This window comes from Mustelus asterias, unplaced genomic scaffold (genome assembly GCF_964213995.1).
Source record: "Mustelus asterias unplaced genomic scaffold, sMusAst1.hap1.1 HAP1_SCAFFOLD_1684, whole genome shotgun sequence".
NCBI lineage: Eukaryota > Metazoa > Chordata > Chondrichthyes > Carcharhiniformes > Triakidae > Mustelus > Mustelus asterias.
Genome location: NW_027591629.1, coordinates 9,251 through 80,161, shown reverse-complemented (window position 1 = coordinate 80,161; position 70,911 = coordinate 9,251). Strand labels below are relative to the sequence as shown.

Below are 70,911 nucleotides of genomic sequence, written 5' to 3'. Positions count from 1 at the left end.
CATAGATTAGACTTGTGTTTCCACTGGCCATTGATTTGTGTGTGTTGCAAAGCCAGATGAAACTGCCTGCGTGCAAGCAATAAGCTGCCCTATTCTGTCATTCAGAGCCTGAACGATTTTGGCATGTGAGAAAGAAGTTGCGTCTCTGAAAGTCACACCTTTTCATGAACTCAGGAAGTCCCCAGGTGCTTTTACAGTCTGAAGTATAGTCACTGCAACTCAAAACTATGTGATGGAAAGGATTGCGAATAACTTAACAAAGTTCACTCAATACTTTATATTCTTGTGAATATCTTTCAAAAAAAGGAGGGAGCATTTTACGGACCTTTGGAGGTGGGGTATCTCGTTACACCTCCATCCCTGATTTTCCCGTATTCCTGTGCAGTGAAGGTCCTGGCCATAACCTCAGGCTTTCCTTGGTGCTCTCAGAGTGCTCTCTATGACTTGAGGAAATCACCTGCATACTCTTCTTCCTATGGCTATATAAAGTAAAAGTAAAGTAAAGTTTATTTATTAGTCATAGTTAAGGCTTACATTAACACTGCAATGAAATTACTGTAAAATTCCCCTAGTACCACAGTGAGGAAACCGGAGCACCCGGAGGAAACCCACGCAGACACGGGGAGAACGTGCAAACTTCACACAGACAATAACCCAAGCCGGGAATCGAACCCGGGTCCCTGGCGCTGTGAAGCACCGTGTTATCGTGCCACCCCTATAAATAGGAAGCGGGCAGCTAAGGTAAAGGTGGGAGCTCTGCTGAATGAGGCGGGCGAATTGATAAGAAATTGATGGAGTGGGGAAGTGTGAGGTTATGCACTTCGGCAGGAGGAATGAAAAGGCAGATTATCATCTAAATGGAGAGATACTGCAGGTGAGTGAAGTAACAGAGGGATCTAGGTGTTCCAGTGCATCAATCACAAAAAGCTAGCAGGCAGGTCCAACAAAGCACTTAAGAAGGCAAATGGCATTTTGACCTATATCGCAAAGGGGTTGGAGTTTAAAAATAGGGAGGTTTCATTGCAGTGTTACAAGGTGTTGGTGAGGCCTCACCTGGAATATTGTGTAAGATTTTGGCCCCCTTATCTGATAAAGGATATAGTAACATTGGAGGCAGTCCAAAGGAGATTCACCAGGCTATGGGATGACAGGGTTGTCCTATCAAGAGAGGCTAAATAGTCTGGGCCTGTATTCCTTGGAGTTTAGAAGAGTGAGGGGTGACCTTATTCAAACATATAAGACCCGGATGGGGCTTGACAGGGTCGATGGTGAGATGTTTTCACGAGTGGGAGAGTCTCGAACAAGGGGACAAAGCTACAAGATAAAGGGCCGGTCATTTAATTCTGAGGCGCGTAGAAATATCTTCTCTCAGAGGGTGGTGAATCTCTGGAATTCTGTGCCCCAAAGGGTAGTGGAGGTTGGATCATTAGAGGTATTCAAAGTGGAGGTGGATAAATGTTTGATAGATCGAGGAATAGAGGGCTCTGGGGAAATGGTACAGAAAAGGAATTGAGGCCAGTATAGATCAGCCATAATCGTATTGAATGGCGGGGCAGGTTTGAAGGGCCTGGTGGCGACTCCTGCTTCTATTTCTTGTGCTCAGATCATCGACTGAAAACATTTACAACACTCCACAGAAGCTGCCAGATCTGCTGAGTACTTCCAGTATTTTCTGCTTCTATTACAGCACCCCAACTTCCTCGGTATTTTGCTTCTGTTTTGAATTTAACTACACCTGAGGCTGAAAGGGTTACAGGGAAAAGAATTAATAGCGGCTGGAAATAAGTGTGAACTTGAATCACATGCAGCTCAGGTGATGCCTGGAGCCAGTGACTGCAGGCAATTGCTATGCATATTATGTAACCAGGTGGGATTATTTGTCGTGTATCCTCGGGTGTCACACTATTGTTATTGGGAAAGATCAGGAAATTCTGATTTATAAATCAAGCAATTGAAGTAAAAAGAAATAATTCCGGAGAATTTGCACTGAGATTAAGGTAAGTGCTTGTGAAAGGTAGAGGGAAACATTGTTTATTCAGTCATCCTTGCCATTTAGTAGTCACGGCACCGCTAGTCAGTAGTGAGTGGAATGAATCCTGAAGGGGACAGCTCAAAACATGGCAACCAACACCAAACTCCCCTTCTGCCTCAATTAAGAGAGGAGCAGTTAATCGATAATTCCGTTCTTTGTGTCCGGTTGTGACAAGAAACTCTCAGATATGGCGGTCCTTCTTCGTCACCACTTGCCAAATGCCCAGAGGGTTTGAGAAAATTTGGCATCCATAAACAGGCCTGTGCAGGTGTCCTTACGAGTGGAAAGTCTACCTCACAGTGAGTCCCCCCTACATTGTCTGAGCAGGGCATTGCCCACGGCGATCATAGCAGAGATCCCCGACCAATTGGGGTGCCCCATGCTGGCCGGTGTCTGTGGGCAGTTCTTGGACACCAATCAGAGCCTGATAGCTCTGCGTTTGCTGGTGGGTCCAGTTGTATTTGTTGAACCTATCAGCAGACAATGCAGAGCGGCATCAGACTCTGATTGGTCAAGCCCCCATAGAGCGGGAAAGCCATTGAGGTGACTCTGAGGTGGAGAGGCAGCAGCCAAGGCAAAGATCTCCTCCTGTGTTTTGGTTTTAGCAGCAGGTTTCTCGATCTCGGCCCAGGGCTGAGGAGGGCAGACCTCAGCCAGGCAGCCTGAGGCAACAGCGAGGCAAGCCAGATATTGTCAAGATGACACTGGTCCGTGAGGGAAGCAGTGGGGTGATTCGACCCCCGGGCCAGGGCTGAGGAGGGATGGACAAGTGAGGCCATAGACAGGCAGCCAGCATCGAGGCAAGGTCATTGAGAGGAGTAGGGGCAACTCGACCCCCAGACCAGGTCTGAGGGGGGCTGGGTAGGCCATATCCGGGCAACTAGAGTTTATTTATGAGTGTCGCAAGTTGGCTTACATTAACCCTGCAGTGAAGTTACTGTGAAAATCCCCTAGTCGCCACACTCCGGCGCCTGTGTGGGTACACTGAGGGAGAATTTAGCATGGCCATTGCACCTAACCAGCACATCTTTCAGACTGTGGGAGGAAACCGGAGCAGCCGGAGGAAACCCACGCAGACACGGGGAGAACGTGCAGACTCTGCACAGACAGTGACCCAAGCCGGAAATTGAACCCGGGTCCCCAGCGCTGTGAGGCAGCAGTGCTAACCACTGTGTACCGTGCCGTCCCAGCCATCAAGATGAGTAGCAGGCCTGTCAAACCCTTCTGATGTCTAAAAATACCTTTTGCTACGATGATACTATCTATTTCAACAGCTTCCCACGGTAAATTATGGAAAACACACAGACTGCAACCAATTGTCCACTTGCTTAGCCAACAGTTGATCCAACATTTCCTCCCACACTGCAAAGATGTGCACATTGGGTGGATTGATCATGCCAAATTCATAGAAACCCTACAGTGCAGAAGGAGGCCATTCGGCCCATCGAGTCTGCACCGACCACAATCCCACCCAGGCCCTACCCCCACATATTTACCCGCTAATCCCTCCAACCTACGCATCTCAGGACTCTAAGGGGCAATTTTTAACCTGGCCAATCAACCTAACCCGCACATCTTTGGACTGTGGGAGGAAACCGGAGCACCCGGAGGAAACCCACGCAGACACGAGGAGAATGTGCAAACTCCACCCTCAATGTGCAAATTGCCCCTCAGTGTCCCAAGATGTGTAGGTTAGGGAGATTAGCAAGGTAAATACTTGGAGTTACAGGGATAAGGCCTGGGTGGGATTGTTGTCGGTGCAGGCTCGATGCACTCAATGGCCTCCTTCTGGACTGTAAGTGACTGTATGATTCTATAACATTGAGGGATTGTTTTATATGTGCCAACATACCAAGTGGGAGCAGGAGCAGGCCACGCAAGCCTGCTCCGCCATTCAATAAGATGATGGCTGATCTGATTGTAGCTTAACCCCACATGCCTGCTTACCCCTGATAACCTTTCACCCCCTTTTTAATCAAGAATCTACCTCCTCTGCCTTAAAAATATTCAAAGATTCTGCTTCCACCACCTTTTGAGGAAGAGAGTTACAGAGACTCACCACCTTCTCAGAGAAAAACTTCGTCCTCATCTGAATTTTGAATTTGAATTTGATTTATTATTGTCACATGTATTAGTATCCAGTGAAAAGTATAGTTTCTTGTGCGCTGTACAGACAAAGCATACCGTTCATAGAGAAGGAAAGGAGAGGGTGCAGAATGTAGTGTTACAGTCATAGCTAGGGTGTAGAGAAAGATCAACTTAATGTGAGGTAGGTCCATTCAAAGGTCTGACAGCAGCAGGGAAGAAGCTGTTCTTGAGTCGGTTGCTACGTGACCTCAGACTTTTGTATCTTTTTCCCGAAGGAAAAAGGTAGAAGAGAGTATTCCGGGGTGCATGGGGTCCTTAATTACGCTGGCTGCTTTGCTGAGGTAACGGGAAGTGTAGGCAGAGTCAATGGATGGGAGGCTGGTTTGCATGATGGATTGGGCTGCATTCATGACCTTTTGTAGTTCCTTGCGATCTTGGGCAGAGCAGGAGCCATACCAAGCTGTGATACAACCAGAAAGAATGTTTTCTATGGTTCATCTGCAAAAGTTGCTGAGAGTCATAGCTGACATGCCAAATTTCCTTAGTCTTCTGAGAAAGTAGAGGCATTGGTGGGCTTTCTTAACTATAGTGTCGGCATGGGGGACCAGGACTGGTTGTTGGTGATCTGGACACCTAAAAACTTGAAGCGCTCAATCCTTTCTATTTCACCCCCATTGATGTTGACAGGGGCATGTTCTCCTTTACGCTTCCTGAAGTCGATGACAACCTCCTTCGTTTTGTTGACATTGAGGGAGAGATTATTGTTGCCGCACCAGTTCACCAGATTCTCTGTCTCATTCCTGTACTCTGTCTCGTCATTTAAATGAGTGACCCCTTATTTTTAAACTGATGACTCCCAGTTCTAGATTCTCCAACAAGAGGAAACATCCTCTCCATGTCCATCCTGTCAGTGCCTTTCAGGATTGTAAAGGTTTCGATCAAGTCGCCTCTTACTCTTCTAAACTTTAGTGGATGCAAACCTAGCCTCTCCAACCTTTCCTTAAAAGACAACTCAACCCATTCCTGGTATTAGTCCAGTAAACCTTCTCTGAACTATTTCTAACGCATTTATATCTTTCCTTAAATAAGAAGACCAGTATTGTACACAATACTCCAGATGTGGTCTCACCAATGCCCTGTGCAACTGAAGCATAACTTCCCTACTTTTGCAATCAATTCCTCTCACAATAAATGCTCACATTCTCTGATAGAATCCCCACAGTGCAGACAGAGGCCATTCAAGTCTGCACCAACAACAATTCCACCCAGATCCTATCCCTGTAATGCCATGTATTTACCCTCGTCCTCCTGATATTAAGGGGCATTTAGCACGGCCAATCAACCTAACCTGCACAGATTTGGATTGTGGGAGAAAACCGGAGCACCCGGAGGAGACCTGTGCAGACACAGGAAGAACATGCAAACTCCACACAATCACCCGAGGCTGGAATTGAACCTGGGTCCCTGGCACTGTGAAGCAGCAGTGCTAACCACTGTGCCACTGTGCTGCTCTGATTAGCTTTCCTAATTATTCGCTGTACCTGTATACTTGCCTTTTGTGATTCATGCATGAGGACACCCAGATCCCTCTGCACCTCAGAGTTTGGCAATCTCTCACCATTTAGATAATCTTTTTCATCCTTCCTGTCAAAATGACAATTTCACACTTGCTCACAAAGCTCCGCTTTCATGCCCTCATAATTAACCTTATTTAAGTTTGAAATATGAGTCTTGAATGCACTCCACCCTCTCAAATTGAATGTAAAATTCAGTCATATTATGGGTTTAGAGTAATCAGATTAAGGTAAAGTCACCATGGTTGCAGATGGATATTAGCTGCCCAGTGGTAATTTAACCCAAGGATCAGCACACCTCAGGTGAGGGCAAGATTGAGAAGCTGAGGCCTTCATGAATAACCTCAGCCAGTACGGGAATTGAACCCACATTGTTGGCATTGCTCTGCATTATGAACCAGCCATCCAGCCAACTGAGCTAACCAACTCCTCACTGAATCAGACCACTTAGTGACTCTATCCTGTCTGAACTGCTAGAAAGAAAGGACTTGGCCTGCTTACACAGTACTTGCCACAGACTTTCTAATTACAGACTAGATTAGATTTTAAGACCAAAATTTAAGAACAAGATTGGTACTTCAAACTCCCCCACTTACCAAACTCCAAGCTTGCACTCAGCTTTCTTGCTGCACATCATTTGCAATTAAAGGCAAGTCTTTGAAAGGTAAGACTTTACGTATAATTATTGTCACTATGCTCTGCTTTAATTCTCAAAACGCAGGGTTTGCATGGAGCTGGTAGACATCATCACCTGTTAAACAAATAGTAAGAAGTCTCACAACACCAGGTTAAAATCCAACAGGTTTATTTGGTAGCACAAGCTTCCGGAGCGCTGCTCCTTCATCAAGTGAGTCACCTGATGAAGGAGCAGCGCTCCGAAAGCTCGTGCTACCAAATAAACCTGTTGGACTTTAACCTGATGTTGTGACACTTCTTACTGTGCCCATCCCAGTCCAACACCAGCATCTCCACATCCCTGTTAAACAAATACACAAACAATCCATTGAGGATCTGACCAAGAGGTCAATGGATTAATATATCCAATCATATCTGTACATTTAAAAACCCCAAATTTACTAAGTTGTGAATGTAGCTCAATCCATCACGCAAATCAGCCTCCCATCCATTGACTCTGTCTACACTTTCCGCTGCCTCGGAAAAGCAGCCATCATATTCAAGGATCCCACACACCCCGGACATTCTCTCTTCCACCTTCTTCTGTCGGGAAAAAGATACAAAAGTCTGAGATCACATACCAACCAACTCAAGAACAGCTTCTTCCCTGTTGCCATCAGACTTTTGAATGGACCTCCCACATATTAAGCTGATTTTTCTCTACACCCGAGCTATGACTGTAATACTATATTCTGTACCCTTTCTTTACCTTCCCCTAATGCAGTCTATGAATGGTATGTTTAGTCTATATAGCATGCGAGAAACAATACTTTCCACTGTATCCCAGTACATGGGACAATAATTAATCAAATCAAATCAAATCAATTGAATTCAAATTTGGGCAGCACGGTGGCACAGTGATTAGTACTGCTGCCTCACAATGCCAGGGACCCAGGTTCAATTCCGGCCTCAGGTGACTGTGTGGAGTTTGCACATTCTCCTCATGTTTGTGAGAGCTTCCTCCGGGTGCTCCGGTTTCCTCCCACAGTCCAAAGATGTGCAGGTTAGGTTGATTGGCCACGCTCAATGACCTTTAGTATCAGGGGGATTAGCAGGGTAACGACAGGGAGTTGCAGGGATAGGGCCTGCGTGTGATTGTTGTTGGTGTAGGCCTGATGGGCCAAATGGCCCCCATCTGCACTGCAGGGATTCTATAATTCAATTCAATTCAATGTCCAACAAATACATTTGGCAACACACAGGTTGTGTGGTGATTTATTTTCAAAAAGCAGCTGTCATTAGAGAGGGTTAACTCCTGGATTGTGTCAGAAAGCTGTTCTAACAGCAGTATGTAACCAGCCCACTGAGGAAGGAGGCTCTGCCAGTGTGTGTTCATCACACTCTTCCACAGCTCCTGGGATATCTCTCGCTCCAGGCATGCCTGCTTTTTAAGTCAGATTCTCTCTCAGTCGTCTCCTCGCACATGTCAATGCCATTGGGTCCCAGGTTAAAAGATTCTGCACACATGCCTGAGGCTCTTGCTTCTCAAGCTTCAAGCCAATGACTTTGATGTCTGTGGATCCCACTTCTGGCACCAAACCGGAAGATTCTGGGTTCAGGAGCCAGAGATAATTAAGATAGGCAATGGAGTATTTGTAAGTAATTGTAACATTGTTTATTAAGGTTATTATGAAGAAATTGCTTTCATAGAATGTGTTAGCTGAATAGACTGGAGAAATTTATTTATTAGCATCACAAGTAGGCTTACATTAACCGTGCAATGAAGTTACTGTGAAAATCCCCTAGTTCCCACACTCTGGCGCCTGGGGGTATACTGAGGGAGAATTTACCATGGCCAACGCACCTTTTAGACTGCGGGAGGAAACCGGAGCACTCAGAGGAAACCCACGCAGACATGAGGAGAATGTGCAGACTCCGCACAGACAGCGACCCAAGCCAGGAATCGAACCCGGGTCCCTGGCGCTGTGAGGCAGCAGTGCTAACCACTGTGCCACCCCCTGATAGTTAAGAAAGGTTCACTGCCCCCAGAGGACAAGTAGAATTGGTGCTGAGTGGGATCTGAGTGGTGTGTGAAGGCAGCATTCTGCTCTCCATTGTGAAGAGCTCTCCCCGGTCCGTCCTCCATCTTCCCTGGTTCACCCACTGCCAATCAAGGCTCAACTGAGCGTTAACTGACAGTGGGTTTCAGAGACATGTGCTGACTGTTGGGATGATGAGTGCCCAGAAATTCCACCCCATTTCTCACAGCAGAAAGTCTGCCCTATTCACATGAATATAATGGGAGGCAGGTGCCCCTTTGTGACCAAAATGGTGACGTATCATCAAAAATGTTACCGAGGCCTGCTTGATCAGCAGGAGTAGTCACTGGGAGAGAATGGTGAGGGAGATGGAAAGAGGAGGTAGCTACTCCTGCCAGCAATCTGCCAGTACCCCTACCCCCTACCAGCTGACAATCCCCAAGCCTAACTCTGGGAGAATCTGTAAGACCAAGAGAGAGTGCATAAACCATCTGCAAACTCAGATCCGACACTGAAGGCAAGATTTTCTGGCTGAGCTTGTCCCAAAACTGGAAAATCCCAACTGAGTTCAATGGACCCTTGCATGAACCTGTCCTGCTCCCTCCATGCAGATGCTATAGTTAAGAAAGTCCACCAATGCCTCTACTTTCTCAGTAGACAAAGGAAATTTGGCATGTCTGCTATGACTCTCACCAACTTTTACAGATGCATCACAGGGAGCATCCTTTCTGGTTGTATCACAGCTTGGTATGGCCCCTGCTCTGCCCAAAACCGCAAGAAACTACAAAGGGTCGTGAACGAAGCCCAGTCCATCACTCAAACCAGTCTCCCACTTATTGACACTGTCTACACTTACCGCTGCCTCGGAAAAGCAGCTAGCATAATCAAGGACCCCAATGCACCCTGGACATCCCCTCTTCCACCTTCCCCGCCATTCAATGAGAACATGAGTGATCTGATATAATCCTCAAATCCACTCTCCCGCCTTAGCTCTATAACCCTTGATTCCCTTACGGATTAAAAAGCTGTCTATCTCAACCTTGAACATACTTAACAACCCAGCATAACTACAGACAGCATAATCAAGGACCCCACGCACCCCGGGCATACTCTCTTCTTCCATCGGGAAAAAAATACAAAAGTCTGACATCACATACCAATCAACTCAAGGACAGCTTCTTCCCTGATGCCATCAGACTTTTGAATAGACCTACCTCGCATTAAGTCTACACCCTAGCTATGACAGTAACACTACATTCTGCATTCTCTCCTTTCCTTCTCTATGAACGGTATGCTTTGTCTGTGTAGCGCGCAAGAAACAATACTTTTCACTGTATACTAATACATGTGACACTAATCAAGCAAATCAAATCAAAATGGCCCACCGTCCGCTTGCTACAATTCCCATGGCAGACAGAATGGGAATATTCTCCACTGAATCTCACCCAGCAACCTGCGAGAAAGAATCAGCCTCGACACGTGGGATTGCCAGTAGCTAGAGGTTTTATTTGATTTTGATTTATTATTGTCACATGTATTAACATACAGTGAAAAGTATTGTTTCTTACCCACTATACAGACAAAGCATACCATTCATAGATAAGGAAATAAGAGAGTGCAGAATGTAGTGTTACAGTCATAGCTTAGGGTGTAGAGAAAGATCAACTTAATGCAAGGTAAGTCCATTCAAAAGTCTGACTGCAGCAGGGAAGAAGCTGTCCTTGAGCCAGTTGGTACGTGACCTCAGGCTTTTGTAACTTTTTCCCGACGGAAGAAGGTGGAAGAGAGAATGTCCGGGGTGTGTGGGGTCCTTCATTATGCTGGCTGCTTTGCCGAGGCAGTGGGAAGTGTAGACAGTCAATGGATGGGAGGCTGGTTTGTGTGATGGATTGGGCTACATTCATGACCTTTTGTAGTTCCTTGCGGTCTTGGGCAGAGCAGGAGCCATATCAAGCTGTGATACAACCAGGAACAATGCTTTCTATGGTGCTTCTGTAAAAGTTGGTGAGAGTCATAGTAGACATGCCAAATTTCCTTAGTCTTCTGAAAAAGTAGAGGCGTTTCCCAAAGGGTTTATTCTCAAGTAGAAAAAAACCTGATCACTCAAATGAGGTGAGAAACCAGCTCGTAATAATGCTCCTATTTTGTTTCCTTTCTTTAGCTGACCACTGTGAAAGAAAGCACGTTGAGTGATGGCTGACCCAGGTAAGAAAGAGTTTATAAACCCAATTCAACCCGCTCGTTGCTAAAGCAGCGAAGCCCCAGTTAATTTATTATTTTGACAAAAGCAGAATATGTTGAACATGCACAGCAACACCTGGGGGCAAGAAAAGACAGTGTGATGTTTTGGATAAGGGCTCCTCTGCAAAACAGACGGGTTTATTTCCTGTAAATGCAACCTGTAACTGGCTGCTATGAGTTCCCTTCCATGGTAAATTTAATCGGATAGTAATTCTTCTTGTGTTGGTACAAAATGAACATGGTATGGTATGTCTTATACGCCCCACCCAGCGTTCAATTCTATTGAAGGTAAAGGAAGTGAATATGATATGTGTTATATGATATGCCGTGACTGCAATTCCACCTGTCTTCCAGCACCGTCCATAATGGATTTCTATCTCAGTGTGTCATTTCAAAACTTAATGTCATTTTCATCCATTGTGCTGAATTTCAAAGACATGCCATTAAAACATTAGATGCAAACTAGCTGTTAGAATACAGACTTTGGATTTGTTGGAAAGGAAAGATTAATGTTAAGTGCCAGCTCAGGTTTCCACATAAAACATAAGAGCAGGGGAGATCTGTAAAAAACCCCTGTTAGGCCACAGTTAGAATACTGTGTGCAGTTCTGTTTGCCACATTAGAGGAAGGATATGATTGCACTATAGAGGGTGCAGAGGAGATTCACCACGATGTTGCCTGGGCTGGAGCATTTCAGCTATGAAGAGAGGCTGGTTAGGTTGGAGTTGTTTTCCTCAGAGCAGAGAAGGCTGAAGGGAAGGACCTGATTGAAATTATAAGGGACATAGAATGGGTAGTTAGGAAAGAACTTTTCCCCTTAGTAGAAGGGTCAATAACCAGGGGGCATAGATTTAAGGTAAGGGACAGGGGATTTAAAGGAGGTTTGAGGAACCATTCTTCACCCAGTTTTTCACAACATTCAAGAAGCATTTAGATGTGTACCTGAAACACCTTAGAGTACAAGGCTACGGACCAAGTGCTGGAAAATGGGATTGGAATAGCTAGGTGCTTGATGGCTGGCGCAGACACGATGGGCCACAGAGCCTCTTTCTGTGCTGTAAAGCTCTATGACTCCATATAAATATGAGCAGCAAGTATCTTTTTTTTATATTACTTTGGGTGTATAATGTGATCACATTTTATGCTCCAATGTTATTCGGTACAATGCATCCAATTTCCTGTCTACCCTTAGTCTGTGCCCCACCTACTGCCCGACCTCCTTGCTTCATAGTCTGTTCCTTCCCCCATGCCAGACAATTCCCTTCCCTGCCCATCATTGGCATGTTGTCTCCTGCCCAATCCATCCAACAACCCGTTGAATTAAGCCCCTAAAGCAAGCCAAAGTGCTGGGACAACCTGTTGAGGCACAGCAGTTACTGACCGCTCACCTAAATGGTTGAAATGAGATATTGGGCCTAGCTTCAGGTCTCTCAGTTAGCATGCTTGTTGCCTGGTCAAACCAGCGTTAACGTCCAGGGCCAGAAACTCCAAGGTGTTTTGGGAAGTTAGCCGAGACCCTAACGTTTAGATTTGATTTTGGCATTAGGGTGAGCATAAGGTGTTTCACTCCAGGTATGATTCAAGTGACCCACGTGGAAGCTTTTATCAAACAAAGTTTATTTAAGAACACAGTTCATGGAATCATATGGCACGGAAACAGGCCCTTCAGCTCAAACTGGTCCGTGTTGACCAAAATGCCCATCTAAGCTAGCCCCATAGCCCACATCCCTCTAAACCTTTCCTATCCATGTATCTGTCCAAATTCCTTTTAAATGTTGTCAATGTCCCTGCCTCAATAACTTCCTCCAGCAGCTCATTCCACATGTGTACCATCCTCTGTGTAAAGAAGTTGCACCTCAGGTTCCCATTTATTCTTTCCCCTCTTAATTTAAACCTATGCCCTCTAATTCTCGATTCCCCAACCCTGGGAAAAAGACTGAATGCATTACCCTATCCCTGCCTCTCATGATCTTATGCACCTCTATAAAATCACCCCTTAGTCTCCTAACGCTCCAAAGAAAAAAGTCCTAACCTGTCCAATCTCTCCCTATAACTCAGCCCCTTGAGTCCTGGCAATATCATTGTAATTCTCTTCTGCACTCTCTCCAGTTCAAATATAGCAAAAAGAATTAGCATAACTTTTACCAATTACAAGATTTAAACACGACACAGTATGTTTCTTAACACCTAGCTATCTCTGTTGTTACAGTTTAAAGCGGTAGACGTACAGCCTTCTTTAGAATTAGCACAAAAACAAGTATGCTCCTCTGATGCCCGATTTTCAGCCTATTAACACATCTGGAAGAAGTCCACGCAGCAATTTTCAGAGAAGGATATATCCTCAAAACAGCATAAACCCAGAGGAGCAATCCCAGCTTCTGAGCAGTTCCCAGTCTTCAGATCCCTGAGACAGAAAAGGATACCGCTCCCTCTGTAGCTTAGACTCATAGAATCTCTACAGTGCAGAAGGACGCCATTCAACTCATCAAGTCTGCACCGACCACAATCCCACCCAGCCCCCCATTCCCGTAACCTCATATATTTACCCTGCTAATCCTCCTGACACTAGGGTCAATTTTAGCATGGCCAATCAACCTAACCTAACATCTTTGGAGTGTGGGTGAAAACCGGAGCACCCGGAGGAAACCCACGCGGACACAGGGAGAATGCGTAAGCTCCAGAGTGACCCGAGACCGGAATCGAACCGGGTCCCTGGCACCGTGAGGCAGCAGTGTTAACCACTATACCACCGTGCCACCCCAAGTTAGCTTCCAAAGCTAACTTCCAAAGCTAACGGGCGGCACGGTAGCACAGTGGTTAGCACTGCTGCTTCACAGCTCCAAGGACCTGGGTTCGATTCCCGGCTTGGGTCACTGTCTGTGTGGAGTTTGCACATTCTCCTCGTGTCTGCGTGGGTTTCCTCCGGGTGCTCCGGTTTCCTCCCACAGTCCAAAGATGTGCGGGTTAGGTTGATTGGCCATGCTAAAAAATTGCCCTTAGTGTCCTGAGATGTGTAGGTTAGAGGGATTAGTGGGTAAATATGTCGGGATATGGGGGTAGGGCCTGGGTGGGATTGTGGTCAGTGCAGACTCGATGGGCCGAATGGCCTCTTTCTGTACTGTAGGATTTCTATGATCTATTCTATGATTCTAAAGCAGCAACACCCATACAGCAGAATCTCCAAAAGAGACACTTATCTCCTGGCAGATTCCAGTCCCCAACTTCAGAGAGGGGAAAAAAGAGGGATTCTCTCTTAACTCCATAAGCAGCATCTAAGCTTGAATATTCTAAGAAAAACCCAGCTTCCCCATTACATGACTATACCTGCCAACCATCCCAATGAAGCCCCACTCTGCAAAATCCCAGGGGAAAACTGCAGAACAGCATTAATTCAGATTAAAACCAGCATCCTAGCCATTAGAAACAATTAGGCTGCTGCAACAGTAGTACAGCATGCCGGTAGACACTATGGCTCCGAGTGCATTAAAAAACTGTTACAACAGATCCTGCACAAGGACATAGCTCAAGCACATTTCTTAAAGGCACAGTATGGTCACACTCACTCTGAAAGAAGGAAAAACTTAAATTTTTATAGCGCCTTCTATGACTCCAGGAAGTTCCAAAGCGCTTTCCAACCAATGAACTACTTCTGAAATGTAGTCACTGCTGAGTCGTAGGAAATGTGCTCAAATAAAATTCTACCTTGATACCTGTACAAATCTGAGCATTCATCTTTGATTTTCCAATAGAATAGGTCTGTCAATGGAGTAGAAGTCATAGCTACAGTTTACATTCAGAAGGGGCTCCATTCAGAAAATATTCATTTCCCTCCTGCTTTCTACTGCGGTTGTAAAGGAAGCACTGTACCAATAGATAGTGGAGACTGTTGGATCACATGAAGCTGGAACACGTGGCCACAGAAATGTGTCTCTTATCAATTGATTGAACAACCCCTATCCTTAATTACAATGACACCTTCATTTGGACATGTACACTGTTCCAAGGGATCAGGACAAGAGCTCTTATTGCCTTCTGTCCTTTGCTGACTGTTGCTCTGTATTGTTTAGACATATGCAGCATCAAATTTACTGAGGCTCCTGGGGCTCTTGTCAGCTTCATCCAGGGCATTTCCAACATAATCATGATGCGGAGATGCCGGCGTTGGACTGGGGTGGGCACAGTAAGAAGTCTCACAACATCAGGTTAAAGTCCCAACAGGTTTATTTGGAATCACGAGCTTTCGGAGCACTGCTCCTTCATCAGGTGAGCGGAGAGGTACGTTTCACAAACACGGCATATATAGACAGAGACACAATTGCAAGATTCCAACCATTGTCTTGCGATTGTGTCTCTGTCGATATATGCCATGTTTGTGAAACCTACCTCTCCGCTCACCTGATGAAGGAGCAGCGCTCCGAAAGCTCGTGATTCCAAATAAACCTGTTAGACTTTAACCTGGTGTTGTGAGACTTCTTACAACATCATTCATGGAGTGGTTCATTGCTCATTTTTTCTTCTTATGCGTGACATTTAATATTTGCTTTGCACATTTAATATTTGGTGCCAACTCATTCTGTATTTTCTTGCAGCCATCTAGGATTCCTTGCCCTATTACAGTTTAATACGGTTTTAATGGACCGACTTCATAATGTAAAAACACTGGGGGAATGAGGAAGGGAGATGGGTGGTTTCCTCAAAGATACAGTAGGAGGTGACTTGATACTTGTATGTATCTCCAACCCAGTGGATCCTGCTCTCCACCAGGGTTGTGCTGGACTCTGCATAACACCTTGCACGAACTCAGCAGAACCATTGGAAAAACCAGTCGACTTGGACCCTGCTAGCTCTGGACGTTCATTGTCAGCATTGCAGTGTGGGCTTAGAGAGTCCTTACACTGGGATCACTTGACTATCTGAGTGAAACACTTCCACCTACTGGCTCACACAGGAGAAGTCACGCAGCATTTGACAGAATTAACACTGCACACATTTTCTTTTTGAGTTACTCTGACACTGGAACTCACTTCTTCTCCCGGTTACCCTGCCTTTACTTCCTGTCCAAATAAATCCTTTTATGTTAAAATTCCTAAAATTTTAAAATCACTGCCCTATTGTGCTGTTAGACATAGAATCTTGCAGTTCAGAAGGAAGCCATTCGGCCCATTGAGTCTGTACCGACCACCATCCCACCCGGGCCCTATACCCATAACCCCATGCATTTACCCTACCTAGACCCCTGACACTAAGGGGCAATTTAGCATGGCCAATCCACCTAACCCGCACACCTTTGGATTGTGAGAGGAAACCGGAGCACCCCGTAGGAAACCCTCGCAGACACGGGGAGAATGTGCAAACTCCAAACAGACAGTGACCCAAACCGGGAATCGAATCGAGGTGCCCGGTGAGGCAGCAGTACTAACCACCGTGCCACCGTACCGCCCTCAGCCTTTAGCTTCTCAAGCACTGGTCTTATACACGTTAGCTCTGAGCAACACGCATATGTGCATACACACATGCATGCGCGCAGACCACACACATGGAACAGGCATGTGTGCACACGCACAGATACACACCCAAAATCTGAAGTTGGAAGGTGGCTAAAATAGAGAGAAATGAAAGTGGGGAGTGTTGGAAATACTCAGATGTGGCAGCATCTGTGGAGAGAGAAACAAAGCTAATGCTTCAAATACAATATGATTCTTCATCAAAGAAGCGTGAATGCAAATGGGGTGTTTGCTGGATTGGTAAGGCTTTTTATGTGGTCATTTGATGGTTCTTATAGATGTGGTAAGATTTGATTTCTGAAGGTATTCATACATTTGCTTAGTTTTAAATGTTATGTTTTTAGAAACTAATCCTCAGTCAGCTGAGACACAGCCACCTGGAACCCAGCCACCCGCTGCCTATCCGCCTGGAACCCAGCCACCCGCTGCCTATCCGCCTGGAACCCAGCCGCCTGTTGCCTTACAACCTGGTGCCTATCCTCCTGGTGTCTATCCTCCTGGCACCTGTCCGCCTGTCATCTATCCACCTGGTGCCTATCCGCCTGGTACCTATCCCCCTGGTGCCTACCCGCCTGGGGCCTGCCCTCCTGGGGCCTGCCCTCCTGGGGCCTACCCTCCTGGGGCCTGCCCTCCTGGGGTCTACCCTCCTGGGGCCTGCCCTCCTGGGGCCTACCCTCCTGGGGCCTACCCTCCTGGTGCCTACGCCAATCAAGCTCCTCCGGGGCAGAAAGGAGCGGGTGGTCTTCAGATGATGCCAATGCCCAGTGCGATCCCAAATTGCCCACCGGGCCTGGAGTATCTTTCGCAGGTAAATGAAAAGTTTGATGATATCCTTCGACAGAAAGCGTGCGTTGTTAATCTAGCAGGAATTTGTGCTCAATTAGCTGTGGCACAAATGATGCGTTAAGTACTTTGAAGAATGTTAGTTCACCTGCAAGACGTGACTGAAGCGTCAATGTGATTTGGTCAGCTCTTGTGTCCACCTTATGATTGAATGTCCAGCAGGTCTATTTGCTTTAACAGAGGTGCAGAGAGTCTAATTAAGTTAAAAGCTTGAACTCATTGGGACACTCTTGGTGACACTGGGCTATTGGAATGTGGAACATTGTCCCTTGCACCCTCTGGGGTGGGCACAGTAAGAAGCCTCACAACACCAGGCTAAAGCCCAGCAGGTTTATTTGGAATCACAAGCTTTCGGAGCGCTGCCCCTCCATCAGGTGATGCTGCTTCTTCACCTGATGAAGGAGCGACACTCCGAAAGCTCGCGATTCCAAATAAACCTGTTGGACTTTAACCTGGTGTTGTGAGACTCCTTACTGTGCCCACCCCTGTCCGACACCGGTATCTCCACATCATGGCCCTCTGGGGGCACTGGGTTTGTAAAACAAATCTAAAAGGTGGAGGGTGGCTCGGGCAGAAGGAAATTCACTGTTACCACTACTGACTTGTAGCAGTGTCAGTGGTTGTTATTAATTGGACTTTCCTGTGTGTCAGAATCACAACTGGAGTATTATCGAAGAAGTTTAAAGAAATCCTGTTATTCCCTGTTAATGTGGGTCTTAACAACAGACAGGAATGTTCTCTTTCTTATCATTCCCCATCCACTATTTACACAGGTTGTTCATCATATTTATCATATATTTATTTATCAGAACATCCCAGTTCTAATGATAAATGAGCTGACAGTCATCTGTACACGCTCCAGGAAGCTGAGGTCGCAGTTCCCGCACAAGTGACAAGCATTTTCACATCTGTCGTATTGGGATGCAATACGGGGCGGCACAGTGGTTAGCACTGCTGCCTCACAGCGCCAGGGACCCTGGTTCAATTCCAGCCCCGGGTCACTGTCTGTGCAGAGTCTGCACGTTCTCCCCAGTTTCCTCCAGGTGCTCCGGCTTCCTCCCACAGTCCAGCGGGTTAGGTTGATTGGCCATGCTAAATTGACCCTAGTGTCAGGGGGATTTGCTGGGGTAAATATGTGGGAATAGGGCCTGGATGGGATTGTGGTCGGTGCAGACTCGATGGGCCGAATGTCCTTCTCCTAGGGATTCTATGATTCTATGATAAGGCTTTCAAAATCGACTGTAAAGAATAACAGCAACAACTTGCATTTAAAAAGCACTTTCAGCATCATAATAACTTTTGCGGGGGGGGGGGGGTATTATCAGGCAAATTTAACACCAAGTCTTATGAGAAGATATTGGAACAGGTGACAAAAAGCTTGAACAAAGAGGTAAGGGATAATAAATAGATGGATCAATGGCTGATTTGGCAGTTCGTGCCTGCTTCGCCATTCTGTTCCATCAATACCTCACCTTCCAACTTGAATAACAGCAGAAGAAACGTGGTACATTTTCAGGAGTGTCTTAGAGGAGGAGAGTGAGCTAGAGACGGTGAGAGGTTCAGGGAGGGGAAATAACAGTCCCCAGAGGACAAACCCAGCAGGGGCGTCGATGGCCTAGTGGTATTATCACTAGGCTATTAATCCAGAAACTCAGCTAATGTTCCGGGGACCCGGGTTCAAATCCCGCCAGGGCTGATGGTGGAATTTGAATTCAATAAAAATATCTGGAATTAAGAATCTACTGATGACCATGAAACTATTGTTGATTGTCGGAAAAACCCATCTGGTTCACTAATGTCCCTTAGGGAAGGAAATCTGCCGTCCTTACCTGGTCTGGCCCACATGTGACTCTGGAGCCACGGCAATGTGGTTGACTTTCAATTGCCCTCCGAGGGCAATTAGGGATGGGCAATAAATGCTGGCCAGCCAGCGACACCCATGTCCCACGAATGAATTTTTAAAAGTTAAAGGCGTGCAAGGAAGTACATCCAATTACTGTGGCAATTCTCCTGGTACTTTTTATACTTTTCCAATTCAATCAAATCAAGTCCAATTCAGAGTCTCAACAAGTTGAGACATTTCCGATCCAAGCTGGCAAGACAGGGCAAGCGACCATTTACCCTGTCCTGGGCCTGATCTACATGAGCCAAGCTGATTGGAGCAGGCGGAGAATTCCTCCTCCAAGGCTTGATCTCATTTGCATCTTAGCCAAAAGGCCGAGATACCGCTTTTAAAAATTGCTTCTATCTCCTGATACTTTGACAGGGGAAATCTTGGGAACAGCAACTTCATTGGGAACAGCAACTTCATTGGGAACAGCAACGTCAAGGATTGAATGGGGTGGACCCTCAGCAGAAAAAGAAGCCACTATGAACACTGCTGTCCTCTGCTGTTCAAGGCATTAAATTATAGTGAAGGCGCGAATTTGGTTCTATTTACAAGATTAAAGGTGCTATGTGAACGCAAGTTGCTGCCGATGTAATGATTCTTTACAATCTTTTTGAAAGCCTTTAAAAGTTTTATCCACAAGTTAGGTTTTCAGTTCAGAATAACAACAGCCTGACAATTGTCATTTGCAATGTTAGAGACTGAACATCTAATCTGGCCACAATTAATGCAGATACGTGAAGTGATTATCAATATAATTATAATGCATCCCTTGTATTTATAGAGATGTATAGAGATTTAGGACTGAGTTGAGCAGGAACTTCTTCACACAGACGGTTGTGAATCTGTGGAATTCCCTGCCCACTGAAGCAGTTGAGGCTACCTCATTGAATGTTTTTGAGGCAAGGATAGATACATTTTTGAACAGTAAAGAAATCAAGGGTTATGGTGAGTGGGCGGGTAGGTGGAGCTGAGTCCACGAAAAGATCAGCCATGATCTTATTGAGTGGCGGAGCAGGCTCGAGGGGCCAGATCGCCTACTCCTAGTCCTTATGTTCCACCATCCAATGTTCCAACTGTCCAAAAATTGCCAAATGACATTATTCTGGCTAAAATGATGGATTGTACCTTCTCGTGCAGTTTTCCTCGATAATTTGTTACTTTATGAAAATTAATGCTGCTGTTTCCGTCACAGATCGACCAACTTCTGGTTCACCAGCAGGTGGAGCTGTTGGAAGGTAAGTTGCTGTTGGGGGCTGGGTGTGAAGTCAGCTTGGGGCGAGAATGAATCTGCTTTGTCTCCTGCCTGATCTTCCTGTCATTTTGCCAAGCTCCAGCTGACTTACTGAGCAGATCAGGCGATACAACCTCAAGTCGTGTTCTGTCTGTTAGGATCACAATCCTGTCCCACATTGTTGGTTGCTGTAAACCACGTTCCCCTCCAAGCCACTCACCGTCCTGACTTGGAAATATATCGCCGTTCCTTCGCAGTCACTTGGGTCAAAATCCTGGAATTCCCATTCTGACGGCATTGCGGGTCAACCCACAGCATGTGGACTGCAATGGTTCAAGAATTTGATTCAATTTGATTTATTATTGTCACACGTATTAGTATACAGTGAAAAGTATTGTTTCTTGCACGCTGTGCAGACAAAGCATACCGTTCATAGAGAAGGAAACAAGAGAGTGTGCAGAATGTAGTGTTACAGTCATAGCGAGAGTGTAGAGAAAGATCAACTTAATGCAAGATAAGCCCATTCAAAAGTCTGACAGCAGCAGGGAAGAAGCTGTTCTTGAGCCGGCTGATACATGACATCAGACTTTTGTATCTTTTTCCCAACGGAAGAAGGTGGAAGAGAGAATGTCCGGGGTGCGTGGGGTCCTTAATTATGCTGGCTGCTTTTCCGAGGCAGTGGGAAGTGTAGACAGAGTCAATGGATGGGAGGCTGGTTTGCGTGATGGATTGGGCTACATTCACGACCTTTTGTCGTTTCTTGCGGTCTTGGGCAGAGCAGGAGCCCCATACCAAGCTGTGATACAACCAGAAAGAATGCTTTCTAAGAAGGTGGCTCACCACCGCAATCTCAAGAGCAATTAGGGATGGACAATGAACGCTGGCCAGCCAGCGATGCCCATGTCCCACGAATGAATAAAAATAATAATAAGCACACTTTTAAATGACATTTTTAAAACGCATTTACACTAATCAACAAAGCTCAATGTCCTGTTATTTTTCCCTCTACCCGTGACAAGTGTTTCTGTGAAAGCAGATTTCTGTGTGCTGCAGCACCCAATCGAGATCTCACACACAGTAAAACTGTCAGCTTGAATGGGCAAGAGGTTAACTTGTAATTCTAATCAGTGGGGGAAAGCTTCCAACAGCAGGCAGAGTTTGTATCTCCAATATGTGGGGCAGTGCTTCAATTTCTCATATTCGGACAGGGTTTATCTTTCACGTGTGTGAGGCGGAATTCATTGTCCAAACTTGGAGTAGCAGAAAATAATCTCACTAACCACTCGCCTTCGAAAAGGAATTCAGACTGACCTGTGTCGGGAGGCTGAGTTTGTAACTCTCGGCTGTGGGCATTGCTATTCCCTTCAGATGACTGTGATGTAATAGCTGCCCATACATTGACCGAAATCTTGCCACCGCACCCGCCATGGGAATTGGAGCGGGCGAGGGCTGGAACATGGAAAAATCCGTTGACCTTGGCCGGGATTTTACGGTTTTGGGATGAGCTATAAAATCCCACCCTTTGTGTTTTTTATTTCACTGTTGGGAATATTTATTCCACTTTTTTCATACTGATACTGCCTCTAAAATGTGGAACAGTAGTTTTAACAGACAGTTTTAAAGTTTGTTTATTAGTGTCACAAGTGTGTTTAAATTAACACTGTGATGAAGTTATTGTGAAAATCCCCGAGTCGCCACACTCCGGCGTCTGTTTGGGTACATCGAGGGGGAATTTAGCATGGCCAATGCACCTAACCAGCATGTCTTTCAGACTGAGGAAACCAGAGCACCCGGAGGAAACCCACGCAGACACGGGGAGAACGTGCAGACTCTGCACAGATAGTGACCCAAGCCGGGAACTGAACCCAGGTCCCTAGCGCTGTGTGGCAGCAGTGCTAACCACTGCGCCACTGTGCCGCCCCTGTGCCACCGTGCCGCCCCATAACCGGAATCATCCTAATACCAGAGTAATCCAATTGATCTCTTTTCCTCTACCTTTCAACATCATGCTAAAATCTACAGGCTTTTGAAATGGTGTCACCAAAGCAGGGCTCAGCACTGCTGCCTCACAGCGCCAGGGACCCGGTCGGTTCCCGTCTTGGGTGACTGTGCAGATTCCGCACATTCTCCCCATGTCTGCGTGGGTTTCCTCCGGGTGCTCCGGTTTCCTCCCACAGTCCAAGGATGTGCGGGTTAGGTGGGATGGCCATGCTAAATTGCCCCTTAGTGTCAGGGGGACTAGCTAGGGTAAATGCATAGGGTTATGGGGGATAGGGCCTGGGTGGGATTGTGGTCGGTGGGCCGAATGGTCTCCTTCTGCACGGTAGGATTCTCTGAGGACTGGAGTCACCTTGCCCTTTTGCTTGCTTTGTCTGGATTGTGTTTTTCCCGAAATTCCTCAATTTCAAATCTTTATTACTGGCGTGTTTTGAAGGCAACGCACTTTGCTCTAATTCACAAATGTTTTCACCACTCTGTTGACTTTAGTCTTGACTGGATTTGAGACCAATAACAAATATCAAATCAAGAACAGTCTCGGGCAGCTGATCTACTTTGCTGCTGAAGAAAATGACTTTTGTAATCGGAATTGCTGTGGGAACATGCGGTCCTTTGACATGAAGATTATTGACAACTTGGGACAGGAAGTGATGAGTTTGTACCGGCCCCTGAGGTGTGCTGGCTGCTGCTGTCCGTGCTGTTTGCAGGAGGTCAGTGACCTGTACTTCACCTGTGGTAGTTTGATAACATTATTAAATATCTTTCACCCAGTTCATTTCATATGCTATCGCTCAAAGACTTAGGGCGCGATGTTGTGAAAAAAATTGTAAGTGCCGCACGAGTGAGAAAACAGAAAAGAATCGTGCCGGTTTTTTGGGTGAACTGCCAGCATCTTACGACACTTGATGCAAAAAAAGTGCCAGCATACGATTCTCGCCAACAAGTGTGTGGGGTGGTGGAGCCAGAGCTCGCCGGGAAGCCGGCTGCTGAGCTCTTGGGGCGCCATAGTGCAGGTGCTCGATCTCCCAGCATATTGGGCGATCTCATGCTGCCACCCCCGCCTACACACCCACGGATATCAAACCCCACCCCTCCCACCGATCTGCTGAGTTCCATTCCTCCTTCCCATCCCGATCACCAGCCTGGCAGAGTTCCCTCCCTCTCACCCCCATCGCTATCCCTGGAGACTTCCCTCCCTCCCTCCCTCCCTCCCCGATCCCCACCCCTGCAGAACTCCCTTCTCTCCCCTCTCTGTCGTAGCTTCATCCCACAGGCTCCACCCCCACTCAGGCCCCACCCCCTTGGCACTGCCCCGGTACATTTATGGTACTCAGTGGGCAGTGCCAGAGTGCTTGGTGGGCACTGCCAGGTTGCCAGGTGGGCACTGATTCATGCACACTGCCCGGCCCTGCCCCGAACACCAGTGGGGGGCTTCAATTAATTCCAATCCCCCCAGTGAGGCCATCAGGTCTGGTCTCCGCTGGTGGAATCTCGAGTGGCAAGGTGGTAGAGGTAAGTGAGCCCGGACAATGGCATCCACGACTCGTTAGTGACATCTAAATTAATGTTTAAGGGCACAAAGCCGATTTCGCCGGCAAAACAAGGCCGACACAATTGGGGGGAAGCAAAAAAAACTGGTGCATTTCTCCGGCTCTGTGAATTGTGTCTCTCTCCCTCTCTCTCTCTCTCTCTCTCTCTCTGTCTCTCGCTCTCGCTCTATCTCTTTGTGTTTTTCTCTGCCTCTGTGTGTTCCTCTGGCTATGTGCCTCTCTCTATGCGTCTTTCACTGTCTTTTTCTCTTACTCTGTCTCGCTCTAACTCTCCCTGTTTTTCAATCTCACTCTCTTTCTGTGTCTCTCTCTGTCCTCTCTCTCTTACATCTTGCTCTCGAATAATGCTCTTTTTCTCTCACTTTCTCTCTCCCTCTCTCTCCTTTTCTATTGTCCGTTGGTTAATAGAAGGTGATGTCACTCGGTGTTGAAACAAGTTGTCCCAGGCTTGTTTATCAATCTTCCTCCCCCGGCCTACACTGACTTTGATGAATGAATTCCTCTGAAGATGCTTGTTCACAACACTGAGGATTATATCTTTTCTGATCTACATTTCCTTCACAGTTGGAAGTAATGGCACCACCTGGTCAGCCAGTCGGATACATCATCCAAACATGGGACATTTGTCTGCCAAAATTCACCATTCAGAACGAGAAGAAGGAGCCTGTTTTGAAGATTGTTGGCCCTTGCTGTGTCTGCAACTGTTGCAGCGATATTGAGATCAAGGTGCTTTAGTTTTAAACACAATGCGTTCTTCAGCTCTTCGATCTGTATGAAAGTTATAGTCAGTTTTGCGGATATACAGGTAGCCCTTCTCCACCTGGCCCGCAGGGAAACCTTTCATCTTATTTTTCTGAAGTACTTTTTAAATGAATTCCTCCTGTTGCAATCTATTTGTGAGTCAGGGTTTTAGCAAATGAATCTGGGCAAATGGAAAGGGCATAGACAGGGTGGATAGTCAGAGGCTTTTTCCCAGAGTGGAAGTGTCTTAGAGACATAGAGGTTTACAGCATGGAAACAGGCCCTTCAGCCCAACTTGTCCATGCCGCCCTTATTTTTAACCACTAAGCTAGTCCTAATTGCCCACATTTGGCCCATATCCCTCTATACCCATAGAAATCATAGAAATCATAGAAACCCTACAGTACAGAAAGAGGCCATTCGGCCCATCGGGTCTGCACCGACCGCAATCCCACCCAGGCCCTACCCCCATATCCCTACATATTTTACCCGCTAATCCCTCTAATCTACGCATTCCAGGACACTAAGGGGCAATTTTAACATGGCCAATCAACCTAACCCGCACATCTTTGGACTGTGGGAGGAAACCGGAGCACCCGGAGGAAACCCACGCAGACACGAGGAGAATGTGCAAACTCCACACAGACAGTGACCTAAGCCGGGAATCGAACCCAGGTCCCTGGAGCTGTGAAGCACAGTGCTAACCACTGTGCTACCATGCCGCCCCATCTTACCCATGTAACTGTCTAAATGCTTTTTAAAAGACAAAATTGTACCCGCCTCCACTACTTACTCTGGCAGCTTGTTCCAGACACTCACCACCCTCTATGTGAAAATATTGCCCCTCTGGACCCTTTTATGTCTCTCCCCTCTCACCATAAACCTCTGCTTGAGACCAGGACAGTGGCGGTGTGAGTTGCATGGAGGACGACCAAGGGAGGGAGGAAGTGTTAGTGGGGAAGGGTGGCGCAGTGGATGGGCATTGATGGAAGGAATGATGCTTGTTGGTGAGTTACCATTAAATGTGGCACCCGGACCTATGACCCCTGATGGTTGCGATGGCAACTTCCTGCCTGGCCCCATCACATAGATTGACAAGCTCCTGGTGGATGCATATTTAATGGCCTAAATGTCACAAGATCGCGTGTGGTCAGCCTCCCTGCCACCGAGCGGAAATTATTCCCACTTCCCTGCCCGCTACTGAACGTAGGACGAAAGATTCTGACCCCCTCCAGCTCAGTTAGATTTCCAATAGTTAGAAGATCAGCCATGAGCAGCGGTGAGGGTCATGTGGCCTACTCCTGCTCCTACTTCATCCTTCTTATTTAGGACGTGGAGAATCTTGAGGTAATGCCCGTGTAAGGGGTCGGTATCATGCCAGATGACAACTCCAATGGATTTACATTTAACATTTCTTATCTTGTTACAGGTAACCAATCTTGATGAGACCGAAACAGTTGGGACAATCACAAAGCAGTGGACTGGGCTCATGAGAGAATCGTTCACAGATGCGGATAACTTTGGGATCCAGTTCCCCATGGATCTAGATGTTAAGATGAAAGCCGTTATGCTCGGTGCCTGCTTTCTAATTGTAAGTATTAACCAGTGCAGCCTGCTGCCTTGGAAGCCATTGTCTTTGATCTATTCCGTACCTGTCGGCCCTGTCACTTTCCCTGGCAACTGTCCAAAACTGAACCAGACAGTTCTCAACCTTGTATCGCATTTGACCCAGTGACTTTTGACCATATATCCATACAGTGTTCAATTCTGGTCACCACACTACCAGAAGGATGTTCAGGCTTTGGAGAGGGTACAGAAAAGATCTACCAGGATGTTGCCTGGTATGGAGGGCATTAGCTATGAGGAGAGGTTGGAGAAACTTGGTTTGTTCTCACTGGAGGTTGAGGGGCAACCTGATAGAAGTCTACAGGATTATGAGGGGCATGGACAGAGTGGATAGTGAGAAGCCTTTTTCCAGGGTGGAAGAGTCAATTATTAGGGGACATTTGTTTAAGTTGCGAGGGGAAAGGTTTAAAGGAGATGTACGAGGCAAGTTTTTTAAACAGAGTGGTGGGTGCCTGGAACGCGCTGCCGGGGGAGGTAGTGGAAGCAGATACGATAGTGACTTTTAAGGGACGTCTTGACAAAGATATGATTAGGATGGGAATAGAGGGATATGGTCCCCGAAGGATAGGGGGTTTTCGTTCAGTCAGGCAGCATGGTTGGTGCAGGCTTGTAGGGCCTATGCTGTTCCTATGCTGTAATGTTCTTTGTTCTTTGTTCATGATTTAGACTCTCTCTTTTCTCTTCCTGCACCTAGTGGTGCACTAAGACAGACTCTCGCCTGTCCCTGTTGCTAGTTTTTCCTGGGCCAGGGCATTAATCTGTCTCCAAAGGTTTATAGTTTGAGTGATGTCACTCCACATCAAGCATAACTGAGCAAGTGTCTTTCCCACTCTTACTGCCAGCCATTGGCAGATGAAGTTCAGTGTAAAGAAGTGTGAGGTGATGCATTTTGGTAGGAAGCACAAGGAGAAACAGTATAAAATAAAGAGTAAAATTCTTCAGGAGGTGCAGGAGCAGAGGGACCTGGGTATATATCTCCATTGATCATTAAAGGTAACAAGACAGGTGGAGAGAGCAGTTAATAAAGTGTATAGTATTCTGGGCTTTATTAATAAGTATGGAGTCCAACAGCAAGGAGGTTATTTTGAACTTATACAGGACTAGGTCTCAGCTGGAGTGTTGTGTGCAGTTGTGGGCACCGCACTACAGGGAGGATGTGATTTCATATTGGAGAGAGTGCAGAAGAGGTTTACAAGGATGTTTCCAGGGCTGAGAAACTTCAGCTATGAAGGGAGATTGGAGAAGTTAGGACTGTTCTCCTTGGAGAGGGGAAGGCTAACAGGAGATTTGATAGAGATGTTCAAAATCATGTGGGGGCTGGACAGAGTCGATGGGGACAAACTGTTCCCTTTCATAATAAGATCAAGAATGAGAAGGCACAGATAAATGTGATTGGCAAAAGATGTAAATTTGATGTGAAAAAAACTTGTTCATGCAGCGAGTGGTTTGGGTCTGGAAGTGCGGTGGAGGCAGGTTCACTTGGGGCATTCAGTAGAGCACGAGGTGGTTACTTGAATAGTAACAATGTGCAAGAGTACAGGGAAAGGTCAGGGGAATGGTATTAAGTCAGAATGCTCATTTTAAGAGTGTCGATGCAGACATGATGGCCGGAACTCTACCACCTCGCCCGCCACAGAATCGGAGCGGGCAAGGGTCTAATAACAGAAATCTCTGTTGACCTCGGGCAGGAATTTCTGGTCACACCCAAGCAAGGCTGTAAATCCCACCCGATGGGCCAAATGGCCTCCTTCTGTACCTGTGATTCTGTGATCGGTCGAGGTATTGCCAAAAGGAATGAACCAAGAATGGCTGTTCCCAAACTTCTGTTCAGTTAAAAAAGGTGCAATGAGTGGACATGTTCTTTCTGTCTGCAAAGGACAGGGTTCTGTGTGTGAATATTTGTAGATTCTAGCACACTGCAAGCTCAACTGATAATCTTAAATTGGATGTCAGTGTAATTTTTAGCGCATTCAGGATTGTTTAGCAAGTTTATTTATTTTAACTTATTTATTCGTGTCATAAGTAATCTTACATTAACACTGCAGTGAGGTTACTGTGAAAATCCCCCAGTCGCCACACTCCAGCGCCTGTTCGGGTACACTGAGGGAGAATTTAGCACGGCCAGTGCACCTAACCAACGTGTCTTTCAGACTATGGGAGGAAACCGGAGCACCCGGAGGAAACCCACACAGGGAGAACGTGCAGACTCGGCACGGACAATAACCCAAGCCAGGAATTGAACTTGGGTCCCTGGCGCTGTGAGGCAGCAGTGCTAACCACTGTGTCACCATACTGCCCAACCATAGAGTCACAGCACACTATGTTTTGAATTTTGCAAACATAGGCTGGTTGGTTAGCTCAGTTGGTAGAAGCATGAGATTGTTCGGGGAGGAATTGTCCTGCCCCACCCACCATGGGAATCGTAGCGGGGGGGGGGCTGCAGATCATGCAAAGGTCCGTTGACCTCGGGTGGGATTTTCCGGTTTTGGGGCGAGCGTGGCCAAGAGATCCCGCCCTTAATCTCAGGGTCATGGGTTCAGGCCCCAGTTGGGCGCCATGGTATTTGGAGCCACTCGTTACTGTCATGGTTAGTATCCCTGCCTGTCATGTGGGAAGCTAGAGTTCAGTTCCCCAATGGGGAGCTCAGGGATCTACGGGCAGCATGGTGGCACAGTGGTTAGCACTGCTGCCTCACAGAGCCAGGAACCTAGTTTCGATCCCAACCTTGGGTGACTGTCAGTGTGGAGTTTGCATGTTCTCCCCATGTCAGTGTGGGTTTCCCCCGGGTGCTCCGGTTTCCTCCCACAGTCCAAAGATGTGTAGATTAGGTGGATTGACCATGCTAAGTTGCCCCTTAGTGTCCCAAGATGTATAGGTTAGGTGGATTAGCCATGCTAAATGTGTGGGGTTCCTGGGATAGGGCAAGGGAGAGGGCTGCAGACTCGATGGGCCCAGTGGCGTCCTTCAGCACTTGTAGGGATTCTATGATTCGATGTATCAGCCATGGCTCTGAGTGCACACCCTCATTCTCAATCAGAAAGCTGTGGGTTCAAATCTGAGGATCTGATCTTGACTGATGCCCCAGTGCCACACTGAGGGGGCCACAGATGCTGGCCAAAGTTTTCTGCCTCTCCCTCTGGAAGGAACTTCCGGTCCCGCTGACGGTAAACTCTCCCGTGGGTGTCAGCCATGTGTCTTGTTGGGAGATCACAGCAGAAATGACGTGACCCAGACTTCCATATCGCTGCTATTTCTTTTGGCTGATCTTTTTCACTTGGGAGCAAAGCACCTTGCGACATGTTACCAGGGCGGCACGGCGGCACAGTGGTTAGCACTGCTGCCTCACAGCACCAGGGACCCGGGTTCGATTCCCGGCTTGGGTCACTGTCTGTGTGGAATCTGCACGTTCCTCCCCGTGTCTGTGTGGGTTTCCTCCGGGTGCTCTGGTTTCCTCCCACAGTCCAATGCTAAATTGGCCATGCTAAATTCTCCCTCAGTGTACCCGAACAGGCACCGGAGTGCAGCGACTAGGGGATTTTCACAGTAACTTCACTACAGTGTGACTATAAGCCGACTTGTGACTAAGAAATGAACTTTAACTTTAACTAGAGAGGAAAATGTCAAAAAGACTCATTCTAATATTCTGATGGGTCAACACATTTCTCTTGTATAAAGATATGCAGGCTGGGATCAAAAAAAAAAGACCATTTTGTGGAAGTAATTTGTTCTGTCACTTGGATCGAGTCTCAGCCTGCCTCTAATTAGTATAATTCTGTGGAATTCTAATGTGACTAACTGCATGCATCATTAAAAAATGACACTGTGAGTGGACTGGAAACAGGGAGAGCGAACTGTCTTTCAGAGATTCTGTTGTGATTAAAACCGCTGTCATACTAAATCAACCTCTTGGATTGTTTCATTATGATCTTGTTAATTTAATGGAAGACAGGTTTTTATGGCCACAGCATGAATGTCGATGTTTTGCTGGGGTTCCAGGGCTAACTGTGCCATTCCTCAAAGCCAGTGCGGCTGAGGATTCTTTATTTTACACATCATTTCAGCTCGGGACTTTGGTTCCTTCTGCACATTAGTGTACATGAAAGCTAAATTCGTACAACGGATGTCATGCCTCCGAGTGTCACCTCCTTTTCCTCATCTTTACCAGATGAATGCAGTCTAATGTCACAAAGTTGTTGCTCACTTTTTTAAAAATCCTTTATTTTTGTTTTTATATTATCACCGTCATTACTGGTGCAATCAGACGGGACTTGGGTGGGGTGGGTGCCAGGGGTGCCAGGGTCTTGTCCTCTGGCCACGGGGCGCCCTGTGCCCAGTCGCATTGGAATGTACACACGAGCACTGTGTGGATCTGTATCTGTGTGTGTTTGCTATGTAAAACACAAGACCATTTGCAATAAACATATCCAAAAAAAATCCTTTAAACCACAACCATGGCAACAATGAATCAATATAATAAACCCCAAATGTAGATTTATCCTGTCACTTTACGTAATAAAATCCTTGTCCATATTCACAGAATAGAACTTTCATAGATTCCCTACAGTGCAGAAGGAAGCCATTCGGCCCATTGAGTCTGCCACGACTCTCTGACAGTATCTCACCCGGGCACTCTCCCCTGCCCTATCCCTGTAACCCTGCATATTCACCCTGCTAATCCACCTCACCTACACATCTTGGGACACTAAGGGGCAATTTAGCATGGCCAATCCACCTAACCTGCACATCTTTGGACTATGGGAGGAAACCAGAGCACCCGGAGGAAACCCACGCAGACACGGGGAGAATGTGCAGACTCCACACAGACAGTGACCTGAGGTCAGAATTGAACCCGGGTCCTGGCGGTGTGAGGCAGCAGTGCTAACCACTGTGCCACCGTGCCACCCATGTTTATAATTTTGCTATGTTTAGGAAGCAGCATTCCCCAAATTGGCTTCTCTTCCTTTCGGAGGGTGTTGGTGAACATGGTCTTCCATTGGATTCTTCCATTGGCCGGCATGGTGGCACAGTGGTTAGCACTGCTGCCTCACAGCGCCAGGGACCCGGATTCAATTCCTGGCTCGGGTGACTGTCTGTGTGGAGTCTGCACATTCTCCCCGTGTCTGCGTGGGTTTCCTCCGGGTGCTCTGGGTTCCTCCCACAGTCCAAAGAGGTGTTGGTTCGGTGCATTGGCCATGCTAAATTCTCCTTCATTGTACCCGAACAGGGCCGGAGTGTGGTGACTAGGGGATTTTCACAGTAACTTCATTGCAGTGTTAATGTAAGCCTACTTCTGACTTAATAAATACATTTTTCGATTGGTGCTTGATGATGTTTGGCAAAGCACTGCAGTGGTTGGCTGATTGGGGAACTCTGCCACTCTTTCCTGCCCCGCCATCAGGCATTATCGGAATGATCTGGCCACAAAAGCGCACACACCTTCTGTCAATCCTGAAGTGGAACTTGAACCTGGAGCTTCTGGTCCAGAGGAAGGGGTACTATTACTGCACCACACAACCTTGGATCAGCAATAACACTTTCACCTCTGAGTCAGTAGTTACTGAACGCCCCTCCTGCTGCAACAACATGAGCACCAATAAGCTGGCACTCCAGAACTGTACCACAGCTCAGAGCAATCTGGGGGTCCTCGTGCATAAATCACAAAAAGCTAGCATGCAATTTTAGCAGGGAATCGAGAAAGCATGGAATTTTGGCTTTCATTTCAAAGAGAATGAAGTGTAGAAATGGGAAAGTCCAGCTGAAACTACACGAGGCACTACAAGGAATTTGAATTCCATTTTTAAAATCTGGAATTAGGAATCTAACTGATGATCATGAAACCATTGTTGATTGTCGGAAAAACCCATCTGGTTCACTAATGTCCTTGAGGGAAGGAAATCTGCCGTCCTTACCCGGTCTGGCCTACATGTGACTCCAGATCCGCAGCAATCTGGTTGACTCTCAGCTGTCTTCTGAAATGGCCTAACAAGCCACTCAGTTCACCACCACCTTCTCTACCTCAAAAAAGGAAACTATTTCGGATATTGCCGTGTCCACTAAGCAAGGTGATTGATCTGTATTTTTCCCACTGGGGTCGTGGCAATAATTATAATGACCATGACTGGGCCAATCAGTGAATAACCGTGACACTCAGAGAAATAACAGCTCCAAAGTGTTAGGTTATGGGTGATATCAATGGTGGGATTCGCAACCTCCGGTATGCCTGCTGTCCATGGTGACACGTATGATAGGGACAACGATAATACACATTTACTCAGTGTCTTTAATGTAGACAAATATCTCAAACATCTTCACAGCAGCATAAGATGGTTGCCAATATTCTGGACTTTGTGAATATTATGTAGGGGAGGAAGATGTTAGATTGTCCCTCAGAGGATCTAAGCATTTCCTATGCAATGCTAAAGCAATACTGCATACAATTTCTTCAGATCACGGAGTGTTAAGGAACCCAATTGGAGCCAGGGAGGGTAAACCATCCAAGGGCCTTCCCACTACCCACTGAATCAGTGTGGAGGCAGGAAGGCAGCAGGATCTTTACCTGCCATCCTCATGCCCAAATAAATGCCATGCCACCAAATTCGCCACAGGGAAAGGCATTAAATTCTGCCTACACTGATGAGTGGCACGGTAGCACAGTGGTCAGCACTGCTGCCTCACAGCACCAGGGGCCAGGGTTCCAGCTTGGGTCACTGTCTGTGCGAAGTTTGTACGTTCTCCCCGTGTCCGCGTGCGTTACCCCCGGGTGCTCCAGTTTCCTCCCACAGTCCTGATTAGGTGCATTGGCCATGCTAAATCCTCCCTCGGTGTACCTGAACAGGCGCCTGAGTATGACGACTGAGGGATTTTCACAGTAACTTCAATGTGGTGTTAATGTAAGCCTACTTGTGACACTAATAAATAAACTTAAAACTTAAACTTAAAGAGGCATGTGTACCACTGATTGAAGTGGAAATGTCCCCTGCTGACATCTGGTTAGGTTCATTGGATTGGCCATGCTAAATTGCCCCCTAGTGTCCAAAAGGTGTGCAGGTTGGGTGGATTAGCTATGGTAAATGCATGGGGATAGGGCGGGAGTGTGGGTCTGGGTAAGATGCTCTTTTGGAGAGTCAGTGCAGACTCGATGGGTCAAATGGCCTTCTCCCCCACTGGAGGAATTCTATGACTTCTAACTGTGGGCAGCAACACTGCCAGCCACATGAAGCCACTCCAGCCAAAATGGATGCCTCCATCCAGTTAGCCACAACTGAGTGGTTGGAGCTCCCACTTACTCTGAATAAACAGGCTCTTCTGCCTTTGGTAGCTGCGGTGACCGTATTGGATCCCAGTCAATCTACATTATTTGCGTCTTCAAAACAACTGTGTTCATGCTCGCTTGCAAACGTGCAGTTGTTTATGTGGAAACCTGGTGCGGCAGAAACAAGAGCAGCTTCCATATACGTAGCGCTTTTAATGTGAAAAACATCCCAAGTCATTTCCCAGGTGAGGTATCAGGCAAACATTGACGCTAAGCCGATTGAAGAGAGGTTAGAACAGCTCGAGGAGGTAGATTTTAAGCACTAGAACTGGGTGACACAGTTTAAAAATAAGGAGTCCCCCCCCCCTTTAAGATGGAGTTAAGGAGATTTTTTTTTCTGGCAAAGGATTGTGAGTCCCTGTCTTCCCCAGAGAGCAGCGGAGGCAGGGACACTGAATATTTTTAAGGCACAAATAAATATGTTCTTGACTAACGAGGGAGTCAAAGGTTATCGGGGACAGGCAGAATGTGGAGTTGAGATCACAATTAGGTCAGCCACGATCTTATTGAATGGCAGAGTAGGCTCGAGGAGCTGAATGACCTACACCTGCTTCTAATTCACATGTTCATAGCATCTTAAACGAGAAGAAAGAGGTAGCAAGGCAGGGGAGAAGAAAGAGGTAATTCTGGAACTCAGATTCCAAGCAGCAATGCTGAAGCTTTCACCATCAAATCAGTCAAGAATACATGGTGGTGGGGGGGGGGGGGGGCGGGGGAGGTGACAGGGACAGGACTTGGCTCGAATTCAGAAACAGGAGAGTTTAGGAAGTACTCAGGTTTAGTGAGGGAGGGAGCTCAGGAAGCCACCCCACTGGACGTCACAAAAACATGGACAAGGGTTTCAGCAACGGATGGGCTGAGAGAGAGGGGAAACTGGGTGCTATTATGGACATGATGTGGAGATGCCGACGTTGGACCGGGGTGAACACAGTAAGAAGTCGCACAACACCATGTTAAAGTCCAACAGGTTTATTTGGTAGCAAATACCATAAGCTTTCGGAGCGCTGCTCCTTCAGATGGAGTGGAAATTTCCACTCCATCTGACGAAGGAGCAGCGCTCCGAAAGCTTATGGCATTTGCTACCAAATAAACCTGTTGGACTTTAACCTGGTGTTGTGAGACTTCTTACTGTGCTATTATAGAAACATAGAATCCCTACACTGCAGAAGGAGGCCATTTGGCCCATCGAGTCTGCGCCAACCATAATCCCACCCAGACCCTATCCCCATAACCCCACCTATTTACCCCGCAAATGCCCCTGACACTAAGGGGCAATTTAGCATGGCCAATCAACCAAACTTGCACTTCTTTGGACTGTGGGAGGAAACCGGAGCAAATGTGCAAACTCCACACAGACAGTGACCCGAGGCCGGAATTGAACCCAGGTCCCTGGCGCTGTGAGGCAACAGTGTTAACCATTGCGCCACCATGCCGCCCAGGGAAATTCCTTTGTAGTCTAAACAGGGTGCTTTCCACAAGGAGCTGAAACAGTTTAAATACAACACAGCAATGTGTTGTGTTCCCAGCAATTAAGTTATATTCGATTTACCATCAGAGGTTGCGCTGTACCTCAATGCTCTGCATAATGGATCATTAACTTTGGCTCCAAATAGGCCATCATCCAGTGAGTGGTTTAACTGCTTCCCCTAACCATTTTGAAATGTTTTCATAACAGCTACTTCATACTTTTCTGAAACTATTGCAAGCCCACATGTGCTTCTTTGCAGGGGATCCTAATAATGATGTGTTCATGTTCCTGATTTCCTCATCTTTTATATACTAAACCAACAGTCTATATAAAATATGCAGCAGTACTTGTCCTGAAATCAAAAGCCATTTTTTAAAATATTCGTTCATGGGATGTGGGCGTCAGCATTTGTTGCCCGTCCCTAGTTGCCCTTGAACTGAGTATTTTACTGGACCATTTCAGAGGGCAGTTGAGAGTCAACCACATTGCTGTGGCTCTGGAGTCACAATGTAGCCCAGACCAGGTAAGGACGGCAGATTTCCTTCCCTAAAGGACATCAGTGAACGAGATGGGTTTTTCCGACAATCGACAATGGTTTCATGGTCACCAGTAGATTCTTAACTCCAGATTTTTAAAAATTCAAATTCCACCATCTGCCGTGGCGGGATTCGAACCCGGATCCCCAGAACATTAGCTGAGTTTCTGAATTAATAATCCAGTGATAATATCACTAGGCCATTGACTCCACTTTGAGGACCATCCATAGGCAAAACTTATGTAAGAAATGCCTAATATCAGCCTCCACATAGCCAATAGTGAATTATAGATTGTGGCTAATCCCCTCCGCCAAGCACCCTACTCATTAAGTTAGGGGCAGGAAAGCAGCAGTATTGGGGACCTCCTCCTCGGACACTCTGTGTGTAATGGTGGGCTCTGCCAGTGGCAAGGGAAGACTTCTGCCTGCTCTTCACACAGACCCTCTCTCCTTACTTGGCCCCAGCATAGCCGTCCCACTTCGCTCTGCCTTGTGGCTCCCATGACTGCCTCTGGACATGGCCTCCTGTACTCCCAGCAATGGACACTGCTCCCACTGAGGATGCTGGGACTGAAGAGCTGCCAGCCATCCGATTGGCCATCCGATTGGCCAATCCACATCCGACAGGCCCCAGGAACCCTGTTAGCTGGCAGGGAAAGTGCCTGTTTGGAATGTAATTAGGTTGGAGCTCCAGGAATCGCCACGGCAGAGTTACCACTGGCTCTCCAACTGGCAGACACGCCCTCGGTCATGGCCATTAAATTCTGCCCATGCTGCGCATAAAGCTTATTAAATTTTTGAACTTCAACCCCAATAATGCAGTTGAAATGTTGCTCCTGTCACCCGATACCCATTGATAAAGGGCAGCATGAGGCAGGGAGAGTTGACAATCCTGTCACAGTAGGGCCAATCAATCATCTATTGAAATGTTAATTTAGTTTGAGTGCGATTTTCACTTATTACCCTGGCCTTCAGTCAGGCCTGGGGTTTCTGGCTCCATCCTGGAGGGACTCTCCCTGCAGCAGCCCAGTCCATTGATTTTCCATGGAACTGGACAATCCTGGCGGTGGGTGGGCAGGAAAATCCAACCCAGGAATTTTTGAGCTGGAAGACATGATTAACATGATGCTGACACAGGAATTTCTGCTCTGGCCAGCATGTCACTGACAACGGGCTCAGAGAAACTTGTGAATTTGTGATTTTTAAAATTCATTTATGGGGTGTGGGTCTCTCTGGCCAAGCCAGCATTTATTGTCCATCCCTAGTTGCCCTTCATGGTGGCACAGTGGTTAGCACTGCTGCCTCACAGCGCCAGGGACCCGGGTTCAATTCAGGCCTCGGGTCACTGTCTGTGTGGAGTTTGCACATTCTCCCCGTGTCTGCATGGGTTTCCTCCAGGAGCTCCAGTTTCCTCCCACAGTCCAAAGATGTGCAGGTTAGGTTGATTGGCCATGCTAAATTGACCCCAGCATCAGGAGGATTAGCAGGGTAAATATGTGGGGTTAAGGGAATAGAGCCTGGGTGAGATTGTGGTCATTGCAGACTCGATGGGCCAAATGGCCTCCTTTTGCGCTGTAGGGATTCTGTGATTCAGAAGGTGATGGTGAGCCACCTTCTCAAACTGCTGCACCCACAGTGCTATTAGTGGGAGAGTTCCAGGATTTTGATCCAGCAATAGTGAAGGAATGGCAATGTATTTCCAAGTCAGGATGGTGAGTGTCTTGGAGGGGAGCCTCCAGATGATGGTGTTCACAGGGTATCTGCTGCTGTTGTCCTTCTGGATGGTAGTGGTCACAGTTTGGAAGGTGCTGCTGAAAGAATCAATGTGGGGGGGGGGGGGGGGGGGGGTCGCGGTGGTTGTGTTCCTGCAGTGTATCTTGTAGATGGTACACTGCTGCCACTATTCATCAGTGGTGGAGGGATTGAATGTTTGTGGAAGGGGTAGGAATGAAGCGGGGCTGTTTTATCCTGGATGCTATTGAGCTTCCTGAGTGTTGTTGGAGCTGCACTCATCCAGGCAAGTGGAGAGTGTCCCATCACACCTTTGACTTTGCCTTGTAGATGGTGAACAGACTTTGGGGGAGTCAGGAGGTGAGTTACCACAGGAATCCTAATCTTTGACCTGCTCTATCAGGATCTTGGTGGAGAAGGTTCGAGGGGCTGAGTGGCCTACTCCTGCTTCTAATTAGTATGTTCATATGTACTTGCATTGATGTAGCACCTTTCATAACCTCAGGATGTCTAAAAGTGCATTTCAACCAATTAATTACTGCTGGAATGTTATGTAGGAAGCACGACAGACAATTTGCACACAGCAAGATCCCACAACAATGAGGTAAATGAGCAGATAATCTATTTTTGTGATATTGGTTGAAGGGTAAATATCGGGTGGGTGAACTAAACTGCTTGTCTTCAAAATAGAACCAGATAATCTTTCTAGGTTCCACCTGGGAGAGCAGAGGCTGAACAAGGGCAGCATGGTGGCACAGTGGTTAACACTGCTGCCTCACAGCGCTAGATTCGATTCCAGCCTCGGGTCACTGCCTGTGTGGAGTTTGCACGTTCTCCCCATGTCTGCATGGGTTTCCTCTGGCTGCTCCTGTTTCCTCCCACGTCCAAAGCTGTGCGGGTTAGGTGGACTGACAATGCTAAATTGTGCCTTAGTGTCAGGGCTACGAGCAGAGTAAATACATGGGATTACAGAAATAGAGCCTGGGTGGGATTGCTGTCAGTGCAGGCTCGATGGGCTGAATGGCCTCCATCTGCACTGTAGGGATTTTATGATCACATCCAAAAGCCAACTCGTCCAACAGTGCAGCATTCCCTAAGTACCGCAGTGGAATGTTAGCCCAGATTTCGTGCTAATGGGTGGAATTCTTTCACCCTTCCCACTGGCGGAATTTTCCGGTCCCGTCAAATCCACCCACCTCGGCGGGTTCCCCAGTGGCGGGGCCGGTGAGCCTTGCAAATTGCCATTGACTTCGGCAAGACCTGCTGATCCCACCAGCAACCAACAGCTCATCACTACCCCCGCAGGAAATCCCATGGTGGGGAGGCGGTCGGAAAATTCAGGCCAATGAGTATGAACTGAACTCGCAACCTTCTGATCCCGAGGCGGGAGGGCTTCCAAGGGAATCACCATTGATAGATTTCCCCCTGTCCTCCACAGCAGATCTTCTGAATACAGTATTAGAAAAAAAAGGCTAAGGCTATTTTTTCTTATATTCATTCATGGGACATGGGCATCACTGGCTGGCCAGCATTTCTTGCCCATCCCTAGTTGCCCAAGGGCAGTTGAAAGTCAACCACATTGCTGTGGCTCTGGAGTCACATGTAGGCCAGACCAGGTAAGGACAGCAGATTTCCTTCCCTGAAAGACATTAGTGAACCAATTGGGTTTTCCCGACAATCGACAATGGTTTCATGGTCATCATTAGACCTTTCATTCCAGATATTCTTTATTGAATTTGAATTCCACCAGCTGCCGTAGTGGGATTTGAACCTGGATCCCCAGAACATTATCTGAGCTTCTGGATTCATAGTCTAGCGATAATACTACTAGGCCATTCCCTTCATTTTTGATGAACTCAATTAAAGGGAGCTGGATAAATATGTGGTTAAGGAAAGATTGAAGGTTATGAATAAGTGCAGCTATAAATCAAATGCTTCAAGAAGCAATCTGCCTTCAGTTCTATTGCAAACATTGGAATGACATCTATGAAATGACAATAGTCAGGATTGAAGAATGTAGCCGTTTCTGTGAATTATATTCAGAGTTCTCATTCAATTTCTTTTGGTTAATGAGGAATGCCAAGGTCATACTGGTGATTTATCACCTCGTTCAGCAGATTAAGTAGCTGTGATGTACACCACAATGCAGATTAACCTGGACCTTTTGCAACAGTGCTTCCACAATAATTTTGCTTCAGAATGCACAGCAATTCGTATAAGATCCTGAGGGGTCTAGACAGGGTAGATGTGGAGAGGATGTTTCCTCTTGTGGGAGAATCCAATACGTGGGGCCATTGTGTAAAAATCAGGGGTCCCCCATTTAGAGCAGAGATGAGGAGAATTCTCTTTCTCTCAGAAGGCAGTGGAAGCAGAGTCTTTGAATACTTTTAAGGCAGAGCTGGTTAGATTCTTATTTAACAAGGGGGTGAAAAGTTATCAGGGGGTAGGCAGGGTTGAGGTTACAATCAGATTGACTACGATCTTATTGAATGGTGGAGCAAGCTTGAATGGTGGCACAGTGGCACAGTGGTTAGCACTGCTGCCTCACAACACCAGGGACCCAGGTTCGATTCCGGCTTGGGACATATAGAATAGAATCCTACAGTGTAGAAAGAGGCCATTCGGCCTACCTAGTCTGCACCGACCACAATCCCACCCAGGCCTTATCCCCATAACCCATGTATTTACCCTAACTCGACCCCCTGACACTAAGGGGCAATTTATCATGGCCAATCCACCTAACCCACACATCTTCAGACTGTGGGAGGAAACCGGAGCACCTGGAGGAAACCCATGCAGACACAGGGAGAATGTACAAACTCTGCGCCGACAGTGACCCAAGCCGGGAATGGAACCCGGGTCCCTGGCGCTGTGAGGCAGCAGTACGAGCCCCTGTGCAGAGTCAACACATTTTCCCCATGTCTGCATGGGTTTCCTCTGGGTGCTCTGGTTCCCTCCCACAGTCCGAAAGACGTGTTGGTTAGGTACATTAGCCATGCTAAATTCTCCATCAGTGTACCCTAACAGGGTGTAACGACTCAGGGATTTTCACAGGAACTTCATTGCAGTGTTAATGTAAGCTTACTTGTGACCATAATAAATAAACTTTAAGTGGCCCACTTCTGCTCTTATTCGTCTGCTCATATGTATGTTCATATGTATTCAAGTCAGTTACGTTTACCGAATTGTTTTTTTTTCCAGGATTATCTGTTCTTTGAGAAAAGCAACTGAACAAAGAACTGAAACTACCTCTGCTGTAAGTAGATGTGCACTTCCTGCTTTGCCTCATTTACCGCACTTGAGCTCTCTCAATGCAAGAACCCAGCATGAATATCCTTCTTTGTTACTTTATTTACAGAGATTGAACCAGGTTGCAAAGGTTGTCTGCACACTTTCACCTCCCCTCGAGATATGCTCATACTGGACATGCTTTGTGGCTTTTAGAAATACCAACTTTTTTTACAAAATAAATCAAATTGTTACTGACTCGTGCGGCTGAGTTCTGATCCTACTGGACTTTCCCGTGGCTGTGACGTCTCCGACTGATGCCGAGAACGCCTCTAATTTTATGGAAAGTGCTAATCTCTGGGGTATAAGATTTTAAGGGACAATTTTTTCTGCGCACGGCACAACCAATTTTTCTGTGCATTAATTTAAATAGATTTAAGTTCACAAAGATGAGTAGTCTGCACCATGGCTGCACTGTCCCCTGCGCACATTTATTCAGATGTGTGCATCTGCCAGGCACTGTCCTGCCACAGGAGTGAGTAGGCTAAAAACATGCCCTTGAATTCTTCCTGTGGCAGCGGGTGTATTAACAGGTGAACAAAGATATGACACGCGGCACTATTCTTGATCTCAGCTCTTCCGGACGAAAGACAGAGACATCACCAAAATACCACTCATCAGACCAATCTGTTAGGGTTAGGGTTATGATATGTATTTTCTAATTGCGCTCTTCATTTTAGAATACTGTCTATTTTCAAATAATATATAATGCAAGCATAGTTCATGATCGGGGCAGAACTTTCCAGCGTTTCACACCAGTGGGATCTTCCATTCACACTGTTGGGGGTTGGGGGGGAGTGGGGGGGGGGGGAGTTGGGGGAATCCCACCCCAGAACTACAGAATTGGTTTTATTAACATCAACCTTTTGTTGAATCCAAAATGCTTTAATAGTGTGCGTTAATAGTACACGGTTAACTGTGTATGATAATAACTTTGTCCACGAACCTTATTCCTCCATTGACGAGAGATGTTTATAAATTGATAAATATGGTAGTTTTTATGTTTTTATTATGGCCATTATACTTCCAGAGAAAAATCAGTAGCCCTGCCTGGGTTCTTCATTCAGTCACAATGCAGAGCGGAGGATGGCCTTTATAGTTTTGCAATTACTAACGTGGTTAATTTCCTTTTCTACGTCCAAAGAATTTGCATTTAATTTGGTTTCTCCGCACATCCAGCCTAAGCAGAAACCACAAATGCCAAACAGTTTTTATTACAAATGTTTGACAGAAGCTCCAAAGTTTATGCTGCAATGTAGCATTGATGGGGTGACATCTAATGCACACAGTGGGCCTAATGATAGTGAGAAACCTGCACAAAGCTGGACAGACAGGAGAAGAAAGTCGGTAGGGAAGCCAGTCCATTGGCATCTGCCACTTATTGTCATTCCCAAGATTTCTCTGTGGGAACAATCACTGAATCCTAGACTTGTTACAGCACAGAAGGAGGCCATTCGGTCCAAGGTGTCTAACTGGCTCTCATAGAATCATAGAAACCCTACAGTGCAGAAAGAGGCCATCTGGCCCATCGAGCCTGCACCGACCACAATCCCACCCAGGCCCTAGCCCCGTATCCCTACACATTTACCCGCTAATCCCTCTAACCTACACGTCTCAGGACACTAAGGGACAATTTTAGCATGGCCAATCAGCCTAACCCACACATCTTTGGACTGTGGGAGGAAACCGGAGCACCCGGAGGAAACCCACGCAGACACGAGGAGAATGTGCAAACTCCACACAGACAGTGACCCAAGCCGGGAATCGAACCCAGATCCCTGGAGCTGTGAAGCAGCAGTGCTAACCACTGTGCCACTGTGCCACCGTGCCGTTAAATGCTCTCTGTAGAAGCAATTAACCCTGTGTCGCTCCTCCCACCCCACCCCTTGTTTCCGTAGCCCTGCCCATTCTCCCTTTTCAAACAACAATTCCATTCCCTTGCCTCGATTGAACCTGCCTCCACCACACTCTGAGGCAGTGCTTCCCACATTCCAGTCACTCACTGCATGTAAAAAGTTTTCCTCGGGTCTCCGTTGCTTCTTTTGCCAAATACTTTAATTCCCTGCCCATTTTTTTCTTGATGCGGCCACCAATGGGAACATTTGGTTCCCTACCTTCTCTGCCCAGATCCCTGATGAATTTGAATACCTACGTCAAAACTTCTCTCAGCTGTCTCCTCTTCAAGGGAAACAGCTCCAATTTCTCCAATCTATCTACCTAAATGTAGTTCCTCATCACTGGGGCCACTCTTGTGATTCTTTTTTCTGCAGTCTTTCCATATCTTTTCTAAAGCGTGCCGCCCAGAACTGAACACAGTACTCCAGTTGAGGCTAAACCAGTGTTCTACACAAATTTAACATAATTTCCTTGCTTTTATACCCTTACACCCCTATTAACAAAGCCTCGGATGCGCTATGTTTCATTAATTACACTCTTAACCTGTCATGCTGCCTTCAATGCATAATGTACATATACATCCGGGTCTCTCTACTCCCTCTACCCCTTTAGAATTGTAATCTTCATGTTATATTCTCTCTCCAACTAAAATAAATCACTTCACACTTCTCTGTATTAAATTCCATCTGCCACTTGTCTGCCCATTTCCCCCAACTTGCTGACATCCTTCTGAAGTTCTACACTTTCAATCACTTGGTGTCACAGAACTTGAAATATTGTTGAAAAGAGAGGCATGTTGCTAAAGCTGTCTGTCTTGCACTCAATCAGGACAAATGCAAGAATGACAAATTTTAAATGATCACAGCAATTTGTACTATAGGACAAAAGGGTGCTGATTGGTCAACACTGTTGGCCAAGATGCTGCCCTAGAGAAATATGTCAGGAACTGCAGGCTCCACAAATCCCTGTGTCGTTCATAAAAGGCACAAGGTTCGAATGTATTCCTTTTGATGGTAGAGAACAGATCCCTACGTATGAATAGATATCACTTCTAGCAAATGTAAAGGAACCACACTATGATCTTCACAATCTTAAATTGGTTGTTATTGTAGCTCGTCATGCACACAGAATTGTTCAACAAGTGCTGTCCAATTATGGAATCACACCTAACTTGGGCTCTGCAAACATGGGCTTGCCAATGCCAGGCATGTAAGCCATATATCCCCCCAGTGATTGACTTTTGAATCGGACAGTATGTGCTTTTGGTTGTTCATAATAGGCAGAGTCCAGATCGTACTTAATCAATCCGTGATTGCAAAACCCAAACGGTGGAATTTTCCCATCCCGCCAGCCACGGGAATCGTAGCAGGTGGGACATGGAGCATGCAAAGTTCCATTGGCCTCGGGCGGGATTTTCCAGTCTTGGGGCGAGCGCAGCCGGAAAATCCCACCCAAAATCTCTACTGTTAGACATGATTCTGTGATTGGGCACCACCTGCTGATTAATCTTGAGTGTGCCAATAACTTATTTAAAAGGGAATTTGTGTAAAGAAATCCTGCCAGATCTGGGGTTATAAAGTTAAAAGGTTTATGAAAACTTGAAGAATTAAAAGGGGTTCTTTTTTTTTTAAGATTAAATACAGTTCACACTCCATAGCTAAGGGACTCTGCGTGAAAGGGTTTGCCTCTCCTGACAACATTCAGAGAATCCCTGATCAACAGACAAGCAAAAAACAAGAGTTACACATTTATTTGCAGAATCTCAGAAAGACCACCACAATTAGTATTTGATACAATGCGTCCATGCTGATAATCGTAGAACTGGACCAAAGACAATTTTTAGAATTGAAGCCGAACCCAAGAACTGCATTATAATCTTAAAACACAGACACATGATTAATGGAAAACTGACCATCACAAGTCCAAGCTTGGCTTCCCTTAAATCAGTTAGGCCCAGGCATGACTTAAAAATTCATAGCTTCTTTCCTAGAAATCAAAGAGGGCTGGATCTTCTTAGAAATTAATGGCGATGCAAGCCATATTTGGACCATAAAGAGGATAGACCTGATCACAATCCAAAATACCAGCCCTACATTTAAGAAATTAGTTATGCAACCCCAAGGAAGACCATAAATATTGAGAGAATACATTGGATTTTTCACTATGCTTAACTCTCTTGAACATCTCTCAAGATAAAGGTATAATTATTAGATTATTAGGCCATGTGATATCCTTTCCTTAACTGGGACAGAATCATCTTGCTAACTTTGTAGTCTTTACTCAGGTATTAAGGTAAATGCTACTTTGGTAATCGATGGATATTTTATTTAAAATATTTTACTGTGATAATAATTGAATTTAAAAGCTGAATTCCCGACTAGAAGTAAGATTGTATTTTCTCTTTTTTCACAGAACTTTTTAACGTCGCAATTATCTGTTTTTTTCTCACTGTGAATTGCATGTTTTGTTCTTTAATAAACATATATATATTAGAATTTATTTTGTCTTACATACACTTTTGTATTGTTAAGTCAAAAACCCAAATCTGTGCCCTCTTTGGTGGGGTGGCTATACATTACTGAAGGTTGGTTACCAGACACCAATAACATCTTGGACAGTCTAATCTGTCTGTGACTTGTTAAAGAGACTATCTGAAGAAAGGTAAGACTCTAAGCGGACTCCATCCTTTTGGGGAGAGATAGATCAATCTATCAGGCCCATTTAGCATCTCTCAGACCTGTCTTTCTCAGCCTAGTTGAGAGGGATCATCAGAAAGGTATGCCTTAACTGGGATTAATGCAAAAAGTGGCTTGGATTATAATCCACCACATCATCTCATCTGCTGCTGAAACCCTCATTCATGCCTTTCGTATTTCTAACCTTGACAATTTTAACACACTCCTGATCATAGAATCCCAACGGTGCGTAGGAGGGCCATTCGGTCCATCGAGTCTGCACAGACTCTTGGAAGATTAGAGCAGAGGGTGGGGGTGGGGGTTTGGAGCTGAAGGGGAGGGGAGGGTTCGGTGCAGCATTGACGGGGTGTCAGAGCTAGAGGGGGCGGTAAGGTGGGGAAGGGGGGGTGCTGTGGTGAGTCCCCTGGGGAATTTCCCTGTGTGTGTTGGAGGGTTTCCTGTGCGAGGCTGGGTCTGGTTTTAAATATTCAGAAGTGTTTTTTTTCTTCTAACTCTTTCAGAGTAACTATCCGGGCAAAACTGGCGGAACCACCCAAAGCTAGTGATTTGAATTGCTTCTATCAGATGAGTCCCTAGCCCATCACAATTGTCCAGAGGAAGTTAACACCTCTGGGCAATTGTCAGGTAAATGCTTGCATGAGGACTTCCTGAGGGATTCCCCAGCACATCATTGGGGGTACCCCCCGAAATTGGACGCTGGGGAACCAGCAAGTTATGGCCATGATCATTTTAACATGTTCACCAGAAAATTCACAAGGTAAACAGTGCAAATGAACAACTAGACTTCCCACACGGAAGGCCAGCCACAGTCGGTGAGGTTCGTGTCGGTTCGGGTTGTATCGGCTGAGACCAGGAACCTCCTGTGCTAATCGGCAAGATTCTAGAAAGGTGCAGTTTTCGGATGTGTTCGGATTTACAGATAAAAGATACTCAACCTGTAGTAATTTCATGATTATTCTACACAAGGGCTGTTACAATTGACCAAGTGCAGGTATCTGGGTGGATTCAAATGATCTCTGATAGTGAATGAACCCAGTTGGTTATTAGACAATGATTCAAGAAGTGAATGCTCCCTTCATGGGAGACATCCCGCTATCAAGGTGATATTTTCTGCCTTTTTGCATACTGATTTATTGTCAACAGCATTGAGCCAGCAAATGTATGTTGTCAGTAATGTTTTAGCAGCTTCTCTTCCTGCAAATTGTTACACTCACACACTGCCATATGGTCATACCACCAGCACAAAATATTGGCATAGAACTTGATCATGAGCCATGGCATAGAACAGGTAGCATTGCAACAGCCTGTTACATGTCCTGCCCAATACTCCACTCTATTCACCTCACTGAAGTTGAAGATCAAACAGGCCTTTCAACAGGTGACCTAAGCCCAAATGTCGCTTTTGTTAACATCTAAGATGAACTCCTGCCCCAATTATTGTTGACAGCTCCAGTTCCTGGAAACATTCCTGTAGACAACTCACCAAAGATCCTTAGACAGCACGTTCCAAACCCACAACCACTTCTATCTAGAAAGGCAAGGGAGCAGATACATGGGAATACCACCACCTGTAAGTTCCCCTCCAAGCCATTCACCAACCTGATTTGGAAATATATGTCTGTGTCAGTTTAGTATAAATATATATATAGTCTGTGTCTTTATATGCCCTGTTTGTGAACAGAATTCCCACTCACCTGAAGAAGGGGCTTGGAGCTCCGAAAGCTTGTGTGGCGTTTGCTACCAAATAAACCTGTTGGACTTTAAGCTGGTGTTGTTAAACTTCTTACTTGGAAATATATCGCCATTCCTTCGCAGTCGCTAGGTCAAAATCCTGGAATTCTCTCCCTAATGGCATTGTGAGTCAACTCACAGCACATGGACTGCAGCGATTCAAGAAGGCAGCTCACCACCACCTTCTCAAGGGCAACTAGGGATGGGCAATAAATGCTGGCCAGCCAGCGATGCCCATGTCCCATGAATGAATGAAAAAAATGTTCCATCACATTGCCTCCAACCAACATACCCAGTCAAACACCATTAACTATTATTTAGTTATTATTTAGTTATTACAACTAATAGTTATTTAGTTGTTAGCTATAGCTAATAAAGTTTGATCACAGAAGTAAACAAGGTGTTAAACTTTAATTCTTGGAGATTTCAGGGTAATCTTGGAAAGCTGGTAAACATAACCCCAATGCGTTTATTAGCAAAAAGATACCAAAGTTTCTGGAGAAATGTGTTCCTTACACTTCTGCGATTTCAGTGACTGAGGGTAGAATTTAATGCCCTCTCCGGTTGGGAATTTGGTGGCTGGGCTCATTGAATCAGGTAAGAGGGTAACAGGTGGGGACCTTCCTACATCCAACACCATCAAGAATGTGGGGGGAAGACCCTTTGACAATCTTCTTGCCCGAGTGCCTTAATTGGCAGTTAAGTGGGCAATTAAACACCTTAATGATGAGGCAGAGCAGTCTCACTGAAGGACAGAAAAAGAAGCAATTCCAACGCTCCGATCCCACTACCTCGTGGGATATCATTCCCCATGGATCAAGAATTGGCCTCTTCAATCGCATGATGATCCATGGCAGAAGCCCACAACCCCTGAGTAGACCGTATCCTTGATTGGAGGGACAGTCGGCGCCAACAATAGCTGCGAAGATGGACATGGTCCTTTATTAGCTGAGGCACAGAATAACAGAGCAGATGCTGAAGCTGTATAAAAACCTAGTTAGACCGCAGTTAGAGTGCGGTATCGAGTTTGGTCACCACACCTCAGGAAGGATATAATCGCACTAGAGAGGACACAGAGAAGATTTACAGGGGTGTTGCCAGGACTGGAGAATTTTAGCAGTGAGGAAATATTGCAAAGGCTGGAGTTGTTTTCTTTAGAAAAGAAGAAGGTGGCGGGAGAGTCAAATGAAGTAATGAAATTTATGCAGAATCTAGATAGGATGGATAAGAGGGACTTAGTTCCCTCGGGGAAGTGATGGCCTCGTGGTATTAATAGAAATCATAGAAACCCTACAGTGCAGAAGGAGGCCATTCGGCCCATCGAGTCTGCACCGACCACAATCCCACCCAGGCCCTACCCCCACATATTTACCCGCTAATCCCTCTAACCTACGCATCTCAGGACTCTAAGGGGCAATTTTTAGCATGGCCAATCAACCTAACCCGCACATCTTTGGACTGTGGGAGGAAACCGGAGCACCCGGAGGAAACCCACGCAGACACGAGGAGAATGTGCAAACTCCACACAGACAGTGACCCAAGCCGGGAATCGAACCCGGGACCCTGGAGCTGTGAAGCAGCATTGCTAACCACTGTGCCACCGTGCCGCCCTAATAGTCTAGTAATACTAGACTATTAATCCAGAAACACAGCAAATGTTCTGCTGAACCGGGTTTGAATCCCGCCATGGCAGTTGGTGGAATTTGAGTTCAAATCTGGGATTAAGAATTTACTGATGATATGAAACTATTGTTGGAAAAACCCACCTGGTTCACTAATGTCCTTTAGGGAAGGAAATCTGCCGGCCTCACACGGTTGGCCTACATGTGACTCCAGAGCCGCAGCAATGTGGTTGACTCTCAAGCGCCCTCCAAGGGCAACTAGGGATGGGCAATAAATACTGGCCAGCCAGTGTCACCCGTGTCCCACAGATGAATGAAATAAAATGGTCAATAACCAGGGGCGATAGATTTAAAGTAACTGATAGAAGAATGAAAGGGTGTTCAGGAGAAATGATTTCACCTGAGGTATAGGGGGGATCTGGAACTCACCACTTGAAAGGATGGGAGAGGCAGGACATCCTCAACACATCTTTTTAAAAAATAGATGAAAATGCTGTTGAGTTGCTGTAAACTACGAGGATTCATACCAAGAGCCTGAAATTGGGAAAAGCTGGTTACCCTTTTCATCCCAGTATAGGTATTTTGGGTGAAATAACCTCCATCTACACCATAATTTCTCTTTGTTTCTTTGGAATCCCCATGAAACTTTTTTTTTCTACATTAATTCAATTCAATTGAATTCCAATTTTAATGTTCATTTGGAAATTCATTGTGGGTGCTTATTCATTAAAAATAATATAGAAATCAATCATTAATAATGTAAAAGAAAAATTCCATCATCCCTGAAATCTGACTCTGATTAAATATATATTTAAAACTATTTCAGTGCTTTTAAAATGGCCAACGAGGCAACAGAGCCATAAAAATCACATAAATCAAATTGATACTTAATATTTCCAAAGATCTGTAGAACACTGCAGTGCAGAATGAGGCCACGCGGCCCATCGTGTCTGCACCAACTCTCCATAAGAGTGTCTTACCCAGGCCCAACCCCTCCCCTGCTCTATCGCCGTAACCCCCTGCACGCATCATGGCCAATCCACCTACCTGCGTACCTTTCTGTGGGAGGAAACAGGAGCAGCCGGAGAAAATCTGTGCAGACACGGGGAGAACATACAAACTCCACACAAACAGCCATCCAAGGCTGGAATCGAGCCCGGGCTTCTAGTGCTGGGAGGCAGCAGTGCTAATCATTGTGCCACCGTGCTGACAAGGATCCTTGGAACTCTACTTTCATTATATCGTTACTCAACTGACCCCATTCTCCTTAACAGAATTCATAAAGAATGTTACTCCCAAGAAAAGCAATGAATATATTCAGAAAGGCAAGTATCAATGCCAGTTTTCAGGGTGTCAGGGATAGAAAAGCCATTCAGGCTTGGGCTGACAAGTGGCAAGTAACATTCATCCCACACAAGTGTCAATTAATGACCATCTTCAACTGGACATAATTGCCCCTTGACAGTTTTAAGATAGCTATGGAGAAAGATAGGTCTGGCCCAAAAGTTAAAATTCTAAATTGGGGCAAGGCCAATTTTGATGGTATCAGGCAGGAACTTTCAAAAGTTAGTTGGGGGAGTCTGTGGGAAGGCAAAGGGATGTTTGGTAAGTGGCAGGCTTTCAAAAGTTAGCCAGGGTTCAGGGTAAGCACATTCCTCTGAGAGTGAAGGGCAAGCTGGTAGAAGGGAACTCTGGATGACTCGGGATGTTGAGGCCCTGGTCAAGAAGAAGAAAGAGGCACATGACATGCATAGGCAGCTGGGATCAAGTGAATCCCTTGAAGAGTATAGGTGGTGTAGGACGAGAGTTATGAGAGAAATCAGGAGGGCAAAAAGGGGACACGAGATTGTTTTGGCAGATAAGGCAAAGGAGAATCCAAAGAGCTTCTACAAATACATAAAGGGCAAAAGAGTAACAAGGGAAAGAATAGGGCCACTTAAGGATCAACAAGGTCATCTACGTGCAGATCCACAAGGGATGGGTGAGATCCTAAATGAATATTTCTCATCAGTATTTACTGTTGAGGAATGCATGGATGTTAGGGAACTTGGGGAAATAAATAGTGATGTCTTGAGGAGTGTAAATATTACAGAGAAGGAGGTGCTGGAAGTCTTAAAGCGCATCAAGGTAGATAAATCCCCGGGACCTGATGAAGTGTATCCCAGGACATTGTGGGAGGCTAGGAAGGAAATTGCAGGTCCCCTAGCCGAGATATTTGAATCATCGATAGTCATGGGTGAGGTGCCTGAAGATTGGAGAGTGGCAAATGTTGTGCCTTTGTTTAAAAAGGGCTGCAGGGAAAAGCCTGGGAACTATAGGCCAGTGAGCCTCACATCTGTGGTGGGTAAGTTGTTGGAAGGTATTTTGAGAGACAGGATCTACAGGCATTTAGAGACGCAAGACTGATTAGGGACAGTCAGCATGGCTGTGTGAGTGGAAAATCATGTCTCACAAATTTGATTGAGTTTTTTGAAGGGGTAACCAAGAAGGTAGATGAGGGCAGTGCAGTATATGTTGTCAAAAGGACTTTAGCAAGGCCTTTGACAAGGTACCGCATGGTAGGTTGTTGCATCAGATTAAATCTCACGGGATCCAGGATGAGGAATCTAAATGGATACAAAATTGGCTTCGGGGTGGTTGTAGAGGGTTGTTTTTCAAACTGGAGGCCTGTGACCAGCAGTGTGCCTCAGGGATCAGTGCTGGGTCCACTGTTATTTGCCATTTATATTAATGACTTGGATGAGAATATAGGAGGCATGGTTAGTAAGGTTGCAGATGACGCCAAGATTGGTGGCATAGTGGACAGTGAAGAAAGTTATCTCCGATTGCAACGGGATCTTGATCAATTGGGCCACTGGGCTGACAAATGTCAGATGGAGTTTAATTTAGATAAATGCAAGGTGATGCATTTTGGTAGATTGAACCAGGGCAGGACTTACTCAGTTAATGGTAGGGTGTTGGGGAGAGTTACAGAACAAAGAGATCTAGGGGTACATGTTCATAGCTCCTTGAAAGTGGAGTCACAGGTGGACGGAGTGATGAAGAAGGCATTCAGCATGCTTGGTTTCATTGGTCAGAACATTGAATACAGGATTGGGATGTCTTGTTGAAGTTGTACAAGACATTGGTAAGGACACTCTTGGAATACTGTGTACAGTTCTGGTCACCCTATTATAGAAAGGATATTATTGAACTAGAAAGAGTGCAGGAAAGATTTACTAGGATGCTACCGGGACATGATGGTTTGAGTTATAAGGAGAGGCTGGATAGACCGGGACTTTTTACTCTGGAGCATAGAAGGTGAGGGGTGATCTTATAGGGGGGCCGAAGGGCCTGTTTCCTGTGCTGTAGTGTTTGTAGGTCTATAAAATAATGAGGGGCACAGATCAGCTAGATAATCAATATCTTTTCCCAAAGGTAGGGGAGTCTAAAACTAGAGGGCATAGGTTTAAGGTGAGGGGGGAGAGATACAAAAGTGTTCAGAGGGGCAATTTTTTCACAGAGGATGGTGAGTGTCTGGAAGAAGCTGCCAGAGGTAGTAGTAGAGGGGAGTATAATTTTGTCTTTTAAAAAGCATTTTGACAGTTACATGGGTAAGATGGGTTTAGAGGGATATGGGCCAAATGAGGGCAATTGGGATTAGCTTAGGGGTTTGAAAAAAAAAAGGGCGGCATGGACAAGTTGAACCGAAGGGCCTGTTTCCATGCTGTAAACCTCTTTGACTCTATGACATTCAATGGCATTGCCATCACTGAATCCCTCACTGTAAACATCCTGGGGGGTTATCATTGACCAGAAACTGATCTGGACTAGCCATATAAATACTATGGCTACAAGAGCAGGTCAGAGGCTAGAAATCCTGTGGCATGTAACTCACCCTTTGACTCGCCAAAGCTGTCCACCACCTTCTCAAGGGCAACTAGGGATGGGCAATAAATGTTGGCCTAGTCAGCGATGCCCACATCCCTTAAATGAATTAGACTTAGTTGGGGGAGTTGGGAAGATGACAGGCTCTACACCCCACACTTCTCATTCATTATAGCTTCCCCCACCTTCCCGCAGAGAGCAATATATTCCACCGCTCACTGGATGGTTAAGGCATTCAATATGTTGGCATTTTATCCAACCTTAATTGTGACAGAGTACGCTGAGATTTGTTGTAGACGATTGCAGGGAGATTTACTGAGCACAGAGATAATAATGTGTTAACTTTTAATTGAGGTTTAACTGAGAATGAACTGTTCAGTTACAAATATTTAAAGATAGCAGCGGGATACAGGTGGAGGCTGATGTTGTTTGTAATATTTGCCACTTGACTTATTTTTCTTTGATCCTCGCGGGTCACCTATGACCCACGGGTGGAGTGAAATGAGCAATTTGCCCTCTGAACTCCGCAAATGCCACACTGAACTGGTCACCACTGGAATTTACGGGCAGCGCTGTGGCACAGTGGTGAACAATGCTGCCTCATAGCGCCAGGGACCTGGGTTCGATTCCGGCTTTGGGTGACTCTGTGTGGAGTTTGCATGTTATCCCGTGACTGGGTGGGTTTCCTCTGGATGCTCCGATTTCATCCCACAGTCCAAACATGTGCAGGGTAGATGGATTGGCCATGCTAAATTGATGCTTAGTGTCCCAAAATGTGAAGGTTTATCATAGATCATAGAATCCCACAGTGCAAAAGGAGGCCATTTGGCCCATCAAGTCTGCACAGACCATAATCCCACCCTGGCCCTATCCCCATAACCCCATACATTTACCCTTGCTATTACGCTAACATGGGGATAGGCCAGAGGGGAAGGCCTGGGTAGGATGCTCTTTCAGAGAGTCGGTCTGGTTCGATGGGCCAAATGGCCTCTTGCTGCAATTTAGGGATTCTATGGTTCTATGATTCAATTATTCTTAAAGCAATATGCTCAGTGCTTTCACCAGCCTTTCTGTCTGCTGTTTGGAGTCTCTCCAACAACAGCAACAGAAACGTTTCAATTTTTAACACCTTTAAGATAGTTTGAGCTCCCAAAATGCATCAGTAGAATTCAAACATTTGGTGAAGGGGATGGGTTTCCAGGTGTGAAAAGAGAGGTAGAGAGGCAGGAAAGTTGAGGAAGTGAATCCCACAGCATATTACCTCGGCAGTTGAAAGCACATCCCCCAGTTCAAATCGGTGGTCAAATAGGCCAGAGATGGAGAAGCGCTGAGATCTTGGAGAGTTTGGGGGCTGGAGATTGGGAGAGGGCAAGTCAACAAGGTCATCCGCAAATATGACATGGCCTCCATGAGAATGTCTGGGGACATGGGTTCAGGGTGGAGGAGTCAGTGCGAGTGAGGTACTTTGTGGGAACAGACGGGAAGTAATCAGATCTGTGCCCTGCTGCCCTTTTATGCAGCTCACTGTTGATTCAATCTTCACAGAAAATTTCTGACTCCGTATCTAAGCCGGAATCCACTTTGTTACAGCCTCTCTGACTATGGAGTCATTGAGTCCGAGAGCCACCCATTGGGCCCACGCTGCACCTGACAACATAATGTTGGAAATGTACCATCGGGTATTGTACTGGGACGTCAATAAGGTTCCGCTGCTGCAAACAAAGACAGATTTGGGCCAATTATTAATCCTTCCCAATGCCCCTGGGTATTGCATAATGTTGTTGATGACAGTTTTTACCCAATGAACCAATGCACCCAGCAAAGGCAACAACTAACTGATACTCCCCAGTGACTTACAATCCTGTAGGGCAATTATCCTTCACCACGGGGGTATGAAATTTAATAGAAGTGTACTGAAGCCTTGTGTTGACAGTGGAACCAGTACATCCACACACATTCCATCTTCCTAACTGGCCAGTCTATTTGGCCCACTTCATCTGCTTTTTGTAACATTTGGCCACATCTTTGATATATCCTGATGTTAGCACCACCACAAGCACGGTGTAACGTTCCTGACATGTTCCTCAGTCTCCGCCAAAGAGTCCACCATCTTGGCTCACCTGCTGGCATCTTGATGGCCAGATGAGTACAACCTATTACACCCTGAATGGAGAGGAACCTAGCCAACAGAGCAAAGTCTCATTCTCTCACTGCCTGGCTCGCCCCATCTGCCCGCTAAAGTAAAGTTTATTTATTAGTCACAAGTAGGCTTACATTAACACTGCAATGAAGTTACTGTGAAATTCCCTTAGTCACCACACTCTGGCACTTGTTCGGGTCAATGCACCTAACCAGCACGTCTTTGAGACTGTGGGAGGAAACCGGAGCACCCGGAGGAAACCCACGCAGACACAGGGAGAACGTGCAAACTCCCGACAGACAGTGACCCAAGCTGGGAATCAAACCCAGGTCTCATGGAATCATAGAATCCCTTCAGTGCAGAAGGAAGCCATTTGGCCCATTGAGTCGGCACCGACCACAATCCCACCCAGGTCCTATTCCCGTAACCCCACACATTTACCCTGTTAATCCCCTGACACTAGGGTCAATTTAGCATGGCCAATCCACCTAACCCGCACATCTTTGGACTATGGGAGGAAACCGGAGCGCCAGGAGGAAACCCACGCAGACACAGGGAGAATGTGCAAACTCCACACAGACAGTCACCCAGGGTCAGAATTGAACCCGGATCCCTGGTGCTGTGAGGCAGCAGTGCTAACCACTGTGCCACCGTGCCGCTAGTGGATGAACATGCGGATATGTAAAGAGATGGCATCAGCCATGAGCTTGTGTGTAGCTGATTGAGAGACACCACACAGATCCTCCACCAAGCCCTGAAAAGAACTGGATACGTGGAACTTGAGGGCCACTGTGATCTTCAAAGCCACTGCCATGGTGTGTTTGCCCATCGGGTTAGAAGCGATTTCCAGACATATGTGACATGTTGCTGTCACTGTATCCCTGGAGGGGCAGAGACTCCTGTGACAATGGACCTCAGATATTTGGAGCGCTGTCTGTACGCCCTAGCCATTGGGTAATGCCGTCTTCGGTAAACCCTCCCACCTTGACCCTGCATTCCCTTTTGGCCCTGCACCAACTGAGCCCATGCCTCATTTCTTAAAATTCTCTGGCTGGGACATTGCCATGCTAACCTGGCCTCCTCGCCTTCCTGTCCCTCTCTTCCTCTTCAGAGGAGATCCCAGCAGCAGAGTACACCAGCCCCATTGGATCAGATACAAAGACCCAATGCCTTGCAAATGAGGGATTACTGTGCTGCAATCCCTAGCGAAACCTTCCAGGGAAGGTGAAGTCCTGAAATATTGAAAAGCAGGCTTGAAAAGCTAACAGAATGCTACAAAATTCTGTACCCACCCAGCGACAAGTTCACGGTGACAGAGAAAGTGCTGCTCCTCCAGGGGTCGTTTAACCCACCCATGGATGAGGATTAGCCCCCACCCATTTTGATCGTGCGATGAGCGAAAGGCGCAGAGGAGACGTAAAATAACTTGTGTTTTCATTTAGTGAAGGCTTTAATTGGCCCTCTAATTGTCACCGAGTGTGCCTCCAATTTGCACACCCATGCACAATGATGTCAGGAAGCAACCCAACATCAATTAATTAAATTTTACACACCCAATCCCCAATTATAAAATCCTGGTCGTCGGTTATGAGTTTGGAAGGTGATGCGCGTTATCACACACGAGGCTTGAGATGCTCAGGAAATAAAGGCTTTTATTTGCTGTTACAACGAAGCTACTAATTATATACACGATCCCAGACTGAGGGGTCCCAGACAGAGCAGTGACCTTTATACCTCTCCCAGGAGGCGGAGCCCGACTGGGATGTACCATAATAACTATAATACAAGGTGTAACAGCCCAACCCTAACCCCAACAGCAACAAGTAGAACAACCCATCCCTAACCCCAACAGCAACATATATACATACTTGTAGTTCTGGCCAGACCCTGGCTCAGTACCATCTAGTGGGAACCAACGATGGTTCACCACAGAAGGTGCTGCTGAAGAAGGTTCGGTGAGTTGCTGCAGTGCAACATTTGAAAAGTAGATATTTGATTTGATTTATTATTGTCACATGTATTGGGGTACAGTGAAAAGTATTGTTTCTTGCGTGCGATACAGACAAAGCATACCGCTCATAGAGTACATAGAGGAGAAGGAAAGGAGAGGGTGCAGAATGTAGTGTTACAGTCATAGTTAGGGTGTAGAGAAAGGTCAGCTTAATATAAGGTAGGTCCATTCAAAGGTCTGATGGCAGCAGGGAAGAAGCTGTTCCTGAGTCTGTCGGTATGTGACCTCAGACTTTTGTAGCGTTTTCCCGATAGAAAAAGGTGGGAGAGAGAATGTCCGGGGTACGTGGGGTCCTTGATTATGCTGGCTGCTTTACCGAGGCAGGGGGAAGTGTAGATGAAGTCAATGGATGGGAGACTGGTTGCGTGATGGACTGGGCTACGTATATAGCTGAGGGAAGATGATGGCATAGTGGTATTGTCACAGAACTAGTAAGCCACAGGCTAACATCCTGAGGACACGATTCCTCCATGGTAGCTGGTAGAATTTGAATTCGATTGATTAATTAGAAAACAGTCTGGAATTGAAATCTAATCTCAGGAATGGTGACCATGAAACTATGATCGATTGTTGTAAAAACCCATCTAGTTCACAAATGCTCTTTGAGAGAAAATATTCTGCCGTCCTTACCCGGTGTGGCCTCCATGTGATTCCAGACCCACAGTATTGTGTTTGACACTGAGCTGCCCTCTGAAATTGCCACTCAGTTCAAGGACAATTAGGGATGAGCAACAAATGCTGGCCTGGAAATCAAATGAAAGAATTTAAAAAACACAGCAGCCATGGTGCAGAGGGTGGATTATTTAAGCTACCAAACGTCAAGTTTCAGATCAAGCAGGCTGCTTTGTCCTGGATTGTGTGGAGTGTTGGACAGATAACCATCCAGGCAAATTCTGTCCCACAATTAACTTCAGCCTTGCGGGAGAGGCTTTGATGACTCAGGAAGTGGGCTAAGCACTTCAGAACGGCCAACCACTGACCTGCTACATTGCCCAGTGGCTCATCTAATCCCACAATGGAATGGATGAGGCGAGGAACCATCGGACACACACTTGACATGTCTCAGTGGCTTGGTATGGCTCCTGCTTTGACCAAGACCGCAAAAAACTACAAAGAGTCGTGAATGAAGCCCAGTCCATCACGCAAACCAGCCTCCCATCCATTGACTCTGTCTACACTTCCTGCCTCCTCGGAAAAGCAGCCAGCATAATCAACTCACCCCGAACATTCTCTCTTCCACAATCTTCCATTGGGAAAAAGATACAAAAGTCTGAGGTCATGTATCGACCAACTCAAGAACAGCTACTTTCCTGCTGCCATCAGACTTTTGAATGGCCCTGCCATATATTGAATTGATCTTTCTCTACAACCTAGCTATTACTGTAACACTATATTCTGCCCCCTCTCCTTTCCTTCTCCCCATGTACTCTATGAAGGGTATACTTTGTCTGTATAGCCTGCATACTTCTCACTGTATCCCGATACATGTGGCAATCATAAATCAAACCAAGCCACATCTGCTACCCTTCCCTGAGATCAACCAAACGGAATTTCAGAGATGAATTGTATTGAGCGCCAGATGTTCTACCTGATTAATGTCCCCATCCGAGACAAATTTCACCCCTATTGTTTGGTCTGCTTTTCCTGGTTTTCCACAGTTCTTCCTCTAATCAGGAGCAGATTCACAAGACAATCCCTGTGGAAACCTCACCTTTCCAGTGGAATTTTACACCTGCGAGAGTTTACAGTCTTGCCGAAGTCAATGGGATTTCGAACAGCTTGCTGCATTTTACAGCTCCGCCCCCACCACAACAGGATTGTAAAATTCTGGTATATCCATTCTGGTCGGTATACTTATGATTAAAATGTGAAATTTGGAGACTGTACCTCAGAAATGTGCAAGGTGTTTCCAATGACTTTGCCACTCACTGCTGAGCATGCGAAGCAGACTCGATGGGCTGAATGGCCTAATTCTGCTCCTATATCATAAGGGCTTCTACGTGGGTTCAACGTGCAGCTGTTTGGCTGCTTGCATTGACTGGCTAACGTGCAAAATAACAGTGTGTAATGACTGGAATGCCATATTCAACTGGTTTCCACAGTAACAGAAGTGAGATCTTGCTACTGTGCAGTTACAAGTGAGAATTGTCATGCCCTCTGCATCAACTGGTGCCTGTATGGTCCATAAAAAGTCAGCCTCCCCTATCCTGAGAAATTTGGTAATTCTGTCTGTATTCCAGTTTCACCGATCTTTTTGTTTCCTCTTCGAGACTGCCAAGGGTGACCAAGGGGGCTGGTGGGCCGGTGAGGTGGGAGTGAAGCAAGCAGTGTTTAAGCATTTGAACTGAAAGGTAATAACATGGTCATTTTGGTGGTGATTTTGTATTTGGACAGAGGTAGTCCTGGGGTCCAGGAGGGGAGGGTCACTGATTCTAGCTTGAGAATTGATCTGGATACTCTAGATTTCACTTCCTAGTAGTTTCTTCACATTGACTGCAGGAGGGCAACCATTGCCCAGTCTTCCGTGTATTCAGCATGTGAATACACTGAAAAGAGAGACATGTTGCTGAGGCTTTTCATCTTTCAGCATTCTTTCTGGTTGTATCACAGCTTGGTATGGCTCCTGTTCTGCCCAAGACTGCAAGAAACTACAAAAAGTCGTGAACGAAGCCCAGTCCATCACGCAAACCAGCCTCCCATCCGTTGACTCTGTCTACACTTCCCACTGCCTCGGAAAAGCAACCAGCATAATTAAGGACCCCACGCATCCCGGACATTCTCTCTTCTGCCTTCTTCCGTCTGGAAAAAGATATAAAAGTCTGAGGTCACGTACCAACTGACTCAAGAACAGCTTCTTCCCTGCTGCTGTCAGACTTTTGAATGGACCTACCTCACACTAAGTTGATCATTCTCTACATCCTAGCTATGACTGTAACACTACATTCTGCACTCTCTCCTTTCCTTCTCTATGAATGGTATGCTTTGTCTGTATAGCGTGCAAGAAACAATACTTTTCACTGTACACTAATGCATGTGACAATAATAAATCAAATCAAATCAAATCTTGTACTCATCAGGACAGACACAAGAATGCCAAATTTCAAACAATCATGACAATTCAGACTACATAGAAATCATAGAAACCCTACAGTGCAGAAGGAGGCCATTCGGCCCATCGAGTCTGCACCGACCACAATCCCACCCAGGCCCTACCCCCACTACACGAGAAAAGGCTGCTGATTGGTGGGTAAGTCAATTCTGTTTGGACAAGACGTTGCCATGGAGAGAGCAATGGGGAACATGCTCCTCCACAAGCTCACACCTCATCCACAAAATGCATGAGGCTTGAACATTTTCCTTTTGTTTGCAAAGAATGAGTTCTCCGATAAAACCATGTTGGCTCAACAGATACATCGAACCTGAATGTTCAAAGTTATAGAGGTTCACAGCATGGAAACAGGCCCTTCAGCCCAACTTGTCCATGCTACCCCCTTTTTTTAACCACTAAGCTAGTCCCAATTGCCCGCATTTGGCCCATATCCCTTCTTAGCCATGTAACTGTCTAAACACTTTTTAAAAGACAAAATTGTATGCGCCTGTACTACTGCCTCTGGTAAAACTTTAGAAGAAAGTTAAAGGAAATGTTCAAACTGTAGGGGTAAGTTACTCATGAATTGTCATTCAAAGATTGATCAACATACTGTGGAAAATACAGGAAGATAATAGAAAGTGTCGTGAATGTGCCAACAGGCCCAAAGCCACCGGCATTTCAAAGGTTATTTTCACAGGATGTGAATCCCAGGAACGAGGTTAGTAGTTGTCGGCACACCATTCTTTCCTCAGCATACTGAGGAAATACTTTGGGATAGACGATGGTACCATTCACGGAAGACATAGATATTCTAATGTTAGAACTGACTGAAGCCGAGGGGACAGACAGCCAAATATAGAGAGAGAATCTTCAAAGGGAAATGATATGATTGGCTTTGTGGAAGCAGGAGGCTGTATCCATCTAGCAGCCTGAGGCGCAGAGTCCGGCTAGCAGCCTGTAAGCCGATGCTGGTTAGAAAACCATTTGTGGAGGCATTTGAAACCCATATCTTTGCTGAACCGAGAAGAGGCATTGCCCAGAATAACGACTCAACCATATACAGTGTGGTGCCAATATGTACCGGGAGTGGAGGGAATGAATGTTTGAGTTGGTGCTTGGGAAGTTTATCAAGCAGGATGCTTTGTCCTGGATGGTGCGAGCACTTAAGAGCCTTGGTTGGAGGTCCACTCATCCTGGCAAGTAGAGCATACTACATCACGCTGTTGACTTTTCTTTTAATTTATTCATTCACAGGCTGTGGATGTCACTAATTGGTCCAACATTTATTGTCCATCCCAAATTGCCCCTGAGAAGGTGGTGATGAACCACCTTCTTGAACCTCTGCGATCCATGAAATGTAAATACACCCACCATGCTATAATGGAGGGTATTCCAAGATTTTGACCTAGTGACAGTGAAGGAACAGCAATAAATTTCCAAGTCACGATGGTGCGAGGCCTGAAGGGGAACATCCAGGTGGTGGTGGTGTGTGCAATTCAGGTAGTAGAGATGATTGGGGAAGTTGGAAGATGAGTTACTCTCCGCAGAATTCCGAGCCTGCAATCTGTTCTTGTAGCCACAGCATTTAGATAGCTGGTGCTGTTCAGTTTCTGGTCAATAGTGACAGGATAGTGCAAGGTGGCAGAGGATTACATTATGGCAATGTTGTAGAATGTTAAGGAGATGTGGTTAGACTCTATCTCTCTCTGGTTGGGGCTGGTCATGGTCTCAATGGAGGCGATGGCCTAGTGGTATTATCGCTGGACTATTAATCCAGAATCTCAGCTAATGTTCTGGGGACCCGGGTTTGAATCCCACCACGGCAGATGGTGGAATTTGAATTCAATAAAAAAAGTTATCTGGAATTAAGAATCTACTGATGACCATGAAACAATTGTTGATTGTCAGAAAAACCCATCTGGTTCACTAACGTCCATTAGGGAAGGAAATGTGCCATCCATACCTGGTCTGGCCTACATGTGACTCCAGAGCCACAGCAATGTGGTTGACTCTCAACCGTCCTTGGGCAACTAGCGATGGGAAATAAATGCTGGCCAGCCAGCGATGTCCAAGTCCCAGGAATGAATTAAAAAATTACCAGCTGGAGTTGGGATGGAGGGTGCAGAAAAGAGTCAGGTTGAGTTGAAGGCAGAAGAAATGAGGGCCAATTTAAGCTGGAAAGATTGGACAAGGAGATAGTGACTCCAGTTGTAACAGCTTCAGGGAGATTGGGTAGCAAAATGAATGTCACAGGAATGTGACCTGGTCTACTCTAACTCAGAGAATTCATTTACATTCCAGCAGCTGAGTTCGCACCCGCACCAGGAAGTCAACAGGAAATGGCCCAGAGACATCACGCAGAGATCTTGCAGTTTGGAGAGTGGGACAGGGTAGCTCTCTAGATGAAGCACGGAAGAGAACAATAAAACTCAACCTTCTCTTCCCTGCTTAGGCCTCAGTAGAAGTTGCAATGGAGTGGGAGAGCTGGGTTAAAATGCCTCCCAATGTTTCTGTGAAATGTGAGTTGATGGAAAACGGTGTGTCTCGCAAGTTTATAATCTGGACCATTTGTGAATTGTCAGTTGCAGGCTGCACTGCCAGGTTTGAAATTTCTGGTCAGTTTTGATAGGATTTCTTGGTCAGTATTTAGATGACACAAAGTGACCATTCAAGAGACAGATGTCAGCAAGTTGTATCTGCCTTCTGGTCCCTGCAGCTCTCTTTAGCTATCTCGTCAGTCCCTAATTTTCAATTAGAATAATGGTGAGGCTTATGTGGTTCACCATTACCTACGTGCAATTCAGACAAGGAGATAGGCAGAAAACTGATTAAACTGTAAAATCTCGAAGCTGCAGTCCCAGTTGTACTGCTCCACTGTTAGCATTGCGAAAGAAGCTTCTCGCTGTCTGCCTCGCTATTACAACGTATTTAACAAGCTGGTGTATTTTGCATGGCAGATGCGAGCTAGACTCACCACAGAAAGTCAAAACTTGGCCATTTGAGTCTAAGTGCCCTTTTAACATAGGAAGATTATTAATTGCTGCCAAAGAACTTCTCTAACAGTGTAATTAAGTCTTGGAATTGTGGGGTGTCATTCCAGAAGGTTTTAATTGTTATTGGAGACTTTTAAAACATAAAATTATAAACTGTTTTTTAAAAATCTCTTCCTTTCTGACTCTTACTCCCTCACTCCATACAATCTTTCTTTCCCTCTCTTTATTTTTCTTGATGTGGAGATGCCGGCGTTGGACTGGGGTGGGCACAGTAAGAAATCTCACAAAACCAGATTAAAGTCCAACAGGTCTATTTGGTAGCCCGAGCTTTCGGAGCTCTGCTCCTTCATCAGGTGAGTGAAGGAGCAGGGCTCTGAAAGCTTGTGCTACCAAATAAACCTGTTGGACTTTAACCTGGTGTTGTGAGACTTCTTACTTTATTTCCCTTTGTATTTGAGTTGACTTTGAATTCACTCATACGAATTGAACACTCATTCTCAGTCACGTTGCTGTTTATCCCTCAATCCTTCCAAATGTTTGGCTAATGGGATGGACAGTAACTTTCCCTGATTTGCTCCAGCTTTGTCCTTATCAGTTCACACATTCAGCAACTTGCCGTGCAAAATATCACCACGATTAAACTGTTGGTAGATGGGATTAGGTGGGAATTCAGGTGTTTCTCGCGTGTTGGTTCACAGGCAATGGGCCGAAGGGCCTCTTCTGCACTCTATGATTCTACGATGAGGGCAAGTCGAATAACAGATGATCGAGGATTCGCTCATACAGAAGATCAGGTAAGTAAGTAATTAGCCACAGTTCACAAAGGATCATTGATGTTTCTTCCCATTGGGGAGAGAGACAATTGTTTATGGCCTGATACTATATTGTAAAATATAGATTTAAAAAGCATACTGATTCCCTCTGGTGGCCATTAATGGAAGGATATCTTTAATTTCCTGTAATATGACAAATTACAGAGGTAACCTATCCAAAAATGCAGCCAGCATAATCAAGAACCCCACGCACTCCGGACATTCTCTCTTCCACCTTCTTTGGTTGGGAAAAAGATACAAAAGCCTGAGGTCACGTAGCAACCGACTCAAGAACAGCTTCTTCCCTGCTGCCATCTTCCCTACCTTATATTAAGTTGATCTTTCTCTACACCCTAGCTATGACTGTGATGCGCGATTAAATCACTCGGGAGGCTAGATTGTACCCGGGAAATAAAGGCTTTTATTACTAACAAGAATGGAGCACACTATATACAATACAATCCCAGACTAAAGGGTCATCAGGCAGTGCAGTGACCTTTATACTTCCCCAGGTAGGCGGAGCCAACTGGAGTGTACCACAGAACAATATCAACAGGTAGAACAGCCCAACCCTAACCCCAACAGTGACAACAGTAACATATCTACAAACACCCATAGTGCTGACCATCCATGGCTCAGCACTCATAGTGGTAACCAACTATGGTTCACCACAGACTGTAACACTACATTCTGTACCCTCTCCTTTCCTTCTCTTTGCTTTGACTGCATAGCATGCAAGAAACAATACTTTTCACTGTATACTAATACATGTGACAATAATGAAGGGATGCACTGAAGGGATTCTATGATTCTATGAGACTGAAAGTTCTCAAGAAGAAGTGAGCTGATTTTAATGTTTAAATACACACAGCAGCCAACAGAAGAAATTGTGTGGAACTAATTTGGCTGTGACCTTTGACCCCTGTGCAGGCCACCCACTGTTACATTGCTAGATTATCATAGTTATGGCAATTCCAGCCCCTGTAAACATGAAAAACTGTGGAATTTTAACCCAATTATGTAGGTCTTTTTACGCAATTTTCCATTGCCTCTTACTGTTATCTGTGACCTAGTTGGCTTGCTCTTGCCTCTGAGTCACAAGATTCTGGGCTCAAGTCCCAAGCCAGGGTAAATGTTCCAAAGCGGTACTGAGGGAGTGTTGCTCTTTTGGCTATGCCACCATTCAGATGAGACATTAAACCAAGGCACAACCTACCTGCTTGGCAAGGTGCAAAAATATTCTATGGCACAATTGTGAGAAGAGCAGGAGAGTTACGCCTGGTGCCCTAGCCAATATTTATCCCTCAATAAACATCACAAAAAACAGATTGTCTCGTCACTGCCTGTTTGTGGGAGCAATAACTACATTTCATTAGCTGTATAGGGCTATGTAAATGCAAGTCTTTCTATCTTTCTCATCCCCATCAGACAGCATGGTGACACAGTGGTTAGCACTGCTGCTTCACAGTGCCAGGGACCCGGATTCGATTCCTGGCTTGGGTCACTGTCTGTGCGGAGTCTGCATGTTCTCCCTGTGTCTGCGTGCGTTTCCTCCGGGTGCTCCGATTTCCTCTCACAGTCCGAAAGACATACTGGATAGGTGCATTGGCCATGCTAAATTCTCCCTCAGTGTACTCAAACAGGCTTGGGGATTTTCACAGCAACTTCATTGCCTTGTTAATGGAAAGCTATTTGTAACATTAACAAAATAAACTTTAAAACTTCAACTTAAAGTTTTTATCAATGAAAAAATGGGGGTAAAGATGTCCAATAGGGGCGACTGAACACTGTTTGTCACAGACACAGGATTACACCATGGCCCTCCCAGATCAGTTGGCCTCAGTATCACCACATGAATGTTCATCAAGACAAGTACATATATTATAGATAGAACATAGAACAGTACAGCACAGAACAGGCCCTTCGGCCCACGATGTTGTGCCGAGCTTTATCTGAAACCAAGATCAAGCTATCCCACTCCCTATCATCCTGATGTGCTCCATGTGCCTATCCAATAACCGCTTAAATGTTCCTAAAGTGTCTGACTCCACTATCACTGCAGGCAGTCCATTCCACATCCCAACCACTCTCTGCGTAAAGAACCTACCTCTGATATCCTTCCTGTATCTCCCACCACGAACCCTATAGTTATGCCCCCTTGTAATAGATCCATCCACCCGAGGAAATAGTCTTTGAACGTTCACTCTATCTATCCCCTTCATCATTTTATAAACCTCTATTAAGTCTCCCCTCAGCCTCCTCGGCTCCAGAGAGAACAGCCCTAGCTCCCTCAACCTTTCCTCATAAGACCTACCCTCCAAACCAGGCAGCATCCTGGTAAATCTCCTCTGCACTCTTTCCAGCGCTTCCACATCCTTCTTATAGTGAGGTGACCAGAACTGCACACAATATTCCAAATGTGGTCTCACCAAGGTCCTGTACAGTTGCAGCATAACCCCACGGCTCTTAAACTCCAATCCCCTGTTAATAAAAGCTAACACACTATAGGCCTTCTTCACAGCTCTATCCACTTGAGTGGCAACCTTTAGAGATCTGTGGATATGAACCCCAAGATCTCTCTGTTGCTCCACAGTCTTCAGAACCCTACCTTTGACCCTGTAATCCACATTTAAATTAGTCCTACCAAAATGAATCACCTCACATTTATCAGGGTTAAACTCCATTTGCCATTTTTCAGCCCAGCTTTGCATCCTATCTATGTCTCTTTGCAGCCTACAACAGCCCTCCACCTCATCCACTACTCCACCAATCTTGGTGTCATCAGCAAATTTACTGATCCACCCTTCAGCCCCCTCCTCTAAGTCATTAATAAAAATCACAAAGAGCAGAGGACCAAGCACTGATCCCTGCGGCACTCCGCTAGCAACCTGCCTCCAATCTGAAAATTTTCCATCCACCACCACCCTCTGTCTTCGATCAGACAGCCAGTTACCTATTCAATCGGCCAACTTTCCCTCTATCCCACACCTCCTCACTTTCATCATAAGCCGACCATGGGGGACCTTATCAAACACCTTACTAAAATCCATGTATATGACATCAACTGCCCTACCTTCATCAACACACTTAGTTACCTCCTCAAAAAATTCTATCAAATTTGTGAGGCACGACTTGCCCTTCACGAATCCGTGCTGACTATCCCAGATTAATCCGCATCTTTCTAAATGGTCGTAAATCCCATCTCTAAGGACCTTTTCCATCAATTTACCAACCACCGAAGTAAGACTAACCGGTCTATAATTACCAGGGTCATTTCTATTCCCTTTCTTAAACAGAGGAACAACATTCACCATTCTCCAGTCCTCTGGCACCATCCCCGTGGACAGCGAGGACCCAAAGATCAAAGCCAAAGGCTCTGCAATCTCATCCCTTGCCTCCCAAAGAATCCTAGGATACATTTCATCAGGCCCAGGGGACTTATCGACCTTCAGTTGATTCAATATTAATTGTAAGAGTTAATGTAATGTTGTGGAACAGACCAAACACAGGAGCCCCTTCGTCAACCATGTTTCATCATTCAATCCTTAATCTTCACAGTTGGACTCCTTCCTTCCACACAACCGAAAGATCCAAATATATCATCTGATTCGTGGAATCTTCCTCAGCACAAATTGACTACACTTCTCAAGTATTTCAAAGGCTGTGAAATGCTTTTGGACATTGTGAGGTTCCGAGAGGTGCCATACAAATGCAAGTTATCGTCATGACCCAGCTGGTTTGTATTTTCTGTGAGTTGTCTTCTGGTTTCTGAGGCGGGGAATTTGGTGTGGGTAAAGGGGGAACAAAGAAGTCATTATTCTCTTAACATAAAAGCAAAATATTGCGGATGCTGGAATCCGAAACAAAAACAGAAAATGCTGGAAAATCTCAGCAGGTCTGACAGCATCTGTGGAGAGAGAACAGAGCCAGCGGGCGGAATTCACAACAGAGTTTGTTTAAGTGTGAACTTGTCTGCGCGGAGTGGGGGTGGATTCCTCTGGGGGTGTAAAGGGCAGTATAGCTCCTGGGGGAGAGGGCACTAGTGCCAGCATGGCAGTGCCAACCTGTGTCAGGGGGCAGAGCCGGGGCGGGCCCTAAGGGGAGCCTCATGGGTGGGGACTCTCCTCACTGTGTGGCAGGGGAGTGGACGTTTAGGGCAATGGCAATGACAACGATGATTGGGCGATGGGGGTGGGGGTAGTGGGGGCGGGGGTGGATGCTGGCAATGATCATGGGGGGTTGCGGTGGGGGATGCTGATGATGATCATAGGGGGAGAGGGGGGGGTGGGGATGCTGACAATGATCCGGGGGCGGGGAGAGGGGTGGGGGTGATCGTGGGAGGGAGCGGAGTGGAAATGCCAATGATGATCATGGGAGGGGGGTGGTGCAGTGGGAGGGAGGGGGGGGGGGTGAAGCTGAGATACCTCCATGGTGAGGGGGGGTGGAATTTATTTGTCTTTGTGATTGGGATCCTCTTTTGATTCTTAGTGTCCCCTGTCCCCCCCCCCCCCCCCCCCCCCCCCCCCCCCCCCGAGTGTCCCCCTCCCCCCGAATGCCCCCAAGTGATGACGCCACCTCCAGCCACTCATTTTTTTCAATGTTACTGTGACAAGACCTGGGACAGGAACCTGACCAGAGGAGCTGGAGAGCCTCACATCAGTTCCCCCACCAGAACTGACAACTTTGGCAAATTCTGGTAAAGTCCCAGCATTCCGAGTCTGGATGATTCTTCACCATCCAGAGGAGATTATTATTATTCTCCACCAGCAATGGTTACTGCAGGTGAAGCTCCTCTTTCTTACATCCCAAAACTTTAAACAAAATGTGAATTAAATGAAGGAATGTGTATCCAGCGTCCTCCTGCTGAAGGAAGAAAGACGATAACTGCTTGCTTGGGGCAAAGTTGTTCATTGTGCATTCCATGTTTCACAATGAGCTGACTCGATTTCTCGTCGTTAGTTCAATTAGGCAGATGATTTCACCGAAAGTATTGCAGGAGACCGTGAGCTGAAAGCAGATGAACTGAAGAAGTTACAACTGCCTGTGAGCTGCTTTCAGCCAAGGAGGTGTCTAATATTCAGAGCTGGCATTATTAATCATTGTGTATGGAGCAGGAGGAATTAATGGATAGGAGAGATCAAATTAAAAGAATGGGGAGGGGGAAATGGGTGCAGAGAATTAGTTTTCTTTTAGCTTATTAGTGGCACAAGTAGGCTTACATTAACACTGCAATGAAGTTACTATGAAAATCCCCTAGGTCGCCACACTCCGGCGCCTGTTTGGGTTACACTGAGGGGGAATTTAGCATGGCCAGTGCTCCAAACCAGCACGTCTTTCAGACTGTGGGAGGAAACCGGAGCACCCGGAGGAAACCCACACTGACATGGGGAGAACGTGCAGACTGCACAGACGGTGACCTAAGCCGGGATTTAACCTGGGTCCCTGGCGCTGTGAGGCAGCAGTGCTAACCACTGTGCCACCCAGGAAGTACTCACTATCGCAATTAAGTATTCGGAAGAGGAAATGTGACCCAAATAACATTTTGATGGGGAGCTGAATCAGCCCAGTCGGTAGATAAGCTCCTTCGCCAGCAATTCTGACTTGTAATTGGTTTCTTATATAAATAGCTAACTGAACTGGAGTAGAGAGAGGATCCTGCACAAGTTTTGAAGATGATATGAAGCCATGAGGTAGATTAAATTGTGAGCAAGCGAATGAAAAATTGAAGGAGAACACAGCTGGATTGAAGGAATAGATAAAATAGTGGCGGTATGGCGTTACAAGTGTAAAGTAATAGACTTTGGGCATTAAATGGGAATAGAATCTACACGAGGAAACACCGGTGGCTGAAGGTGAACAGAAAGGTCGAAAGGTCCACATATATAACTCATTAAAAACTAACTCGTGGATGTAAAACATGGGCAAAACAGCTAATTTGATGCTGATTTCTTCACATGAGGTATGGAATACAAATGGAAGGAAGCACGAGTTTAGTTTATTTATTAGTGTCGCAAGTAGGCTTACATTAACACTGCAATGAAGTTACTGTGAAAATCCCCAGTCGCCACACTCCGGCACCTGTTCACTTACACTGAGGGAGAAGTTAGCATGGTCAATGCACCTAACCAGCATGTCTTTTGGACTGTGGAAGGAAACCAGAGCACCCAGAGGAAATGCACGCAGATACGGGGAGAACGTGCAGACTCCACACAGACAGTGATCCAAGCTGGAAATCGGACCCAGATCCCTGGCGCTGTGAGGCAGCAGTGTAAACCATTGTGCCACTGTGCCACCCCACTGTGCCACCCCGCTGTGCCACCCCGCTGTGCCACCCCGCTGTGCCACCCCACTGTGCCACCATGCCGCGCTACTACTGCAGTAGAATGCTGTTCTCTGCATTTAAAATATTGCGCTGAGTTTTCGGTGCTGCACCTTAATGAGGTGGTCTTGGAGGAAGCCCACCAGACACTAACTGGAATATAGTTAAGAAAGCCCACCAAAGCCTCTACTTTCTCGAAAAACTAAGTAAATTTGGCATGTTCGCTACGACTCTCGCCAACGTTTACAGATGCACCATAGAAAGCATTCTTTCTACACATCTCGGGACACCAAGGGGCAATTTCCCATGGCCAATGAACCTAACCCGCACATCTTTGAACTGTGGGAGGAAACCGGAGCACCCGGAGGAAACCCACACAGACACAGGGAGAACGTGCAAACTCCACACATACAGTGACCCTAGGCTGGGATTGAATCCAGATCCCTGGCATTGTGAGGCAGCAGTGCTAACTACTGTGCCACGGTGCCACCCTTCTGCTCTTTCTGGATGCCCTTTCCTTCTCTCTAACCATGGGGTGGAAATTGAGGTTGGTGCTGTCATCCCATTATTCCTGGTTCATGTTCATGTGATTAGAATGCTTTCCCTGCTGTGCATTCCTGCACACAAAGCGGAAGAAAATCAGTCACTTTACCTTAAGTTGCAGCCCAAGGTGAAACAATAGACCTGTGCATGAAGGAATGTTGCAGCAATTTAGTGAGCTATTTGAGATTTTTTTCCAACACATAATTGCACCATATAATTTGATTTGATTTGATTTATTATTGTCACATGTACTAGTATACAGTGAAAAGAATTGTTTCTTGCACGCCATACAGACAAAGCATACCATTCATAGAGAAGGAAAGGAGAGAGTGCAGAATGTAGTGTCACAGTCATAGCTGGGGTGCAGAGAAAGATCAACTTAATGTTAGGTATGTCTATTCAAAACTCTGATGGCAGCAGGGAAGAGGCTGTTCTTGAGTTGGTTGCTACGTGTCCTCAGATTTTTGTATTTTTTTCCCAACAGAAGAAGATGGAAGAGAGTATGTCCGGGGTGCGTGGGGTCCTTAATTATGCTGGCTGCTTAGGGAAGTGCAGACAGTGTCAATGAGTGATGGACTGGGCTTTGTTCACGACTCTTTGTAGTTTCTTGTGGTCTTGGGCAGAGTAGGAGCCATACCAAGCTGTGATACAACCAGAAAGAATGCTTTCTATGGTGCATCTGTAAAGGTTAGTGAGAGCTGTGTTGGACATGCCAAATTTCCTTAGTCTTCTGAGAAAGTAGAGGCATTGGTGGGCTTTCTTAACTATAGCGTTGACATGGGAAGACCAGGACAGGTTGGTGGTGATCTGGACACCTAAAAACTTGAAGCTCTCAATCATTTCTACTTCAACACCATTGATGTAGACAGGGGCCTGTCCTGTA

At 46.1% G+C, this 70,911-nt stretch overlaps 1 protein-coding gene across 1 annotated transcript; it reads left to right on the top strand.

Moving 5' to 3' along the window:
* The first annotated feature begins 10,507 nt into the window (after positions 1-10,507).
* On the top strand, positions 10,508-40,594 carry LOC144488589 (phospholipid scramblase 2-like). The gene is made up of 8 exons (XM_078206645.1): positions 10,508-10,553; positions 16,438-16,901; positions 20,020-20,062; positions 22,546-22,766; positions 24,171-24,332; positions 25,777-25,938; positions 40,221-40,275; positions 40,378-40,594. Exons 1-7 carry the CDS (start codon positions 10,541-10,543, stop codon positions 40,248-40,250), a joined length of 1,095 nt encoding a protein of 364 aa, XP_078062771.1. The 5' UTR covers positions 10,508-10,540; the 3' UTR covers positions 40,251-40,275; positions 40,378-40,594.
* Positions 40,595-70,911: the final 30,317 nt, after the last annotated feature.

Bases quoted from the DNA above. Each gene is read 5' to 3' on its own strand.
- LOC144488589 (XM_078206645.1), top strand. The intron at 20,063-22,545 runs GTAAGTTGCTGT...TGTTGACTTTAG, and splicing joins GCAGGTGGAGCTGTTGGAAG to TCTTGACTGGATTTGAGACC. The intron at 25,939-40,220 runs GTAAGTATTAAC...TTTTTTTTCCAG, and splicing joins TCGGTGCCTGCTTTCTAATT to GATTATCTGTTCTTTGAGAA.